The 67,016-nt window shown below is 35.1% G+C and overlaps 1 protein-coding gene and 1 pseudogene across 1 annotated transcript; one reads left to right on the top strand and one right to left on the bottom strand.

The window, feature by feature from the left end:
- Positions 1 to 6,712: 6,712 nt before the first annotated feature.
- On the bottom strand, positions 6,713 to 19,571 carry LOC125829377 (uncharacterized; annotated as a pseudogene).
- A 20,175-nt stretch (positions 19,572 to 39,746) lies between these two features.
- On the top strand, positions 39,747 to 45,226 carry LOC125829380 (amino acid transporter AVT1I-like). Its single transcript, XM_049508607.1, has 3 exons — positions 39,747 to 39,797; positions 44,023 to 44,630; positions 44,708 to 45,226. The coding sequence occupies exons 2-3, from the start codon at positions 44,076 to 44,078 to the stop codon at positions 45,224 to 45,226; spliced, it is 1,074 nt and encodes a 357-aa protein (XP_049364564.1). The 5' UTR covers positions 39,747 to 39,797; positions 44,023 to 44,075.
- Positions 45,227 to 67,016: the final 21,790 nt, after the last annotated feature.

Raw genomic sequence — 67,016 nt, 5'->3', positions numbered from 1 at the left:
AAAGGTTGAAATTCAACATGGATAGAATTCATACTAACAATGTCTGTGTGCGTGCATTTGATGGCGCAAAATGGGTCACTCTTGGTGAAATATACTTAACTGTTACAATTGGACCAGTAGAGTTCAGAATCACTTTCCAAGTAATAGACATGGATACTTCTTACAATCTACTTTTGGGTAGTCCATGGATCCACCTGGCTAGAGCTGTGCCGTCTACTCTGCACCAAGTGGTCAAGTTTGAGCATGATAAACTGGAAATCATCGTCCATGGTGAAGATGATCTCCCAATTACCCAAGATCCTTCAATACCATGAATTGAGGCCAAAAGTGGTTGTGAATCCCTCGACTATCAAGCTTTTGAGATTATAACAGTCAATCAGTTTTCGGTAGTGTCACGACCCAAGCCTAGGGCCTAGACGTGACCGGCGAATGGGGAACCCGAAGGAACCCCAAACAAGCCTCATAGCGTATCATTACACATCCTTGGTCGCGGAAGCAATTAAAATGACCATAAGCGATAAGCATAATCAAGGGGAAATCGGGACTAAGGGAGCAAGAAAAAAAAAGGAATGATACATAAATACCATAGATGAGTCAAGCTCAAGCATAATACACAACTTGTCCAACACCACCTCTAAACATGAGTACTTAGCGGGGGCCAAGACAAACTACCGGGCTCACCCTCATAGTCAAAACATAACTAAAAAGAAAAGTCTTATACATAGCAAAAGATCATGAGCAACGTCCCCGGAATGGAGGACTCACCAATAACCTTGATAGGAAATCGTATTAGCCACGCGGAGGAGGATGGTCAAGCGGTGCTCCGGTCCCTACATGGTGACATCATGTAGGCATAGAGTATGCATTAGTACGTTTGAATGTACTAAGTATATGGGATGCAATGCAATGCTACAATAGATGGACATCATAGGAAAAATGCATAATCATACCCGATAGATAGCATATTAATGAAATGATATGTATAATGATGCTTACATAAAAATCATATTTAGTGGGACGTAGTACATGTGTGGTGAGTGACCATCAATATAGTATTTTCCAAGGCCTACCACCCCCTTGGAGAGGCGAAAGAGGTACAAACCCCTCAATGTGGTTACCCGGGCCTACCACCCCCCGAGCTAGGGACCAAGGTACAAACCCCTCGATATGGTTATACGGGCCTACTACCCCCCGTACTAGGCAACCAAGGTACCAACCCCTCGATACGGTTATACGGGCCTACTACCCCCCGTACTAGGCTTGGTCGACTCACAACACTATATAGAGAAAATCATATACATGTATCCTTTCATCATCATTTCAATAATTATATAATCATCCGACTCATAGGATGTACATTGGACCTTCCATTTCCTAGAATTCTATAAATGGCATTTTATCAAACACATGGGGGATATTGTTCAAGAGTACTAAGTCCAACCAATTCCGAAATACATATAAATCAGCCCACCAACAACATACATATATATATCAACCTTCATAATTTGATCATGGAAGCATGAAAACCATAAACATCACATAATAATTCCATTTCATGATAATATGCAAAAATAGACCATAATAGAATGTGTAGTAGTAATTCCATAATTCAAGAGTTCATAAATGATCATAAGGACCCATAAACTTGAAGTAAAATAGAGGATAAATGGTTGGACTTGTGGAAAGGAAGGTTTCCACAATCAACCCACATACCTCAACTTTGGAGAATCCTTGATGAAGATTGGAATGGAGAATTGAAGCTTGAGATTGAGTCTTGAATCCGGAATTAGAACTTGAGATGTTTGAATTTGGTTGAAGATCTTGGTGGAATTTTGGAGAGGGTTAGAGAGTGTTTTTGAGTGTTTTGAAGCTAGAAAGAAATATAACTAAGTATGGGACAATCCTTTTTTTATAAAAGAAAAACGTCCCAGCCGCTACAGTAACGTAGCTACTGGAAATTGCAATTCTGCCCGGACAGGTTTTACGAAAATGATCATAACTCCTTCATCCTAACTCGGAATGAGGTGAAACCAATTGCATTGGAAAGCTAACTCGAAGGGCTTTAATTTAATAGGTAGTGCCCTTCCAGTTCCTTGTGTGCTAAGAGATATGCCCCTTTAAAGTTGACCCTGAAAATCGCATTTTTTGCGATTTTCGAATTTTGATACGGTTGCTCTAAAATTCGGGTTAGACCCATTTCCCACTCAATTTACCCCCTGAATAAGAATATGAAGTCGAATTTCCGAAATCATGCACGGATTTTGAGATATATGGAAATTACAATTATAGGTGTTTCCGAAGCACATTTTCGGGCATTTTGGGGTCGTTTCAGGTAGGGAAGCCTATACCACAACCTCATCTATCGTATGCTTTAGTCATGGTGGTGTCATAGATGGTACAAAATGACTATGAACCTGGAAAGGGACTGTGGTTGTCTTTGCAAGAAAATGTAGATCCCATCAATCCGATGGGTAATCAAGAGACATTCGGTTTAGGTTTCAATCCAACTAGATTTGATAGAAAATGAGCAAAATATCGTAAAAGAAATGTTTGGAATTTGTTGAAGCCAATCCCTCATATTGCTCAATCTTTCGTTAAATCTCGAGGTGAACCAAGTCCAGACTTCTCTATCCAGAATGATGTGGATGAAATATGTCAAGGTATCAAGGAAATATTTTATGACGTAAACATGACTCAGATGGGTGAAGGCACTAGTCATATGGAGGTGCAATTCGTCGGCCCGAATGTCCAACTCAACAACTGGGAAGCCACTCCTCTCCCTACAAAGAGGGAGTCTTGGTAATTTATTTTGCTGCTTTTAATTTATCTATTTGGATTATTCTCAAGGTTGTAAGTCAAACCTTCTAGTTGTCTCACTTTGGTGTTAACCCTTCTATCATTTCCCATTTAACGCAATGAAGTTCTAGTTTCACAATCATATTCAATCATCTTCTCTGTTACGTTAAAGTCGACTTTAATAATATGACATGCATGCAGAGTTTACAGGTAGATCCTAAAAAGTTATCTGATCTCGAAACAATGAATCCAAAGTTTGACGAATATGATGAAGATGAATCATACGAAGAAATAAAAAAAAGATTGGATCAATTTGAAAATAAGCCTAAACCTAATTTAAGTGAAACTTAGACGGTTAATTTAGGAACTCCTGAAGAAGTGACAAAAATAAAGATAAGTATTCATGTTGATCAGAACATTCGAGACGACATAATTCAAGTTTTATTTGAATACAAAGATGTCTTCGCTTGGTCCTACGTTGACATGCTGGGTTTAAGTGCTGATTTAGTAGTTCACAAACTTCCAATACATCTTGATTTTCCACCTATCCAGTAAGAGCAGAGAAAGTTTAAGACAGACATGAGCGATAAAATTAAGGAGGAAATCATGAAGCAACTAAGTGCAAATGTGATCAGAGTTGTCCAATACACTACATGGTTGGCTAATGTTGTGCCAGTGCTAAAGAAAGATGGGAAGATCAGAGTTTGTGTTGATTACAGAGATTTAAACAAAGCAAGTCCAAAGGACAATTTTCCATTACCCAACATTCACATCCTGGTTGATAATTGTGCCAAACACGAGATTCAATCTTTTTGGACTGTTACGCCGGATATCACCAAATTCTCATGGATGAAAAAGATGCAGAAAAAACTGCTTTCACCACTCCATTGGGTACATATTGTTATAGAGTCATGCCATTCGGTCTAAAGAATGTGAGAGCAATCTACATGAAAGCTATGACTATCATATTCCATGACATGATGCATAAAGAAGTTGAGGTATATGTCGATGATGTCATCATTAAATCTAAAACGCAAGCGGACCATGTGCGTGATCTAAGGAAATTCTTCGAAAGATTGAGAAAGTACAACCTCAAGCTTAATCCAGCTAAATGTGCATTTGAAGTGCCATCTGGCAAACTTTTGGGTTTTATAGTTAGTCGAAGAGGCATTGAATTGGATCCCTCTAAGATAAAGTTCATTTGAGAATTGCCACCTCAAAAAACTAAAACTAAAGTCATGAGTTTTCTGGGAAGGTTAAACTATATCAGCAGGTTCGTTGCTCAATTCACCGCCACATGTGAGCCGATATTCAAGTTGTTGAAAAAGGACGATGTTATCAAATGGACAAGTGAGTGTCAGGAGGCTTTTGACAATATTAAGGAATATTTAGCAAACCCTCTGGTATTGATCCCACCAGAACCTGGTAGGCCATTATTCTTATATCTTTCAGTAATGGATAATTCATTTGGTTGCGTTTTAGGACAACATGACATTACGGGAAAAAAGGAACAAGCCATTTATTATTTGAGCAAAAAGTTCACAAGCTATGAGGCAAAGTACACTCTGTTAGAAAAGACTTGTTGCGCTTTGACTTGGGTTGCCCAAAAATTGAAACACTATCTTTTGTCCTACACGACCTATCTTATATCTCGAATGGATCCTTTGAAATATATTTTTCAAAAATCCATGCCAAAAGGTAGGTTGGCAAAATGGCAGATTTTGCTTACGGAATTTGATATTATTTATGTCACTCGCACCGCCATGAAAGCACAAGCGTTGGCTGATCATTTAGCAAGAGAATCCGGTTGATGACGAATACGAGCCCCTAAGGACATACTTCCCTGATGAAGAAATCAACTCTATTGAGGAAGAAATTCCTAATGATGGTCACGTGTGGAAATTATATTTTGATGGGGCTGTCAACAAAATGGAGTAGGAATTGGGGCAGTTCTTATCTCACCAAACAAATGTCCTTATCCTGCCACCAGCACGACTTCGATTCTTTTTCTACCAACAACACAACAGAATACGAAGCTTGCATCATGGGTTTGAATATGGCAATAAATCTGGATGTGCAGGAGTTGGTGGTTTTAGGGGATTCTGATTTGCTCATTCGACAAGCACGAGGCGAATGGGAGACTCGAGACATTAAACTCATGCCGTACAAACAATGTTTAGAAAACCTCATCAAAAGATTCAAGTCCATTGAATTCAGGTACATTCCCAGGTTTCACAATGAGTTAGCTGATACTTTGGCCACCCTAGCCTCGATGCTTCCATACCCGGGTAATACCTATATTGACCCGTTGGAAATCCAAGTTAAGGATCAACATGGTTATTGCAATATAATTGAAGTAGAGCCAGACGGTGAACCCTGGTATCACGACATTAAATGGTTTTTTAAAAAGCTAAAGAATATCCAATACATGCTGATAGAGATAAAAAAAGAACTATCAGGCGACTCGCCAATGGGTTCTTCTTGAGTGGCGATATCTTATATAAAAGGACTCCAGATTTGAATCTATTGCGATGTGTGAATATTCAAGAAGCAGAAACAATTATGAATGAGGTGCATTCAGGGGTTTGTGGCCCTCACATGAACGGTTATGTTCTAGCAAAAAAGATTATCCGGGCAGGGTACTATTGGTTGACCATGGAGCGAGATTGCTTTCGATTTGTACCAGGTGCCATCAGTGCCAAATTCATAGCGACTCAATTCACTCACCCCCTTTTAGAGTTGCACCCTATGTCTGTTCCGTGGCCTTTTGTGGCTTGGGGAATGGACGTTATTGGGCCGATTGAGCCGAAAGCATCTAATGGGCATCGGTTTATTTTAGTTGCCATCGACTACTTTACCAAATGGGTGGAAGCTGTCACATTCAAATCAGTCACCAAGAAAGCAGTGGTGGACTTTGTTCATTCAAACATCATATGTCGTTTCGACATACCAAAAATCATTATTACAGACAATGCAGCGAATCTCAACAGTCACATGATGAAGGAAGTTTGTGAGCAATTTAAAATTGTTCATCGTCATTCAACCCCTTATCGACCCAAAGCAAATGGGGCTGTTGAAGCGGCAAATAAAAACATCAAGAAGATTCTTAGGAAAATGGTGCAAGGATCTAGACAGTGGCATGAAAAACTACCATTCGCTCTCTTGGGATACCGCACGACTATTCGTACGTCAATTGGTGCAACTCCTTACTTATTAGTTTACGGTACTGAGGCTGTCATACCCGCAGAAGTTGAAATCCCTTCACTTCGAATCATTGTCGAAGCAGAAATTGAGGACACGGAATGGGTTAAATCAAGGTTAGAACAATTAGCACTGATAGACGAAAAACAGTTGACATCAATTTGCTTTGGTCAATTATATCAGCAGAGGATGGCTCGAGCTTATAACAAGAAGGTACGCCCAAGAAATTTTGAAGTCGATCAACTTGTTGTGAAACGCATCCTTCCCCATCAAGACGAGGCCAAAGGAAAGTTTGCCCCAAATTGGCAAGGCCCTTATGTTATTAAACAAGTGCTATCAAAAGGAGCATTGCAACTAGCAGATATGGAGGAAAAGGCAATCGACACAATTGTTAACGCAGATTCGATCAAAAGATACTACGTTTAACACTTTTTGTTATGACACCATCCTGATTGACCGTCTCAAGATAAGAGGATAAAAATGTATCCTCCTTTATTTCAAACACCACTTGTTTGGTGCAAAAAAAAAAAAAGTTTCATTGAACTACGTTCGACCTGATTCCTAAGAGGATACGTAGGCAACCCTTCATTGGGGTTCGGTCTAATCACTAAATAAAACAATAATCATGTTCTTCAATTCTCCAAGGGCTGAGACATGACATTGTGACCTACGGTGTTTTACAAATAAAAATAAAAAAATAAAAAATGAGAGAGTCTTATGAGTGAAAACCTTCACGGGCACCATAAGACGATAGTAAGTTGAGAGAAGGAGATAAGAATGTCTTATTGGTGGAAAACCATGAAGGGCACCATTGATCAAATGATGACATTCCGTCTTGGCATGAGCACACAATCAAGATAGAAGTCAGGCTATAGACTTAAAGGTACAACATTGTTTCATGAGATTCAGACAACTTAGAAGGATCAAACGTTCAGTCCAAATGCATGTCATGATTCATTAAGGTGGTCACGTACTTTCAGATAAGATTCTTTTCATTCCTTTTAAACATTTACTTATTTCCTTCTTCTAAAGACATAACTTTTCTTTCATAACCCTTTCATTTGTGTCATTTGTACTTGTGTTCGGTATTCTTTGAGTCTCATTCAGCATAAACTCGCGTCAAGTGAGAAAATCAAATTAAAGTAGCGAAATTGACTACGGTATTTCCAGTTGAATGTTGGGGGCATGCACAACATTGATTAGGGCTGTGACCCAATCGAAAAAAAAAATATCAAAAAAATCGATACCGTGTGAAAATCGGTAAAGCAAGAAAGTTGTTTTGGAGAGGATGAACCCCACAACGTGCACAAGAAAGAAATGGGTCAAAATGTTCATAAGAAGTGTTTCAAGGGAAGATAAGGACCGTCTATAAAGCATCTTCAAGCTATTCGCGCGATCGTCAATATGATGATTCTTTCAACCAACACAGATTCAAAGTCAAACTCCACAAGATATTCGAAGTCACAAACCAACCACCGTTTAGAAAAAACTAACAAAATATTCTTTGTTTTAAAAATAGGTACAAAGAAAAATCATGCAAGTAATTCGCGAGAGTCAAACGCCACCAGGTAAGTTCTCGAATCCCTGTCTCTCCTACAATATGCAACACAATAATAATGATAATAATATTTAAAAAAAAAGATTATTTTTCTTAATAAAATCTGGGGCATTTTATTTTATTTTTATTTTTGTTTATTTTTTTTTATGTTTGGAAAATGTACAAAAATAAAAATAAAATAAAATAAATGATCAAGTAAAAAAAAAAAAACATATATATAACCCCTATTTTTATTTTTTCATGTCTTTACAGGGCTCAATAATCCCTGGTTGCATATAGAGCACAATAACCCCTATTTTATTTTTCATGTCTTCACAGAGCACAATAATCCCTGGTTGCATATAGGGCACAATAACCCCTATTTTATTTTTCATGTCTTCACAGGGGACAATAATCCCTGGTTGCATATAGGGAACAATAACCCCTATTTTTATTTTTCATGTCTTCACAGGGCACAATAATCCCTGATTGCATATAGGGCACAATAATCCCTATTTTATTTTTCATGTCTTCACAGGGCACAATAATCCCTGATTGCATATAGGGCACAATAATCCCTATTTTATTTTTTATGTCTTCACAGGGTACAATAATCCATGGTTGCATATAGGGTACAATAACCCCTATTTTTATTTTTCATGTCTTCACAGGGCACAATAACCTCTGGTTGCATATAGGGCACAATAATCCCTATTTTATTTTTTATGTCTTCATAGGGTACAATAATCCCTGGTTGCATATATGACACAATAACCCCTATTTTATTTTTTTTCATGTCTTCACAGGGCACCAATAACCCCTGGTTTCATATAGGGAACAATAACCCCTATTTTATTTTTCATGTCTTCACAGGGCACAATAACCCCTGGTTGCATATAGGGTACAATAACCCCTATTTTTATTTTTCATGTCTTCACAGGGCACAATAACCCCTGGTTTCATATAGGGAACAATAACCCCTATTTTATTTTTCATGTCTTCACAGGGCACAATAACCCCTGGTTGCATATAGGGCACAATAGTCCCTATTTTATTTTTCATGTCTTCACAGGGCACAATAACCCCTGGTTGCATATAGGGCACAATAGTCCCTATTTTATTTTTCATGTCTTCACAGGGCACAATAACCCCTGGTTGCATATAGGGCACAATAATCCCTATTTTATTTTTCATGTCTTCACAGGGCACAATAACCCCTGGTTGCATATAGGGCACAATAACCCCTATTTTATTTTATTTTTTTTTATTTTTTTTCATGTCTTCACATGACACAATAACCCCTGGTTGTATATAGGGCACAATAACTCCTATTTTTATTTTTTTTCATGTCTTCACAGGGCACAATAATCCCTGGTTGCGTGTAGGGCACAATAACTCCTATCTTATTTTTATGACTTCACAGGGCGTAATAACCTCTGGTTATATTGGGCACAAATCTCCCTTTATTTTTAAAAAGTATATTATTATTATGCCTAGTATAAACTTTTATAGCTTTCACCAATAACTCACAAAATTTTCCTAGTGCATACTGGGGCAAAAAATTTGTTTCGTTTGTTTTGTTTTATGGCGTGCAGGTTTCTACCTAATATTCCAATTTGAAGTTCAAGAATAAAATCCTCGTTTTGATTAGAGAAACGAAGAATGTCAGATGTCAATGACATTTAGAGTCGCTTTCAACCCATGTAACGGCTCAACATATCATGAATCATCTTCTCGAGAAAACAAGCATTCAAGAATATCATGCGGTAGAGCGTCAATGACTTAAGTCAAATCATAAGTTTCAGATCATAAATTCAAATATCAAGATGAAAGTTCGGAATCGATGTACCTACCCAAAGAGGATGAAGCGATAACCAAAGATTCAAAATGAAGACTCAGTACTAATGGAGTAGATAAGATCTTGTATCTTTCCCTTCTCTCCTATTGTATTTTTCCTTTTAATGTAACAGCTGGAGCTACGAACCGGAACCTCGACAAAACCTCACTCGACTATCAAAAATTATTCTCCTGTCCCTTCCTATATATGAACTACACCTGATTATTAACTCAGGGTGGATAGTTTGTCCAAAGGTAGGGCGCAGTCAAACCTCTCCTCTTTTACCTATTTTCACATTTTTGGATAAATGTCTCGGTCAAAAAATTAGTCATAGTGTTCACGTCTTTGCATGAAAACTCTTCATGTTTTCAAGCAAAGAGGGGCATACTGTGAACACCTAATTTTTGACCAAAACATAAAAATTTTACACCCAATTTTAATACTTAAATATTATTTTTCAGTAGAGTTATATTTAAAATAAACTAAAAATTACAACAAATTATAAGCTCACTTTATGTTTAAAGTTTAATAAAGAAAGCTTTTGAATTTAACGTATTTTGTTTTAATCTTTCAAATTTTATCTAGTCTAAAAAATAATAATAGTCGTATATATCATGGAAAAGTAGAAAAAAATAAAATAATAAAAGATAAAAAGAAGAGTCCTAAAAATTTCAAATTACCTTACCTTTATCCTAATTACCCCCAACTTCCTTAACTTATTTACTAAAAATCCTCCTCCCATTTAGTTTTTTTTATTTTTTTATTTTTTTTTCTCCTATTTTTTTTCTTTTCTCCTCTTGCACGATCTTTTCTTCTTTTTATTTTTTTTACACATTTCTTTCTTTTTTCTTTTCTTTCTTTTCTGTTCGTTCTTTCTTTATTTTTTTTTATTTTTTTTTATTATTTGTTTGTTAATATTATATTACTATTTTTCTTCCTTTATCTCAATCCTTAAATTCTCAACTAAATTATAAATTAAATCCTATTCCTACTCCATCACGTTCCTTTTAATTAGCACCAGACTCACACCCCAAACTATTATAAAAACATACGCTCAGTAAAGAAAAAGAGATACACATACACAGAGAAAAAAAAATCACAGAGAGAAAAAGATAACAAAAAGTGAGTTTTATTTTTAAAATTAAGTCAGCGTTCAAGGTTTCACTCAAGGTTTCGGATTCGTGGCTCTTTAAAGTTAATATTAGCTATTAACTTTGGAAATCAGTAGATAGTAGCAGTTGTTTTTGTGGTATCGATTTTCGCAGCGAGGTAACTCTAAATTCTCGCATAATGTAGTTGGAATGCTCGTACGAAATTTGATTCCAATAATATGAAGTTTTCTGAGTCGCATGTTATTATTATCTACCATTGTTTGTGATGAATTTATGAATGCTTAGAAAAACGTAACCGTTTAAGTTTCTTGCTTTAGAATAATATAAAAATAAAAATAAAAGATGTATCATACATTTTTTTTTAATTATTGTTTTATGCTCTTTAGATGTAATTAATATTGAAATTGGTTTCGTGATATTTAATTTTGAATAGCTAATGTTCTTAGACCTTAGTTTTCACTTAAGAATTTTTTTTTGTTGAAATTATTTGTAGACTTGTTAGATTAGGATATAAATTAGTGCTCTAGAAAACCTATGAGGAATGTGTTTTAGTCTTTTTTTTTTTTTTAATATATTATTTTTGATAAAAAAATAGTTTGACTTTAGAATAAGTGTTAAGATGATTATCGCTTTAATTCGAATTATTAAGATATATAATTAAGAGGATATATGAATATTTGTTTAGAGATTTATGGTTAAAAAAAATAAATAATGAATAATTAAGAAAACTAATTTTTTTAAAAATGAGAAAGCATAAGAAAAAAATAAAAATATAAACAGAACATACGTAAACTAAAAAGAATAATAATAAAAAATAGAGCGTAACAGAAACAAAAAAAAAAAAAAAGTTAAACCAAAAAGTAAGAAGAACAAAAAGAATAATAATAAAGAAAAATGAAACAGAAAACGTAAGATGATTAAAACAATAAAATAAAATAAACAACAAAAAAAGAAGAAGAAGAAGACGAGAAACAGAGTGTCCAAAAAGAATAAAAAAATATTTAAAAAATAAATAAAGGATAAAGTACAAAAAAAAAAACGTAAAAAAAAATATAATACAAAGAGACAAAACAAAAAATAAAAAAATAAAAAAATAAAAATTAATAAAACCAAAACGTAAAAGAAAAAAAAGTAAGGAAAAAAAATTAAAAATCAAGAAGGAAAAATCTTTCTAAAACATAGTCCTAATCTATTTAGAATTTCTTGCTAAAACTAATTCCAGATCACATAAAATTTTATTTCTACTTTTAAATCTAACTAAAAAAAAAATACAATCCTAAAATACTCAAACTCAAAAAATCTCAATCCTACACAAATTCTAATTCCTAGCAATTAGATACCTATATGTTTTCTATCCACAATAAAAAAAAAAAATAAATACAAATACATGAAAAAGAAAAGGAGAAGAAAAGAAATTACAAGACAAATCAAGATTTGTAAATATCCATCTATTAACTTTACTTTATTATGTTTGAATAAATTTATGTGATATACATTCTTTTTAATTAACGAAAATATATTAATATAATATAAATAGGTTTAAAATAAACCAAATAATGAGGTAAATAACTTTTATTATTAAGTTAATAATACAATATCCGAAAATTAATTTAAGTCATATATAGTCAATGAAGCGACCGTGCTAGAACCACGGGACTCGAGGGGTGCCTAATACCTTCCCCTTGGTCAACAGAATTCCTTACCCGATCTTTGTTCTCGCAGACCAATAAAAATAAAGAGTCAAATTTCCTTTTGATTAGGGGTTTAAATAATAAGGTGACTTGGAACACCAAAACTCAATTCCAAGTGGCGACTCTGAATAATAAAATAATCTCTTTTCAAAAATGTCACTTTAATTGGAGAAACTCTTTTTCTTTCAAAACATACTTAAATTAAATATTGAGGAAAAAAAAGGGGTGTGACAATTGGTAACAATTACCTTTGGAATACCGAATCGATAGATGATATTGAAATGAATGAAATCCACCATGACCTTCTTGCTCACTGACTTGAAAGTTACTACTTCCACCCACTATGTAAAATAATCAATGGCCACCAGGATGAACCTATGACCATTCGATGCTTTTGGTTCTATTGGTCCAATCACATCCATTCCCCATGCCACGAAAGGCCATGAAGCAGACATCACATGCAACTCGGAGGGAGGAGAATGTATCACATCACCGTGTATTTGACATTCATTACATTTACGAAAAAATCGTATGGAATCCTGTTCCATGGTGAGCCAATAATAACCTGCTCGAAGTATCTTATTTGCCAGAACATATCCATTCATGTGAGGTCCACAAACTCCTGAGTGTACTTCAATCATGATTGTTGAAGCCTCTTTAGCATTTACACATCTTAGAAGACCCAAATAAGGTGTTTTCTTGTACAATATGCCTCCGCTTAAGAAAAAAACCGCTAGCTAGTCGCTGAATAGTCCTTTTTTGATTACTAGTGGCATTAGTAGGACATTCTCCGGACTGAAGATATGTTTTAATATCATGGAACCAAGGTTTACCGTCAAATTCTTCCTCCACCATGTTGCAATAAGCATGTTGATCACGAATCTGTATGTACAAAGGGTCGATATGAGCTTCGTCAGGATGTTGGAGCATCGAAGATAAAGTTGTCAATGCATCAGCAATCTCATTATGAACTCTAGGAATGTGTCTAAACTTTATTGACACAAACTGTCGACAAAGATCTTGTAAATAATGTTGATATGGTGTGAGCTTTGGGTCACGAGTCTCTCATTCTCCTTGAATTTGATGGACTAGTAAGTCTGAGTCTCCTAGCACTAGCAACTCTTGGATGCCCATGTCAGCAGCTAACCTCAAACCCAAGATGCAAGCTTCATACTCTGACATATTCTTGGTACAATAGAATCTAACCTCAAGCTTCATATAGATTATGTCAAACTCTGTGAGTAATATTTGCCATTTCGCAAGCCTGCTCGTAGGCATGGGCTTTTGAAAAATGTATTTTAACGAATCCATACGAGAAATGAGATAAGTAGTATAAGATAAAATATAATGCTTCAACTTATGTGCTACCCAAGTTAGGGCACAACACGTTCTTTCAAGAAGGGTGTACTTCGATTAATAAACGGTAAATTTCTTGCTGAGGTAATAAATGGCCTGCTCTTTCTTCCCAGTGCCATCATGCTGACCCAATACACAGCCAAATTAATTATCTACTTACATATATAATATCAATGGTCTGCCTGGTTCGGGAGGAACCAACACAGGGGGATTCGATAAGTAATTCTTAATTCTTTCAAACGCCTCTTGACATTCTTCGGTCAATTCGATTGTGACATTCTTTTTTAACAACTTAAAAATGGGCTCGCAAGTTGTTGTGAGTTGAGCAATGAATCTACTGATGTAGTTTAACCTTCCTAGAAGGCTCACAACCTCAGTTTTGTTCTTTGGAGGTGGCAATTCTTGAATGACTTTTATTTTTGAAGGATCTGACTCGATACCTCGTCGACTGACTATAAACCCCAAAAGTTTTCTTGACGGTACTCCAAATACACATTTTGCAGGATTAAGCTTGAGATTATACCTGTGAAGCCTTTCAAAGAATCTTCTTAAGTCTTGCACATGATTCGACTGCTTTTTTGATTTAATGATCACATCATCCACATAAACTTCGATTTCTTTATGCATCACATCATAAACATGGTTGTCATTGCCCTCATATATGTTGCCCCCGCATTTTTTAACCCAAAAGGCATAACCTGATAACAATATATACCCTATGGAGTGATAAAAGACGTTTTTTCTGCATCTTCATCATCCATAATAATCTGATGGTAACCCGCATAGCAATCCACAAAAGATGCAATCTCATGTTTAGCACAATTATCTAACAAAATATGAATGTTGGGTAAAGAAAAGTCATTTTTTGGATTTGCTTTGTTCAAATCATGATAATCAACACACATTCGATCTTTGCCATCTTTCTTAGGGACAGGTACGATGTTGGCTAACCAAGCAGGATATTGAGCGACTCGAATGACTTTGGCCTCAAGTTGTTTTGTGATTTCCACTTTAATTATTGCACTCATGTCAGTTCTAAGCTTTCTCAACTTTTGCTTTATTGGAGGGAACCTAGGATTCAGCTCGAATTCTAGATTCGAGCTGAATATTAAGGAGACTAAGATAAGCGTACATGCTCGACATGTCAGTTTAGAGATGTAATCCTCACATCTCTAAAGCAAAACTAAATGGTCTAAGTCTCATAGCTATATCAGCATGTACCTAATTTAGGATCCAAGCAATTACCTCTGCATTATTCAATTTCCAGGTACATATCCAACTCTTTTGAAGTTGTTGGTGGATAAGCAGTGTAGACACGTAATTTTTGACCGAACATAAGACTTTACACTTGTTTTTATTCCTTAAATATTTGTTTTAGGTTAAGTTAGATATTTTGATTTTTGTCTTATTTTAGTAAGTTTATTTTAAAAGATTTGAAAATAATAAAAAGAAAAGATATTTTCAATATATTAAACTTGTTGGACATTTAAAAAAAAATATTTTTTCTTTGATAATAATCTTTTAAAAGTATTTTTACATTATTAATAATTGTGATTAAAACAAAGTAGTATGTGATTTTCCTTTGCTTTAATATCATAAGACATGCAAGAATGAGTCAAAGATTGTTAGAAAAATAAATAATTATATAAAAATCAGTTTCTATTTTTGTGCCTAAGAATTATATGAAGGGATAGAGTTTTAAATTTCAGTTATAATTTTTAATATTGTTTTAATTAGTTGATATTTTATTATAATTTATTAATTGTATGTATAGTTAATAAAACTAAAACTAACATAAAAATAAAAACCTAAATAATCTAACAAAACCCACCTCACACTCCCATTCCCTCACATTTTCCTCCACAGTCCACACCCCACACGATTCAACCCCCCCCCCCCCCCCACTCCTATTTACATGCACACTACAACAACAAAATAGGACCCACCTAGGAAAATATATCCTATATATAAAACACATAGGCAAAAAAGGAAAAACACACACACAGAGATATATGCACTAATCTCGGCAAATAATATATACATCGTACTTTTGCACCTTGTGATTCAAGATCTCGAAGTCTATTTTCGCGGTTTCAAGTTTGTAGTTCCTGATTGTTGGTCCTTTCTTTTCGTGACCTAATTTTTACAAGAGGTAACATTTATTTATATTCTATTTTTGTATAATTTTATGTCATGATTGTGCAAGAATTGAATCCCATATATGGAAGTTGTTCAGATTTCATATGTGTTTAACCCATTAATATTATTAATGCTATAATATTGAATATTGTTAAATTTAGATCGAGTAAAACGTAGTATAACATATAGTTGCTTTTGCTTGGCTAGGTTCCAATATTTTTCTTTATTCGTTCTAGCTTATTAAGCCAAGACATGACTCAGGAATTCTTATGAATTTAATTGCTTAATTAATATATACTTGTATTATTCGTATGAGCATAACTCAAAATTGATTAAGTAAATCATCCTTCATTATCAAATATGAATTTATTGATAGCATTTATTTTTGCCATCCAAAAATAAAAGGTTCCTGTTATTTTATATGACATGGACATAATGCTAGTTTAAATTTAGTATAAATACTGAAGATAATCTTGTTTTTTGTTTTTGCTTTTATTTATTTATTTTCTCTAAAAAGGGGCCTTTATGAGTTCATTAATTATAATATTACAAAGAAAAGGAAAAAAAGGAAACCAATACATACACAGACACTACTCCTAGGCACGACACACACGCACACCAACAGTAAAAGAAAGAAGAAGAAAATCAGCAAATAAAAAAATGCACAACAGACACACGCACAAGCTAAAAAAAATAAATTCACAACATACCCACCCAACACCAAATACCATTAAACTCCAATTTCCACATATTTATACACCCCTTCATCTGGGCATCAAACAAATTCAAGAAGAAAAAGAAAAATTACCCTTGCATTATTTTTTTTCCTCCACTCACAAACAAATGTTGAATTCGAGGTTTGCTTTCTTGATTTTGAGTTCATGATTCCTTATTAGGATTATTTTCTTTTCGTGAATAATTTTCACAAGAGGTAGCACTCAATTTAATTTAATTTTGTATAGCTTTATTTCAGGATTATATAAAACTTGACTTCAATGTTATGAAATTGCTCGAACTTTATGTGTGTTTAATTTTGATATTGTAATGTTGAAATAGAACTATTTGAATCTTACATATCGTTAAACAATGAAGATCTTTAGAATGTTCAAACTATTTATTTTAATATTTAAGAAAATATTTTTAATGTAGTATATTGACAACCATTATAAGAATAACTCATTATGTATTAATTTTTTTTATCTCGTTAGTTCATGTAACAATAGTAATTAAATTTCATCTCAATTAAGAATGTGGCTCCACTTCTTTTTGAGATAGTTAAAAACTCAAGGATGCGGTTACGCACCTTGGCCAAATTATTTTAATAATTAATTTGTCTCAAGGATGCAATTACGCACCTTAGCCAAATTGTTTTAATAATTAATTTTTATTAATTCAAACCAACAGGTGCAAACTGAGATTATTAGATGTGAGGTACTCAAGAGAAAAAGATAGTTATGCCTCTAAATGTCAAAACCAAGAATGCGGTTATGCATCTAGGTTTAAACTAATAAAATTCAACAAATAAAAAATAAGCAAACCATGGCCTATAATAATGTATCCAAAATAATAATAATAATAATAATTTAGCATAAGTATAAGTCAATAAAAGCGACCGTGCTAGAAGCATGAGACTCGAGGGATGCCTAATACCTTACTCTCGGTCAACATAATTTTTTACCTGAATTTCTGGTTCGTAGACCAAAATATAGAGTCATTTCCTTTTGGTTAGGGATTAAAAAGAAAACGTGACTTGGAACACCATAATTTAATTACAAGTGGCGACTTTGAAAATTAAAAATAATCCCTAGTCAATATCGTCACTTAAAGTGGAAATACCCTTCCGTGTGCAAAATGGGGTGTGACATCTCTGGTGACTGTGCTGGGGATATAAACAGAGCTTGAATTATATCCTTCTTTTGATGTCGAGCATGTACGCTTATCTTAGTCTCCTTAATATTTTCATGATCCCTCAAATTTATCGTCTCAATTTCACTCATGTTTGGGTTTGATTTATTCTCAAAATGTTTGAAATCCCTGCTTACTTCTTCAAATACTTCGTCTTCATCATATTCGATTTCTTGACTTATTATTTCAGGATTAGGTCGAAGATTAGATTAGATTTTAAGATCTGGCGAAAAATTATGCATGCATGTCATATCACTAGAATCGGCATAGAAAGAACAAGACTCATTCTTAACGGGTAGAGGAGTGGCCTCCCAATTATTCACCTGGACATCAGGACCAAAGAATTGCACATCTCTGTCACTGGTGCCTTCTCCAAGTTCAACCATATCAGCCTTGACAAATAAATCTTGAAAATAGTTGATCAGTTCTTCGTTAACCTCTAGAACTGGCTCTGGGAGTGGTGACTCAGAAGATTCTATTGTGTGGGCTTTGATGAAAGATTTGTATATAAGTGGTATATGATTGGTAAGTTACCATACATCTCTCTTCTGCTTCTTGGCCTTCATTTTGTCCTCGATTTTAGGCTCGTATCCTAAGCCAAAAGTACCAAGGCTCTTTCGTGGACTCACCGAATAAGCTCTCCCTTGCAAGAAGATCCCCAAGCCTTTACCCGGTTCAAACCCATGCTTCAACATCTCATTTACCATCATCATGGATGCCATAGGCAATTGTGGTTTTGAAATGAGATTCCTCTCGAGGATATGCTCAACAACCACCACCTCAAAAGTTTGATAAACCAATGCCTCATTCTCATTATTTGCCTTGACAAAAGGGAGGGAAGAGTCTTTGTAGACTGACAGATCTCCCTCACCATGAACAATCACTTTATGCCGGTCGTATTCATACTTAATCATTTGATGCAACGTAGAGGGGACTGCCTCAGCCCTTTGCACCCATGGTCTCCCCAACAATAGATTGTAGGATGCATTGATATTCAACAATTGAAAATTCATAGTGAAATCGACAGGCCCTATTGTTAGTATGATCTCTATCTCACTAATGACATCTGTTTTTGACCCATCAAAAGTTCTAACACATAAGTTGTTGGGTCGTACCCTTTCAGCACTAACATTCAATTTTTGTAGAGTTGACAAAGGACAAATATTTGCCCCAGATCCTCCATCAATTAGGACTCGAGTGACATATGAAAGCTCACACTTTACAGTGATATGGAGGCCTTGGTTATGTCCCGTGCCTTCCATCGATAGTTCATCATCTAAAAAGGTAATTCGGTTTACCTCAAAAATTCTCCCAGCAATCTTCTCTAACTGACGTACTGTAACTTCATTAGGAACATGTGCTTCGTTCAAAATCTTCATTATAGCTTTATGATGTTCATCTGAATGTATCAACAAAGACAATAAAGAGATTTGGGCTGGAATATTCCTTAGTTGTTCCACGATGGAATAGTCTGACAATTTCATTTTTCTTAAGAACTCATCTGCTTCTTCTTCAGTGACTCCACTCCTAACTTGCATTTGGTCATTTTTAGTTTTCCTTAATTCAGCCGGGGCATAGCATCTTCCCAAACGGGTCATTCCGCCTACTTCATCTACTTCTTCATTGACTTATTTCCCCTTGCATGTCACGAAGGTGGGCTCATAATTCCAAGGTACAGCCTTGGGGTTAGTCATTTAAAGCTGGGACACTGGCCTAATGATCACAGGTGGAATATAGGCTCCTTGCACGATCAAGATAGGCTTGTTTGGCCCTCTTGGAATAACCAATCTTGCCTCTCTTTGACGTGCCCAAGCATCTTCAAGTGCTCCTTTCACAGTTAGGATGGGTGTGTTTGATGGGCTCAACTTTTCCGACGTCCTTTCCACCCTTAAAAGCACCATTTTTGTCAAGTCAATAACATTCGCCGAATTTTCCATATCAGTTCCAACCTTAAGGATCGGCTTGTATGAGACTGCAACTTCTTCGCAACTATTCATCATTTCTAATATGTTTGTTTCAGTATGCCTGGGCAGTGGATTTTGATTGATGTCTGGTCCAGTTGGGCTTTCAACTATAATTCGATGAGTATTGATCAAATCTTGAATTGCCCTTTTCAAGTACCAACACTTTTCTATGTTGTGCCCTGGGGCATCAGAACAATAGGTGCAGTGTTGAGAATAATCTAGATTTCTCGAGGGAGGATTCAACATCTTTCTTTCAATAGGAATCAAAACATTCAACGCCCTTAATTTTTGAAACAAGCTAGCATATGATTCTCCAATAGGGGTGAACTCATCCTTAGCTCCATTTCCCTTCTTGTATTGTGGTCTAGGACGTGAAGGAATTCTGGTGGTAATTTGGTGAATTTATAGGGGCGGTGGATGATTTTGAGGAATTGGTGCACACCATTGCGGATAAAAAGGAGGGACAATTGGTTGGGTGTTAAAAATGGGATATGGAGAGTATGGGACGGGATATTATGGAGTTTGGAAATGAAAATACTGTTGCGGGGGATTATCTTGGACATAGGTCCGCGACGCTGATACAATAATGGCTACATCCTCCCTTCTTTTCTTCTCTCCAATATTTCCAGAACCATTTTGAAGCACTTGTGTTGTGACCTTTAAGGCAGCTTGGGTTACAACATTTCCAGACTTTATATCATTTTTCCACCATTTCCCCAACCTTAATAACTTCAGCGAATGTCTTCCCGACGGCAGAAAGCAAATATTGAAAGTAATAAGGTTCTTGCGCTTGGATAAAAACGTCAATCATCTTCGACTCCTTCATTGGGTGTTTAACCCTAGCAGCTTGCTCCCTCCATCTGACAACATATTCACAAAAATTTTCTGTGGTCTTTTTCCTCGTGTTGGCTAATGAGGAGCGGTCTGGCACAATGTCAATATTATATTGGAATTGTTGCACAAAACATCGAGCTAAATCATCCCATGTATGCCAGTTGGCAATATCCTGATCTATGAACCATTCAGATGCAATTCCCACTAGGCTTTCCCCAAAATAGGCTATGAGCAACTCTTATTTGCCTTCTGCACCCCTCAATTGATTACAATATCTCTTCAAATGAGCCATGGAGTCTCCATGACCATCATATTTCTCAAACTTTGGGGTTTTAAAACCAGCAGGCAAATGGACGTGGGAAAACATGCACAAATCACTGAATAAGATACCTTTGTGGCCACCTAGTCCTTGCATATCTCTTATACTTTGTTCCAAACTCTTCATTTTCTTAGCCATTTCATCATGTTCTTCGTTCTTAATCGTCTTCTCAATTTTGAAAGGGGAAGTATATTGATGAGTCTGGGATAAAAGTTTGGAATTTTAAGGGCCTCTTCAGGGGTGTAGACATGGTCGTGAAGAACTTGGGATGGAGGATCATTGTTGGATTTGGACCCCATTATTAGTTGTGGAATGCTATTAGTTGGTGTAGTTGGCATGAAGAGTGGATTAATCATCATAGGTGTACTCAAAGGGCGCACCGTAGACGTTCCAACGACGTTGAATGTGTTAGCATAGGGGCCGAACCCAGGTGGATAGATTGGACTTGTATTTAGATAGTAACATATTGAAGATGGTGGAGCTTGTCCACTCACCCAAGCATCGCACATCTCTGCCATTTGTTGCCTTAATACCCTTACCTCTTCTGTTGACACTGTTTCTTGAGAAGTCATTTGGTTTCGGACCTCATCATTGTCCGACTTGTTTCTGTCTTTGTGGGTCATTTTCTTTTTCCCTTTTGACCTTGTATTGTAGGGGTGGGATGCCAGCTTAGCCACAAACCAACCACATTTAAGCTAATATGTTTCTCTTTCTTTCTCTCTCTCTCTGAATGAAGTAGCAAACAGATTAGTGTTAAGGAATCGTGCATATTGCATCCACATATATACTTCTAATATGGAAGACCTTATGTTTCATCCTGGCTTATCTAGGCATTTTCTCCTCTTTAGTTATTCTTGTTAAAAAGGTTTGATCGAACCCATTGGGTTGCCTACATATCATGTTGATCAGATCTTTGCGTAGTTCGAGAATATACATTAATTTTTTATTTAAAAAAAAAAGATATATACATATAGATATATATTTATCATTCAGACTAATGGGAAAATTGAAACCAAACATAAGCATAACTTAACTAATCATTTCAATGTTTGGAACATAAGTAGGAAGACGATGAGAAAATCATCAAACAAAAGTCAATAACTTAAATAGACACGACGTAGACAATGTGTAGAAATGTAGAATGAAATAAATGAGGACTTAAACTAAAGAAAACGACACTAATGAAACAAATGCTTGTATCAACCCTCATATCCCAAAAACATAAATGTCATGGTTGCATCCCTATTTGCTCGCTCATGGAGATGTTGGTGTTAAACGATCTCCTACACTTTGATATATATCTTGCACCGACGTCAAAAGGTACTCATCAAATTTCGATACTTCAGCCAGAAATTGTTCATGGTTCATCTCTTGATAATGTAAACCCATTTGGGCAGTGCGATCAGCTAAACAACGGACTTTTGATCGAAGTGAATTGCAAATCTAATTCCATCCTCGTATTTGTTGATCATGGGAGGCCACCATTTCTCTAGCACGTCTTTCTTGAGTCGAGACTGACTCTATTTCCTCTCGAAGTCTTCCCCTTTCACGGATCCACTGAGGTCTCTCTTGATCAAAATCTATCTGACTTTTCTGATCACATGTCCTCAATTGTTGTTGTTGAGATACCGAAAGTTCCGCAAATTGTACTCCCCTAATGGTTGCCAGATTAACTTGTCCTCGGAGCAAGGTTTCTCTCTAAGTTTCCTTGGCCCTCTCCTCTTCGAACTCTGCTTGTTGTTGGGTTAGAGCGGCTCTAGCAAGCTCTAATTTTACTCTTAACTCCTGATTTTCAGCAAGGTAATCAATCATAGCCAACTCATTTTTTATCTTCATCTCAGCCTCATGGTCTATTGGTTCTTTTACAGATCTTTGTGGCCTAACTTGTAGCAGAGGTTGTTGCTCAAGCCAATTGGAGTATTCTAGGTGAGTTTCTCATGTGTGTCGTTCTTTTACCATCGTTCCAATTCCCATGACTAAACAACCATCCCAAATTTTTTGGGCCAATCCTTCAGGAAGGGGGACCTCTGGTCCAACTTCGAACACAAAATCTTTCATATCCTCTGTGATAGGTAGAACTTGACGCCTGCCTAACTGATGTAAAACCCATAACGGTACGTATGGTTACACATCCCTAATACCCATCAACAATAAAAAAGGGCGAACAGATGACATGTGTATGACTTCTACCCAAGGTAACCAAGGATAAATCCAAGTGATCTTATATTCCGTTAGCGAGAGAGAATGTTCAACCCAAACATTGACCCCTTCCGGACACCTGTATTTCTCTACCCTTTTGGCATGACTTGTAATGTAATTGCTTCGATTTTGAATATACCTTGCTATCGTAGGAGGTTGGTAAAGATGTTCTACTATCCATAGTTGAAGCAATATGTTGCATCCCTCGAAGAAACGTTTCCCTTTCTGGCAGACAGTCAGAGCACGGTAGATATCAGCCAAAATCATGGGGACGATGGTATAATTATTTTTCTTAATTAATACATTCACTACCCCGGTGAAAAGGATGTTAATCTTTCCTCATCTCCTTGGAAAAAACATTGTTCCCAAAAAAGCTACCATAAAAGCAAAACGTCTATGCTCTTTTCATGTTTCAAAACTTCCCTTATTGTTCAGTTTCCTTCCAAATTTCTTGAATCCGTTTTCTTTTTCATACCTATCATACAAAAATTGTAATGAGATCCAACCTTCGTCTAATGATTCTTCCTTCGCTTTGCAAATGTTCAAGTGTTGAAAAATTTATTGATGGATATGCCCCTTGGGGCTATAAGCCTTTGGTGGTGTAACCTCACTTCGAACCCGGTAAAGCCAGCTATTTCCTCCAAGGTTGGGGGCATTTCGAAATTTGAGAAACGGAAAACGTTATTGGTAGGATCCCAAAAGGACAACAGTGCTTCGATCATATCTCTCTTAGGTTCCACTTGTATGATTCTAGTCAAGAAACCCAAATATTTGAATATTATGCCTTGTTCTATCAATCCCATGTCATTCCACCATGCCCACAACTGCAAGGGAGTACAATCTACAACCTGAAGTGGTACGTTCGAGTCTCTTTTCCTTTTCTGACACTTTCCACGATCGAGATGAACCATGTTGTGCCTATGGAAAAAGATGCAGGGTCAAGAAACGCTCATATTTATGATGCTTAATTTATGGACCTCTTATATTTGGGAAAAGGGGAAAAAATGTGTTAAACTTATATAAAATGACGCAAAGTATTTTTCCAAATAAAGACTTTAAGAAAAGGGAAAATAAGCACTTGTATTTATAAAGTGAATACATTTTGAATGTTTGTCACTTGAAAAATCAGACTTAGAGCACATGTGGCCAATAAATATTTAATTTATTTGAAAATTTCTTTTGATAAAGAACTTATATTTCCTTAAGCAAGTGTTTATTCTATGACTCTATTTGCAAAACATTTTCTAGTAAATGCACCTTTAAAATCAAGGTTTAAATAATAATTTCATCTGAATCTATTATTATGAGTGACTATCATGAATTTTAATTACAATTACTTGTAAATAGATCAATGAAACGTTGAAGAGGACATACTCTTAACAAAACTCCAAGGATATATATGGCTTATCAAAGAATTTTTGTGTAAAATAAGAAAAAATAATTTTTTTGAAATTGACTTTGTCAAAAACTATTGGACACTCTAACCCTTATTAGGGATATATTGGTAGGCACTCCTACATATTATAGGGTACTTTTATTTTGAGAAATAAATAGCTATATATATATATGGATATTAAAGAATTTATTTTAGAGGGAACCTAAAGGCGGTCAACAATCGAGGTCTTCCACGTAATTTCTTTTTTTTTTTTTTACAAATAGCACATAAAATGCACATGTTGGTCAAGAAGAGGGTCTCCTGTCCTAGACGGACCCAACCCCTGTGTCGAGTCTCACTAAGTCAAATGAAAATTATACAAATAAGCGGAGCCTACTAGGGATACGCAAGTTTATGTTTCAGTTTTACTAGGTTCGACCCTGAAGGAGATAGGTATCTAGACTGGCTTACCCGAGTGGACAACTCGAGCCAGGGAGGGGTAACTTATCGGTAGCAACGCTATTCTGACTTCATTGCTGGTCCAACCCTGCCTAACACGTGTGACTAAAATCCTTCATTGGGTGCCTAGACACTCCAACTTTATCTCAAAAGAAGGTGGCATTCATAACTGCATTCCTTACTACCATATTTTTAAAGACTCAGATGGTGCGTGAGAAGACAATAATTTACAATTCAACAATATCAAAGTGATAAATGAGCATAAAGTAGCACCTTAGGTCATCAAAACAATATATCCAATGAAATAATATAATAAAATCAAGTAAAATCAATATAATAAAGATCGAATTCTGGTTATATCCCCAACGTAGTTGCCAGAGATGTCACACCCCTTTTTGCGCACGGAAGGGTATTTCCACTTTAAGTGACGGTATTGACTAGGGATTATTTTTTATTTTCAGAGTCACCACTTGTAATTGAGTTATGGTGTTCCAAGTCACCTTTTCTTTTTAATCCCTAACCAAAAGAAAATGACTCTATATTTTGGTCTACAAACCAGAAATTCAGGTAAAGAATTCTATTGACCGAGGGTAAGTAATTAGGCATCCCTCGAGTCCCTTGCTTCTAGCACAGTCGCTTTTATTGACTTATACTTATGCTAAATTATTATTATTATTATTATTTTGGATACATTATTATAGGCCATGGTTTGCTTAATTTTTATTTGTTGAATTTTATTAGTCTGAACCTAGATGTGTAACCGCATTCTTGGTTTTGACATTTAGAAGCATAACTGTCTTTTTCTCTTGAGTACCTCACACCTAATAATCTCAGTTTGCACCTATTGGTTTGAATTAATAAAAAATAATTATTAAAACAAATTGGCCAAGGTGCGTAACTGCATCCTTGAGACAAATTAATTATTAAAATAATTTGGCCAAGGTGTGTAACCGAATCCTTGAGTTTTTAACTATCTCAAAAAGATGTGGAACCACATTTTTAATTGAGATGAAATTTAATTACTATTGTTACATGAACTCACAAAGATAAAAAAAAAATATTTTTTAATACATAATGAGTTATTCTTATAATGGTTGTCAATATACTACCTTAAAAATATTTTCTTAATTATTAGAATAAATAGTTTGAACATTCTAACTATCTTCATTGTTTAGCTATATGTAAGATTCAAATAATTCTATTTCAACATTACAATATCAAAATTTAACACACATAAAGTTTGAGCAATTTCATAACATTGAAGTCAAGTCTTATATAATCATGAAATAAAACTATACAAAATTAAATTAAATTGAGTGTTACCTCTTATGAAAATTATTCACGAAAAGAAAATAATCCTAATAAGGAACCACGAACTCAAAATCAAGAAAGCAAACCTCGAATTCAACATTTGTTTGTGAGTGGAGGAAAAAAAATAATGCAAGGGTAATTTTTCTTTTTCTTCTTGAATTTGTTTGCTGCCCAGATGAAGGGGTGTATAAATATGTGGAAATTGTAGTTTAATGGTATTTGGTGTTGGGTGGGTATGTTGTGAATTTTTTTTTTTTAGCTTGTGCGTGTGTCTGTTGTGCATTTTTTTATTTGCTGATTTTCTTCTTCTTTCTTTTACTGTTGGTGTGGGTGTGTGTCGTGCCTAGGAGTAGTGTCCGTGTATGTATCGGTTTCCTTTTTTCCTTTTCTTTGTAATATTATAATTAATGAACTCATAAAGGCTCCTTTTTAGAGAAAATAAATAAATAAATAAATAAAAGTAAAAACAAAATACAAGATCATCTTCAGTATTTATACTAAATTTAAACTAGTGTTATGTCTATGTCATATAAAATAACTGGAACCTTTTGTTTTTGGATGACAAAAATAAATGTTATCAATAAATGCATTTTTGCTAATGAAGGATGGTTTACTTAATCAATTTTGAGTTATGCTCATACGAATAATACAAGTATATATTAATGAAGCAATTAAATTCATTAGAATTCCTGAGTCATGTCTTGGCTTAATAAGGTAGAACGAATAAAGAAAAATATTGGATCCTAGCCAAGCAAAAGCAACTATATGTTATACTCGATCTATATTTAACAATATAAGCATTCAAATATATTTCAATATTATAGCATTAATAATATTAACATGTTAAACACATGAAATCTGAACAACTTCCATATATGGGATTCAATTCTTGCGCAATCATGACATAAAATTATACAAAAATAGAATATAAATAAATGTTACCTCTTGTAAAAATTAGGTCACGAAAAGAAAGGACCAACAATCAGGAGCCACGAACTTGAAACTGCGAAAATAGACTTCGAGATCTTCAATCATAAGGTGCAAAAGTACGATGTATATATTGTTTGTCGAGATTAGTGCATATATCTTTGTGTGTGTTTTTTTTCCTTTTTTGCCTATGTGTTCTATATATAGGATATATTTTCCTAGGTGGGTCCTATTTTGTTGTTGTAGTGTGCATGTAAATAGGAGTGGGGGGGGGGGGGGGTTGTATCGTGTGGGGTGTCGACTGTGGAGGAAAATGTGAAGGAGTGGGAGTGTGGGGTGGGTTTTGTTAGATTATTTAGGTTATTTTTTATGTTAGTTTTAGTTTTACTAACTATACATATAAACAATAAATTATAATAAAATATCAACTAATTAAAACAATATTAAAAATTATAACTGAAATTTAAAACTATATCCCTTCATATAATTCTTAGGCACAAAAATAGAAACTGATTTTTATATATTTATTTATTTTTCTAACAATCTTTGACTCATTCCTGCATGTTTTATGATATTAAAGCAAAGGAAAATCACATACTACTTTGTTTTAATCATAATTATTAATAATGTAAAAATACTTTTAAAAGATTATTATCAAAGAAATTTTTTTTAAAAAAAATGTCCAACAAGTTTAATATATTGAAAATATCTTTTCTTTTTGTTATTTTCAAATCTTTTAAAATAAACTTACTAAAATAAGACAAAAATCAAAATATCTAACTTAACCTAAAATAAATATTTAAGGAATAAAAAAAGTGTAAAGCCTTATGTTCGATCAGTAATTACGTGTCTACACTGCTTATCCACCAACAACTTCAAAAGAGTTGGATATGTACCTAGAAATTGAACAATGCAGAGGTAATTGCTTGGATCCTAAATTAGGTACATGTTGATATAGCTATGAGACTTAGACCATTTAGTTTTGCTTTAGAGACGTGAGGATTAAAAATCGATGTTACAAAGGGGTAATTGTGTTGTTCAATAGTGCTAAACATTCATGGGTAGGCTAGGTCATCTTCAATGACACTAATCTTCTTTCAATCTAATAACATCGGTTCATAGAATCTCATTTCAGTCTCATATATGTGCATAACTAAACAATCCAATACCTTATACTATTCTCTCTTTTGAGCAGAATTAGGGCAAATAGATCCGACCCATAATCTTTTTTTTAAGCAAATCACACACATCAAATCTAAATTGCAAGTATCAATCTAATTACCCATTCCAATCAATCTCTTTCGAGCATCAATCGGAGACCGAAAATAGGATTCAGTTTGCAGCCTTAACCCATAAGTTAACCCCATGCTAATTAGCCCAAAACTTTGGGGTTTTAGCAACCCATCACAATAAAACACAATATCCACTACATTACATCAACACTCAACCCCATATTGCACCCCTACACTTTAGGGTTTTAGCCACCCATCACAAAATGTAAAAAAAAAATATACCTTTCATGAAAGTAGCCGCCATGGGTGATATGAAATTAAGTAATTATAAGCAACACTCACTTTTATTTCAACTTCAAATTGTAACTTTCAAGAGTAAAGTTGAAAACCCCAAAACTAAAGATGTTCTTCATAAGGTAAAATATATCTCTCTCTTGAAAGGATAACTCTCAGCTAAAGACTAACTGAAAATTTCCTTCCAGAAACTCTTCTTTGAGAAACTCCCCTTTTCTCTCTCCTTTGGGCTATTTATAGTTTTTAAAAATTTGTCCCAAAATTCACTATGTGACCAGTTCAGCGACGTTAGTCAGACTCGCTAACCTAATTTGGTGGATCATCGTTTGCTTCTTAGCTCGCATTTCTCTTGCTTTAGGCTCCATGTGTTTGAACCTCATTTGGCGAGCTCATTTGAATTTGTCTTTCACATTCAGCAAATCACCGAGTACCACTTTTATTTACCCTTTAAGCCTTCACTTTTCCTCCAAGTCCTACCGCCTTTGGTGATGGTCATCATGTTTGCCCTTTGAGTTCGGCGAGTTGTCTTTCCTCTTTAAGTTTGCTGATCTGCCTCAATTAATTCAAGTGTTCAGCACTGTAACTTTGGGTGAGGTCGTGCAAATTGGTGATGAGTAGTAGATTTGCACTCGTTTAAGGTCCATTTAGCTCAATAATTAGTATGCTCAATGCCTAAATTTGTCCTATTCTGATAGAATGTTGATGATTTGCAGCTATGAAGGAAAATGGACAAGCCAAGGACTGATGTTTGAAAGAATGGCTAAAAATACAAAAAGAAGTGCAAAGTAAACATTGTTGATCGCCTAACACGAAGGGCGGATCGCCAACTGAGCAAGACCTCACCCTAATTAATAGTGCATAACACTTGTGTCTATCAAAGAAGGTTGATGGAATGCAGTAGAGACGGCGATGCGCTGAATGTGAACAACGATCTTGATGTATATCGCCCAAAGTGACAGTGTGCAAAGCAAAAATTTAATGCTTGAAAGGTGAACCCAGGTGGTACTCGGCGATTCGCCAAACGTGATAGGTTGACTCAATTGAGTTCGCCAACTGAGGTTCAAATACCTCAAGCCTAGAGCATGATAAGGCGAGCTGAGGAGAGAAGGGTGATTCACCGAGCAAGTTTGGCGAGCCTGACTAATGTCATCGAGTCAGTCGTAAAGTAGATTTTAAGCCAAATTTGTTAAAGTATAAATAGCCCAAAAGATACAATATTTAGAGAGATCAAAATATAGCTTAGAAGTTCTCTTTAGAGAGTTGATGAGAGTCTAAGAACACTTTACCTTTGAAGAACAATTTTCTAGCTTTTAGGGTTTTACAATTTGGAGTTTGAATTTGATAAATTGAAGTTGAATCTAAAGTGGGTTTGTTCTTAATTGCTTGATTTCATTTTACCCGTGATTACTTTCATGAAAGGTATAATTTCTTTACTTTTTGTGATGGATGGCTAAAACCCCATGATCTAGGGGTACTCAAATGGTGGGTTGAGTGTTGATTTAATGTAGTGAGTATTGTGTTATGCTCTATTTTGTTGCTATTCATACATGAATTTGGTCTAATTACCATGGGGTTAACTCAAGGGTTAAAGTTGCAAACTTAAATCCTACTTTCGATTTTTGCATGGTTGATGCTCGAAAGAGTTTGATTGGAATGGGTAATTAGTTCAATACTAACAATTTTAGTTTGATGCATGTAACTTGCTTGAAAGAGAGGTTATGGGTCGAATCTATTTGCCTTTTTCTTGAAAGAGAGAATAGAATAAGGTATTGAGTTGTTTAAGATTGAGATATATATGAGACCGAAAAGAGATTCTATGCATAGATTCTTTGAGATCGAAAGATGATTAGAGTCAATGAAGATGACTTAAACTATTCATGAATGTTCATCACTATAGAGAAACACAATTACCCTTATGTGATATCGATTTCCAATCTCTGCACCCCTAGATTGTTTGTTCACTCTAGATTTCATCTATTTTTTTAGTTTAATTACGGTAATTGCTAACCAAAACTTTATATTAAGTTGAGGTATCATCCACCCAATTGTTCTTACTATTACAAATGAGCTAAATTAAAATCCAAATTTCTTGATAAGGAATTCTCTATGATATACCATTCCCTATGGGATTCAACCCTGACTTTTCGTTGGTTATCTTACTGACTACGATTGCTCACTCTTTTAGCTGGTTTTGGAGGGTGATTTGAGTTTTTTCAATAATGGTTCTACTGCCGAGGAGTGGTGGTTGACAATTCTAATTAAGAAATAAGATTTTAACCTTGTTTATTTGTAGTCTATTTGTTGTTTGGCGATATTATTGGCTAATTTGCAGGTTGACAAAATGAGTGACCAGAGAAGTGACAATAATAGTCTCTATGGTTAAAACGACAACATGGGTGATTTAAATGACATGCCCATTAATGTCATTAAAACTACGGGAACAATTCGGATACCTCTTAAAATCGGTAAGAGTGTGTTTCAAATCACCAGAACTATGATACAATTGCTCCAGATAAAAGGAATTTTTGGGGGTCTACCTCATGAGGATCCCCATGAACACCTTCGGAATTTCAAGGAGGTATGTGAACCATTTGTGTTCAAGAATATCTCTCAAGAATCCATAAGGTTAAGGTTATTCTCGTTCTCCTTAAGGGGAAAGGCTACAAGATGGATGACAGAGTTGCCAAATGATTCCATCATTTCGTGGGAAGAGCTAAATGATGCCTTCTTGGGGAGATTCTTTCCACCCTCGAAGATAGTTAAACTTCATTTCCAAATCCAAAATTTCAAGCGGATTGGAGGTGACCCTTTGTATGATACATGGTTGAGGTTCAAGAAGTTGCTCTTTCAATATCCAACGCATGGCGTTACAGACAATTTGTTGTTGTAGTACTTCTATTGCAGCCTTGATTTAGTCAATAAAGGTGCGGCTAATCAATTAGTTCATCGTGGATTAAGCAAACAACCGCATGATGTAGATGCTTTGTTGCTTGATTATATGACTAAGGTTAACCGAGCATGACATATAAGAGAGGACCAAGTGCTTACTATAAAAGTGGGTTTAACCAAAGAACAAGTGGATAAGGACCATGAAAGAGATGGAAACATGGACAAAATGATAACCTAAATCTATTTATATTCTTAACATGTCATGGGAAGTGAAATTAAGTCGGTAAATGCGGTTGGAACCAATAGTGGACAGTGATCGATTGATGCCAATTTTGAGGCATTATACAATAAGGAAGTTCAATACTTAGGAAATCAAGTGGGGGGTTCTCAAACCAATTATCAACGACAAGGTAGGAACCAAGGTTGGAACAAAGATAGAGTTGGTGGTTGGAAAATCTGGCGGGGTGGAAATTAGAGAGATAGGGAGATGGAAAAATATAGGTATGTGCCTCCCCATGATCGTCTACTCCCAAAGGAACCTACTGGGCCAGAAGGGAGCAAGAATGAAGACATGCTTGGAAAGATCTACAACAAAGTTGAAGGGTATGATAAGGTATTGAAGGAATTGAGAAATGACTTCTCCACTCTATCGCAGACATTGACTTCTCACTCAGTTTCCATTAAGCAGTTGAAGACCCAACTGGGTCAAATTGTCACTCATCTCAATCCAAGGCAAAAGGGAACATTGCCTAGTGACACCATCCCGAACCCTAAAAATGATTGTTAAGTTTGAGCAATATGTCGTGCCACGATATTAAATAAGCTGCTTCTTGGGAGGAAACCAAGTCTTTACTTTTGTTTTTATTTCTTTCAAATAATGTGTGTTATGAGTGTAGGTTGAGAAGAGGTTGAAAGATTGACAAAGAAAGAATAAGCGATGCCAAGACCTAAATGGTGATGCACCAAAGGCAGTGTGCAGACTCATTCTTGTCCGCCTTTTGAGCTTGAACAGATGAAAAATTGTACTGTCAAAATCGGCAATCAGAACACCAAAAGGAGATTCGCCAAAGTTCGCTACGCGGACTTTATTAGTAAGTCTGCCGAATCAACCTTCAGGTTTGGTGTTTCTTCAGGCATGTTCTGCGAGCTTAAACTCCAATTAGCGATTCACCGAACATGTTTGCGACATTAGTCGAGATCGCCGAACGAGCCGGATATAAAAAGGCCAAGGGTCTTCTCAAAATTCAAAAATCAAAACCTTTGAGATTTGAGAGCCTTTCGATTTCTTTATCTTGCTTTGTATATTTTGAGTGTTTTATGAGTATTTACAAAGTTTGAGGTGTGTATTTGCTTGGAGTTTGTGTCAACCCAATCCTGATTCCTCATTTTTCTCAATTATTTTCAACATTTAGGTTGGTTTTAGTGGATTGTCCGTTACCCTATATACTAACAGACATACACGTGTCATAATCTTATCCACCGATCCGACATTAATTAAATATCAGATCGACGAATAAGATTGCACTATGTGTCCCTATTTAGTCTTTTGTTAGAGTAAAGGGCATATATGCTCTAGTTTTTTTACGGCAGGGGCACCAATGTCTCAAAAGTATGACAGAGGATATTTGCATACCATTTATGATAGTTCGGGGGTATATTTTTCCTTTTTCCCTTAATTAATTAATAAATTATAACTTTTAGTTTAAAGCAATGGATGACATCACTACCGATAATAAATGATTAAATATTAATTATGTATATATTTGACGTAAAAATGCACCAGAAAATGACGAACAGAGAGTCATTGTCCGTCATTTCTTCTAAAACAAATTAAAAAATTAAAATAACAGGTGACGTTGTCCATCTTTTTTGACTTTGTAGTTTTTAAGCTCTTTTTAGTAGTGGTACCTTCTTGTTGGGTGATTGTGTATTTTCAGGTTGTTTGATAAGTGAGGAAGACTGTCACGATTTGAGTATAAACCCTGGACGTGGACGGCACTCGAAGACCATTGCTGGTCCCCGAGCGAACCCTCATCCTGGCTAGCTACAAGCGGAAGAGGGTTCCAAGACCTTTCATTTGATATCTTATAGGTTTCCTAACTCATCTTGTGCTAAAAGTTATGGTCGTTTCAAGTTGACCCAAAACTTTAAAAGAACTTAGAAATGACTTGAATGAACTCTCTTCTAAAACCCTAAGCGTATTTGGATTTATGAAAACTGACTGAAATCAGATTTGTCCCCAAAATATTACTAAAATTCGTTTTAAGTTGATTAGGTAAGGAAAAGACCAAAATACCCCTCATATTTTTGGGTAACTTTCCTTAATTGAACAACCCAAATTCAAATAGGCATATCTCCCTCATACGAGCTCGAAAATTAGCAAGCTTAACGGAGTTGGAAAGAGGATTACAAGACCTTTCATTCGATATCTTATGGGTCTCCTAACTCATGTTGTACTGAAAGTTATGATCGTTTGAAGTTGACCCAAAACTTAAAAGAACCTAGGAGTGACTTGAAGGAATTCTCTTTAGTTCTTTTTGGAACTCAAGGTGCTACATCTAGCGACCCTGAAACTTAAGAAAAAATTAAATTCCTCGGTAAAATCTTACTCACAACAAAGAATGATTTGAGTCTTAGTTTAAAAAAATTTTGAGGTGTTACATTATCTCCCCCTTGGGATCATTCATCCTCAAATGACGGTTGGACTGGTTATGGAACATAGTTACTCTCACTATCTCTTCTGACTCATGAACTTTCCTACTAACACAGGCTGGATTGATTCGTACCAAGAGTTGGGACCTTTCTATAGCACCTAAATCAAGAACGATGCTATTGTGAATATAGTCACACTCTCTCTGAAGTTACCTTATCTGAAACAAAGGAAATCTGGGCATGAAGTAAGAATAGGAATACCATGCCTGGGGTAATATGACTACTAAATATTAAGTTTAGCAACACTCCTCAACTACACTCTTCTTTCCTTATACCATACCTCATTAGTCGCAACTCATAGTTCCCTCAAGGGTACATGACTTCTTTTACCAAAGCCGGAGTCTAAGGACACACTCTTACTATATTCAAGCTTAACCCAAATCCTAAGGTTCGGGTTCTATACCTCTCTATAGGGAGTCTCATCCCAATAACATTACTCTTTACCAGCTTATTTAATTAACATTGGGATCATATCAAGAACTACCTCATGTTTAACAACACCACATTCAAACTTAGTATTCTAACAACTCCATGGACTCTTACTAACCAACTCCCTAAGAAGTTCTCATTCTGTCATCATCCCGCACATACCAACTAGAATTTCCCGCATTACTACTCGAAACAAACTAAGGGCTCTCATTTAACTATTTCTCATAGTAAAACCTCATCCTCCTCTTCCTCCTTATTTATAACCTTGGATGAAATTATCACACCATCATTATCACGATAAGAACATTAACCTTTTTCTTCTAACATCACTCTACTACTAAAAGATCTCTGAATATCTCTCATACTCTTTTGAGCTCATTACTATCTTATTCTTAACACTTGACTTGATTTCTCATCTTATCATCTTCCCCTTAGGTCTAAAGCTGACACTTGGAAGCTATGGACCTATTTCATCATCTTTAAACTGGTCTACATCCCCTTTTTACAACTTAAGTACTATTTTCTCATTTATTATACCTCATTACTTAATCGGTTCTATAACCTTTGGAACATCATGATCTGCTTCTATTCAACACATATATTTAGCCTCCTCTAACACGATGGAACATCGACATCAACTCTATTATGGTTAAAATATACTCTATCTCATCATGATTAGTAACTGTTCCTCTTCCCTCTATCAAGAAATCTCTACAACATTATTATTCCTTATTTCACTCATAAAGGAACTCATCACTTATAACTAAGTGGGTGCATGATTGCAATAACATAATCTTCCCCATCATTATCTCTCTTTCATAGATTACTGAACCTCTACATACTTTCCTCTAACTCTGGGCACATTCACTATTACTGCTCATAATTTCGTAACTCATGCTACCTTTTTGGATGAGAATACTACCCAATATCTAAACATACTTGCTCATGAGGATCTTAGCTGAAACAAGGCTTAGAGAAGAGAGTACAACTCCCTTTTAGCTTGAACGCACGATTCATATGAACATGAGCGTATTTCTTTGAAACTCAACACTTAACTCACTCTAGGGATTCTCTCAAGCCCCTCTGGAGTCTCATGACTTCCTCAAGATTTTTTGCTAAAAGTAACTCATTGATAAAAAAACTGGCTTTGCTTTTCAACCACCGCTAGTATGAGGGGTAGTCGAATGGATATGAGAACGCACAATTTAGAATAAGTCTCTATGACATAGCTCTATTACACGTTAAGAGTATGAAGAAAGGAAAACTTTTCTTAAATGTCTGTAGTCCCTTATTTATAGAAGTGGGGCCCTCACAACCATAAATAAGACCTTACTGACACAACTTCATAGACACCCTAGGACACTTGAATTCAAATCTCTGATACCAAGTTTCTCACAACCCGAGCCTACACCTTGCACGTGGCCGGCACTCGAGAACCATTGTTGGTTCCCGAGCGAACCCTCATCCTGGTTGGCTACAAGCAAAAGATTAACTCAAGCATACATAAGCTTAAAAACTGAATTTTGATCAATAACTCAAATACTCAATCTTTAAAAAGATATGAAAACTACTCAATAGATAAACTTAGAGTTTGTAAAAATAACCTAAAGAAGATACATACCGAAAACTACTCGACTTTGTCTATCTATGAAACCCCTACTATTACAAAAGGATATCGAGACAAGACCCACAAAATCTCAAAACTACTAACTGTAAGATAAAGGTGAAGTCCTCTAGAATATAAAAAGGCTCACCAAAGCTGACTGGAATATAACATGACCTCAACGAAGCACCTATTGATGATCCTGAATACCTGTATATGCATCATGAAATGATGCAGGCCAAATGGGTCAGCACATGGAATGTACGAGCATGCAAATGGAATTCTAAAGCATAAACATAAGCTTGAACTTGATAAAAAGGAAACATACTTACCTCTTATCAACTCACCCAACTAAACTCAACTCAAGAATAAGATACTCAACTCAATGATTAGATACTCAAATCAAAGATATGATACTCAACTCAAGATACTCAACTCTAGATACTCAAATCAAGATAAAGCAATAATAAACGATGCAATGTATGGAAAGCTTTTAAAACAGTAGATAGCAACTCAATGTATTGAAGAATACAATAACAACTAAATTTGTATATAAAAATACAATATAACTCTGTGGGAGATTCTCTAACCGACAACCATCACTATGAGCTATGTGATGATACAACGTCTCGCCCACCTTGCAGAACTATTTTATACCTTGTCGGGGTATAGAACTCCTCAACTAAGTGGATCCACTAGTCTATGCTAAAAAACATTAATGAATCATCTAAAAAGTATGACCATTTCTACCCATGTTGGCTACATGGTTTATGGAGACTTTGAGTTATTTGAACTCGTCCCCATATCGGTGCTCAATACTACTCCCAAAATGTAACTAGATTATATGTTTAAAAACATAACTCTTTCTGTGGTTTGAGATTATTACTCAAAATCTTTCTCTTAAAAGAGATGGTACTAAAACTGCTCATGAAAACTCTTTTGGAAATCAGTGTTTCCTTTCATCTTAAATGTGAAAACATTTACTCTTGGGAATACTTAGTTCCCATATATCATTTTAAAGAAAATGAACTCAGCTCTACTCTTCCTCAAACTCATATGATCAAGTCTTAAACACAAGTTTTAAAACAATTTGTAAAAAGACTTCTTAAAATAGGGTTCATGCTGAATTATGGACGTGAACGACTCAATTCAAAGTTTTCAATAACCATGCATAAAACTCAATACTTGGAACTCAACAACTTCAGAACTCAAGGAGTCAATGATACTACTCATCTCAAGAATGCTCGACTCGGAGGGTTCATGCGAAATTATGGGCATGGACTACTCAACTCAAGGGCTCAATGATACTTCTCATCTCAAGATTGCTCGACTCATAGGGTTCATTCGGAATTATAGGCATGAACTACTCAACTTAAGGACCTTCATGGTAACATGTAGTAGTCCCAATGATTAGGAATATAATCCCAAAATGATTAGGAACTCAACACTCAAGACATAAAACTTGAAGATACTACTCCTCTCAAAGATACTCAACTGATGGAGTTGACCGACTCGACTTAAGGGTCTAAATAACATTATGGAACTCAGGTATACGACTCTTCTCATTCTTAAACTTACTTCCTCAAACCTTAGCTCAAATCGACAGTTGATCTCAAAGGATTCACAATTGAACTCAAAGACTTTCTTGAACTTTACTCTTAACTCTTTCTTGAATTTGAATTATGAATTCAAGAGTTATGATTTATGATATGAAGGATCTCAATAACAATATAGCAATTAGATAATTAGGAATAGAACTTTTAAAATGAACATAAACTCAAGAACTCAAAATCAACTTATCTCAAGAATACTCAAATCTAAGGAAAGTGTCCTAAATTACTCTTTTACTGATCTCAAAGTAGATGTAAGGCGTGAGGACAGACCAGTCCAACACTATGATAGCCTTACATACCTGGAACTGGAAGAACAAGGTTCTTGAAGAATATTGAAAAATCGTGAGGAAAACTTGATTAGAAGCCTTGAAACCCTAGCTTGAAGGTAAACGATCAAGAAAACCTTTCTTGAGATTCTTGAATTAGTTTCTTGAAATCTCTATGACCAAGAATTATGATTTTTCATTAGTGATTCATAATTGTATGGAGGAATTTGAGTTGAAAAGAATGGAATTCTTGGAGAAAGACTTACCTTGAAGAAGAATCTTGAAAAAGATTGAAAGAATCTTGAATGGAGTCTTCTACTTTGATTTTTCCTTAGGGTTTTGCCCTAGGATTTGAGAGAGAAGAGAATGATGGATTAAAAGATAAAAATCTGATTGTTTTGAGCCTTTTATTAGTCAAGAAATTTGTTTAGGGTTCTTGGAGGTTAAATGTCAAAAAGGACCCTTTTTTAATGTTTTCCCGTTGACTAATTCGTAACAACACTGTATCAGGTTACTAAAGTGGTCATAACTTTTTAATAAGAAATTGGATTGATGCGAAATTTGTGGCGTTGGAAAGTAGATTCAAATACCTTTAATTTGATAGGTTATGGGCCACGTAACTCTTTATATTCTAAGATATATGATCGTTTGAAGGTGACCCAAGTAGAATTTTACATCAAAACTTAATCGATAAGGAAACTTCAAGAACACTTCTCAAGAAATCATCAAGAAATTAAATTGCTCAATATTTATGGATAGATTCGCAAAAGAAACTCATGAGTGGCATGTGGATGAACAAACCCAACACTATGGAATTTGATAATAATTAATAAGGGTAAAAATGGAAAGTTATGTCTAATTTATGTCTTAATCTTTTTTTTTTCTTTTTTCTTAAAGAGTGTGAAACACCTCAACAATTCAATTAATTTGAAAGAGAGCGAGTAATTTTTTTTAGCTAGTAGGGTCCATAGAAAAATTTCATACATTTTATTGAAATAAATACGTTCGGTTAGGCTAAAAGATCAAAATGAACACATATTGTCATATATATTAACAATCATTTTAATGAAGTGAAATATATTAAGGACCAAAATAAAGAATTACCCATGACCATTTTGGTTATTTTCTCAAAGACATTTACCCTATTTTTTGTCAAAAGAAATCCCCAAGAATTAAAGCAAGGATATTAGTCTTTTGAGCTTCTTTCGTTTGGCATTTTGATGGAAGAATACTTCCAGGCCACCCTTCTCCTCACTTTCTTTTTTCTTTTTCTTTTATTACTCTAGATTATATTTCTCTATTATCCCATTATTTTGATATTTTAGTCTAAAAAAAATGAATTTGATATATCTTAATCTACTAACCTTTAATCCCATTGTCGTTAGAAAATATTTTTTTTCCGATTAAAAAAAATAAAAAAAATAACTTAACCACTAGCTACCATCAGATTTAAATAAATGTATAAGAAACGTGTATAATAGTATTTATTAATTAAGTAGTGAACCTCCAACCTCATTATCTCCTCACTTTTTGTCAAATCTGAGAACGTGTCATTTGCTAAAGTCGTTGGTGTCATTTGCTACTCCATTATTATTATAAATAAATAGAGTGACATATAATTAATTGTATTGGTGTTGTTTGTATAGTGTGTAGTGAAAAAAGATCGAATGGAGAGAAAATACGAGAGTGAGAACTTTGTTTCTTTGCCCCTCCTGTTGGGTGGATCTGATGAAACTGATCAGACTGGAAAAACCTCTTTTATCAAAACCACTTTTCACGGACTCAATGCTCTATCAGGTTCTTTTCTTCTCACTTTCCAATTATGCATCTTCCCCAATTAATGTTTTTCTTCATCCAAACTCCTCCCCCATTTCCTTCTAAATTTACTCTATTCTTCGCCAAAAAAACCCCTCTCTCCACACCCAATTTCATAGATAATGCAAGATTTGTAGTATTTAAAGCAAATCATAAATATTTGTGTTATTAAAAATTATTGTTACTAAATATATCAGTTTCTTCCTGTCTAAGTAAACTGGAAATTGTTTCACGTAAATGGGGAAGCAATGTTTCAAATTGAATAGCTCTCTTGGAAAATAAAACGGAAAAAGTTCAAATATAGCATCTAGCTTTCAGTTTTGAGAAAAGATTTATTTATGTCCCTCTTTAGAAATTTGGGTTATCGATGTTATTTTCGTTTGAAATAAAATTCATTCATTTACATCATTATTCAAAGTTCGATTAAGTTTTTTTCCCTTTATTCAATATTTTGAAAAATCTACAGTTGTCTTCTTATAAAAAATCAAATTATTCTTTTTTTTAAAATCTTTTTAAGATTTCGTCATTATATTGAAGAACAGTAACACTAATTTAAAATTATTATATAAAGTTATTAAAATTTTGAACAAAATTTTATTATTATAATTTGATATTATATTTTTCGTTAAAAATTTACATTATTGATATTCTTACTTCATAACCTTAACCTATAAATATGACAATCTTTCTTTGAAATTATATATAACAAATCATTAAAAAAAGTTAGTGATTCCTATTTAAAAAACTAAACTTGAAAGAAAAATATATATAATGATAAGTTTCTTAAAATTTGGCTTTACACTCTCAATCGATCTTATTGAGTATATATCCTGCTTGGACAACTCATTGGACATTCTTTGGCAAAATACCATCATTCCAACTGGATCACTCATAGTCTGTCCCCTCCAGTGATAAGTGGTCCAGTATTATCTTGTAAGATGATTAATGTTGTGTGGCTGTCTCCATTTATGTAACGATGTTTGATTGAATATGATGTTTATAAATTCTGTTAGTAAATCACCTTGCAGACCAACTTAATTGATTGTTTTAGATTCAATTAATTATAAATAAAAGGAAAAAAGTTTAAGTATGCAATCAAATTTTGAGAAAAAAAAGTTCATTTATGTCGTTTATTAAACGTTTGGCTTATTTATTTTATTTTCGTTTAAGAAAAGAAAAAGTTCATTCAAACTGAGTGGTAAAAAAGGGATGATGCTAAATGGCCAGAAAATTTGGCCAGAAATTTAAAAAGTCTATAATATCTTTTTTAATTTAAAATAAACTGGTCTTTTGTCATTTTTTAATTAAAAAATATTAAAGTTAAAAGGATAAAAATATTTTAAAAAATAAAATAACAGATAAAATATCATTCTGGCCAAAAAATTTCCGTAAAAAAGTATGCCGACTTTATCTCATTAATGTCTTTTTACTGTTTAGATCTTCCATCTTTTCTTTTTGTAGAAGAGGTCATCATCTGTCTTTATGGTTATATAACTAGAGCTGTCATAAGACATACAAAAATTGATAAATCGAATGAATCTTTCTTTAGTGGTTTATTAGTTTGAATTATTGATTTAACGATTTTTAAACAATTATCCAACAAAAACATTTAACTATCGATTTAATTTTCTATTTTTAAATTTTAGTTAATGTTCAAAACGATAATTCAATAAGATAATATTGAAAAAAGAATTATTTATTCCAAATTATATTATAATGGTTTGACAAAAGAGGTTGCCTAAATGGTAATCAGTCTCCACCCGCTATTCTATGGTTGAAGAGCAAAAAGGTGGGAGTTCTTCGAATGATTGAAAATAATATTTTCTTTGTTTCAATTTATATAGCATAAATTAAATTTCGAGAGCAAAATAACTTAAGTTTAATTGTGATTTTGAGCATTAAATCTTTAAATTTTTTGAAATAAAATTTATTTATTTGATTTAAAATTACGTAAAATAGTACTATATATCATAATAAATGATAATTCAAAATATTTTAAAGATGAATGAAAAAATTGTGATCAATGAAGACTGTTTGAATTTTAATATCCTAAAGGTACTATATAAATTGAGACTTAAAAAGTAATAATAACAATATTGGGTTCAGTACTCCACAGTTTTCCACCATTGAAAACATATTGTAAAATGTAAATCCTATAAAGCACCACCATCTTGGTTTGGGGTTCTTTATTCAGTCAAATTTTAGAGTCAATTTGGCTTCAATGATTTCTATTTTTATTCTCCTCTTCATCATCAATTAATACAATTTCTTAGATATTTTATTTAATATAAGAGAAAATAGTTAAATGTAAGTGTATTTTACTCTTTTTTGAGAGAGCAAAATCAATAACAAACATTAAAATTTTATTCAATCAATTTAAAATCTAAGATCCAAGACAAACATAGACACATTTCCTCATCAATAACCATCTTCAAATTTACCATGTCAATCGATACACCAAAATTTTAGAGAGCAATTCTACAATCAAGAACACTATGAATCCAAAATCTTTCAAATCAATGCAAATTTAAGCTTCAATAATCTTAATATAGTTACACTCAATTGATTTTCTTCAATAACCCGCAAAATTATTTGTAATTGCTTGCAAAATTTGTTAACTAATTTATCTCAGGTTTGAAGCTCAAGGTCCATCAAACAAGTTTTACAAATCTTATTTCAAGTTTCAGACAACCAATTTAGTAGATAAATTTAATTTCAGCTCCAAATAATATTCCTCAACTTATATATAGTGGATCAAACTATTTTTCACTTCAAAATAGATTTGAATCAATTGAAACATATGAAAATATTGGTTTCTTATTTAGTGGTAAATTGAGATCATTACATGATGAGAATTTTAAAAAAACATTGTCTTAACTTTGAACTTTCTTAACACATAATAGTTATTCTGATATTAATGATTTAGATTTATATTTTAAAAGTTTTAAGAGAAATAATACAAATAGAAGATAATGATCTAATGAAAATACTCAATCAAATAAAAAAAATTGATTCTTTTCCAAATGCACATATTACTTATAGGATAATGTTAACAGTTACTGTAATCGTTGCCTCAGCTGAAAGAAGTTTTTCAAAATTAAAATTGATTAAATCTTATTTAAGATCAACAATATCTCAAGAGATATTGAATGGATTAACTATATTATCAATTGAAAAGGAATTATTAAAACAAATCGAATATACAACAACAAGTAATGGCTTCACATCTAAAAAATAGAAAAGTAGATTTTAAATAAAAGTATATATGATGAAAAAAACAAAATATTAGGGTCCCTCTCTTAAGTTTTGCTTTAGACCCCCAATCTTGTTGAGTCGACCCTATTGCTCTCAATTAAAAATTTAGATCCAAAAGGTTTATATGAAAGTTTGTCGATTTTTATGGAGTTCCAACGTTCTTCATATCCAAAGTTTTATGAACTTAGTCAAGCCAGTGTTTTTGCTTAACCAACATTATTCAATCAATTTAAAATCCAAGATCCAAGACAAACATAGAAAAATTTCAATGTTTTGATCCCTTCAATGGAGTTTTAAATTAGTAAGCTAATAAAAACGTTTTTAATAAAATATTCACATGCCAAATGCATGAGCTTCATTAGTGAACATAGATGTAGTTGTTGCTTTGTAAAGATGTATAATAATTATAATTTTAAATAATTTAGAAGGGGGATAGGAGCCGTGAAATTAAAGTGTATAGTGACAAATTTATATATAAATAGGGAAACATTTGACTATTTTCTCTTTTATCTAACTTCATAAAATAAAGTATGTTTTTGTTTTAGATGGCTGGACATGTGGTTCATTTCCTTGTTTAAATTATCATTGTTCATATTGCTTGTAGTTTATATTTTGATGCATGATTTTCTTTTATGACATCATGCTGCCTATTTTTATTTTTTTGTGAGCAATAAATACCCTCTGAAGACCGTGTATATATGAATAAATAAAAATATGAGAAAAACGATCAAAGTAGATTTTTTTAATCGGTTAACTTAAAACCAAATCGTTAATTATTGCTAATTGATTAACCAAAAATCGATAACAATTATTTTATTGGGGTTGTTATTAGATCGATAAGCAATAAGCATGTTTAAAAATCATTAATGGATAAACCAAACGAACCAACCAATAAGCATGATGAATATATATATATTTATGTAAATATAACGTATATGTTTCTTGTTTTCAGGGGTAGGAATTTTGTCAACTCCATATGCTCTATCTTCAGGAGGGTGGTTAAGCATGATTCTTCTTCTTCTTATTGCATGTGCAACCTTTTACACATCAATATTAATAAAGAGATGTATGGATTTTGATCCAACTATAACAAGTTATCCTGACATTGGAGATCGTGCATTCGGAACATCAGGAAGAATATTAGTGTCGATATTTATGACTCTAGAGCTTTACTTGGTAGCAACCGGTTTTCTAATTCTTGCAGGGGACAACTTGCACAATTTGTTGCCAGATGTGAACTTTGAATTTTGGGGACTCGGAATTGGTGGGAAACAAAGCTTTGTCTTGATTGTTGCTCTCCTCATATTGCCAACCGTATTGTTAAAGAACATGAGTATCCTTGCATATGTATCAGCCTCTGCAGTTTTAGCGTCTCTCGTGATTATTGGTTCAATTTTCTGGGCAGCAACATATGATGGTATTGGCTTTCATAAAAGTGGAGTAGTTGTGAATTGGGGAGGAATCCCTACATCTTTCAGCTTATATGCCTTCTGTTACTGTGCCCATCCTGTTTTCCCAACTTTGTACACTTCAATGAATAAGCAGAAGCAATTCTCCAAGGTAACGAATTATTTTGACCAACTCGTCCATTCGACACATCAAAATTACTGACCTCTACATATATGCATCAATTGCAGGTAATGCTCCTATGCTTTTTGTTCGCTACCATAACGTATGCATCAATTGCAGCAATGGGGTACTCCATGTTTGGCTCAGAGGTTGAATCACAAATTACGTTGAATCTTCCAACTGGTAATTTTGGCTCAAAATTGGCTATATACACTACCTTGATCAATCCAATAGCCAAGTATTCATTAATGATGACACCAGTGATCAACAGACTCGAGGAACGTTTTCAATCTAACAGTAATAAGGAATCATCATTTATCCCCGCCATCAGGATCACCCTGGTAATAAGCAGTGTGATTGTTGCCTTGACTATACCCTTCTTTGGTTATCTCATGTCACTAGTTGGAGCATTTCTTAGTGTCACAGCTTCAGTTTTGCTACCATGTTTGTGCTACTTGAAGATTTCAGGCACTTACAGGAAGCTGGGATTTGAGTTGGTCATAATAGGGTTGATAGTACTAATGGGAATACTAATCCTAGTTACTGGTACATACACATCTTTGATAGAGATAATACGACATCTTTAAAACGTTGTATTTTATCATTTTAATACTCACTTGTATAGGTTTTGATTGCTTTACTAATGAAAAGTACATCACATGTTACAGATAATAATTTAACTTAGCAAATTCTTGATCATACACTAAAAAATAGGAACTAACCAGTAGTGGTTAAACATGGGTAAAACACTGAAAACATATCCTACTAATATAACTAAAACAGTAAGAAGAAAATAAAAAAAATTGACCAAGTAAAACTTAATTTCACTAATACTAAAAAACAGGACCATAATAAGATTCTGTACTTGGTTGATTCTTGAAGAATTAGTCAACACTTCCCCTTTCTTCAAAATCACATACTCCCATTTGTAGCCTAAAGAAGTCATGCTTGTTGCACGGAAGCAGTTTCGTAAGAACATCAGCAACCTGGTCATTTGTGCCACAAAATTTCAATGAGATTATTCCAGCAGTAACAAGATTGCGGATGAAGTGATAACTAATGTCGATGTGTTTGGTTCTACGGTGAAAAGCAGGTTTCTTTGTCATAGCAATCGATGCCTTGTTGTCACACCAAATTTCAGTTGGACCAACCTGCTCTTGTTGAAAATCCACTAACAATTTCCTTAAACAGACAACTTGACAACCTGCTGAAGTTGCAGCCATGTATTCTGGCTCCGAAGATGAAGAAACTACTGTATCTTGTTTCTTTGAGCTCCAGGAGATTGCTCCAGAACCAAGACTAAAAGCATTCCCAGATGTGCTCCTTCGACTCTCCAAGCTACCTGCCCAATCACTATCAGTGAAACCAATGCATCTGAAATCTGATACTTTTGAGTACCAAATTCCGTAGCTTGTTGTGCCATTAGCATATCGCAGGATCCTTTTGGATGCACCCAGGTGTTGCTTTGAAGGACTATGCACGAATCTTGAGATTAAACTGGCGGAGAATGCTATATCGGGCCTTGTGTGTGATAAGTAGTTTAGACCACCAACTAGGCTCCTAAAATAAGAAACATTTGTTGCACCTGTACCATCATCCAGTACCAACTTCTCATTCATATTCATGGGTGTGTGAGATGGATTACAGTTCAGCATGTTGAACCTCTGTAAAAGTTCAGTAGCATATTTTCTTTGCGAAATGAAAATTCCATCCAAACGTTGTCTCACCTCAAGCCCAAGAAAATAATGCAGTATACCCAAGTCGGACATCTCAAATTTGCTCATCATGCAACTCTTAAATTAAGAAACAATAGATTCACAAGAGCCCATTTATATAATATCATTGAAATAGAGACAGACAACCAAAAAATCACCATTACCTCATTTCTTCACAGAAAGTGTAGGTTCATTATAACTTCTTTTGTACTGTAGCTCTTGAAAAAGGGAATCAATTTTGCTATACCATGCTTGTGGAACTTGCTTTAGACCATACAATGCCTTCTTCAATCAGTATACCTTGCTCTTTCCTTTAGTAGAGATGAAGCCTTCAGGTTGGGAGACATATACTTCTTCATGTAACTTGCCATTTAGAAAGACAGACTTAACATCAAATTGGTGCACCCGCCAACCAAGTTGAGCAGCCAAGGCTAGAGTAGTTCTAACCGTTTCAAAGCGAGCAACTGGTGAGAATGTTTCTTCAAAGTTGATGCCTTGTTGCTGGGAATATCCTTTTGCAACAAGTCGAGCTTTATGCCTTTTGACACTTCCATCAACATTGTACTTCATTTTGAAAATCCAGTTTAGCCCGATAACATTCTTCCCTTTAGGAAAATCAACCAATTCCCAGGTTTGGTTTTTCTGAATGCCCTGAATCTCTTCAATCATTGCATTCAGCCATTCAGGTTGCTTTGCAGCTTCTTCGTAACATGTTGGTTCAGCAACTAATAAGGAAATACTGCAAGATGCATAAGCATCTTTCAACGACTAAAACTTTATTGGTGGCGTTTCGCTGGATGAAGCTGAAGATGTAGAATGGGATCTTGTTGGATTAGAATCATTGCTACTGCAGCCATGAGAAGAAAGATTAGTATCGCTGCTGGAAGGAGAGGAAGAGTCAGAACCTGTTGATTCAAGAATCGTACTATGCTCTCCTTCTGATTGAGCCGGAATATGGACTACTGAATCTTCTTTCTCGCCATTCCACTCCTAGGCTGCTTCTTCGTTAAATGTAACATTCCTGCTGATAATCACTTTGCGACTAGTAGGACTATATAGTCTATATGCTTTGGAATGAGGACTATAACCAATGAAAATGCATATCTCAAAATTTTCATCTAGTTTATAACGTATATTAACCAAAGAATAGGCTATACAATCAAAGACTTTCAAGTGGCTTACTCGTGGTTTATGTCCCGTCCATGTTTCATATGGAGTTCGACCCAAAATAGATTTTGTTGGATAAATATTCAATAGGTAGACAGTTGAAACCACTGCTTCTCCCAAAAAATCAATAGGAAGTCCCCTTTCATTAAGTAGGCTTCTGGCCATTTCAACCACAGTGCGATTTTTCAGCTCGGCGACTCCATTTTGATGTGGCGAGTACGGTGTTGTAAGGTCCTTGTGAATTCCATTCTCATCACAAAATAGATTACAATCATTAGATAAAAATTCACCACCACGATCTGTGCGAAGAGCTTTTATTTTGCAGCCTGTTTGCTTCTCTACGAGAGCCTTGAATTTCCTGAAATTCTCAAAAGCTTCAAATTTGAATTTTAGAAAGTAAGCCCAGCTCATACGGCTATAATCATCAGTAAATAGAAGAAAATAGCGACTCCCACCAAGTGACTAAGTCTTCATCGGTCCACACAAGTCATCATGTACAAGCTCAAGACAACTGCTAGCCCTCCAAGACATTCCTATAGGGAAAGATCTACTTTGTTTTCTGAATATGCACCCTTCACATAACACAATCTCACCCACTTTTAGTAAACCAACCACCATTTTCTTTCTAGTAAACAGTTTCAGCCCATTAATATTCAAATGACCATATTGAAGATGCCAAAGTTGAGCTTCATGAACACCTTTAGCAACTAACACATTCTTAACAATATCTGAAACATTAAGGGGAAACATATTGTTCTGAGTCATAGGCACAATTGCAACAGCTTGACCACATTTCTTGTCACTAACAATACACGAGTCATTATCAAACAAAACAGAACAACTATTCACCATCAATTGTCCAACGCTAAGCAAATTGTAAGCCAAATTAGGAACGAATTGCACATCACAGATAAGTTTAGAATTACCTTGCGTTGTTTTGATGGCTATGGTACCTCTGCCTTCAACTCATACTTGCTTGTCATCACCGAGTCAAACTTCACCTTTTTTCGACTCATCAAGATCTGTAAATAGAGACTTTGTACCAGACATATGATTCGAGCATCCACTATTAATAATCCAAACACCATTAGCATTGTCTGTAATTGAAGAATGAGCCATGAACAACTTACTTTCATCCTCAACTTTCTCAGAGAAATTGGCATGCTTCTGCTCATCTCTTTGCTTGGTCCAACAATATGCTTCAGTGTGGCCGGACTTCTTGAAATACCAACATTGCAAGCTACTCTTAGGCTGACATGACTCACTAAATTGTCCTCTGCCTCTGCTACTGCCTCGAGCTCTCCCAGGACATCCACCTCTACCTCTACAAGAGAAATTTGAGGATTTTTCTTTGGAGAAAGATGGCTCCTCTTTCACCTGGGAAGTCTTTTCTTCAACCTTCTCATGTGACCTGTTTATCCTATCTTCATGAGCTAACAAAGAACCCATTAATTCATCAAATGTATAATTAGATAAATCCTTGGATTCTTCGATAGCAGCAACCACATGCTCAAACTTATTGGTTGCTACAACAATTTAATCGTTAATTTACTCTCCATAAGACTTCATGAGATTAACAATTATAGAGACTCTAGACATATAGTCTTGCACAGATTCACCACTTTTCATACTCAAAGTTTCGAAATCACAACCCAAAGTTTACAATTTAACAGGAATTACCTTTTTATCTCACATATACTCCAGTTGCAAAATTTCCCAAGTTTCATTGGACGTCTCCGCTGGTGAAATTCTGGGGAAGATATCATCATGAAGGGCTTGTTGAAATAGGAACAACGCCTTCGAATCTTTCCTGCAATTTTCCTGGAGTTGTTGTGAGTGGCCTTCATCCAGGAATGGAAATCCATTCTCCACCAAGTTCCATTGCTCTTGAGACTTAAAAAGAATCTTCATCTTAAGACTCCAAAAATGATAATTCACCCCTTTAAAAATTGGAAGAGGCTGAGAGTTTGAATTGGTGTTCACTACCAATTTTATGGATTTCTCTCGTGTTTTTTATAATCTCTCTTTCTCACTTTCTCTTTGACTCCCAGATTAACAAACCAGGCTTCTCGGATACCAAATTGTTAGAAAAAAGAAGAGTAAAAGAAGTAAGCAGACTATGAGAAAGAAATAATTTTTTCACTACTTGATTCCACGCTTCTTAAAACAGCCAGATATAGTTCCATTTATAGGCTTACAAATTACTCGCTCCGTCCCATTTTATATGTCACTTTTTTTACTTTGCACTTGCATTAAAAAATAATGTAACTTTAACGTTCTACCCTTATTTAATGTTTTCTTAAGTCAACTTTATAATAAATGATGCTTACATTATCAAGATTAAGTAACTACTCTATCAAGGGTATAATAGGCAAAATATGGTAATTTATGCATAAATTTTATAAAATGACAAGTATTGTGGTCCAACTATTTATAGAAAGGGATGATATATAAAATGGGACGGAGGTAGTAATAAATAAAGCTAAAAATAGAACTAACAAGTAATGGTTAAACATGGGTAAAACACTGAAAACGTGTCCTACTAATATAACTAAAACAATAAGTACGCAATAAAGAAACTGACCAAGTTAAATTTAATTCCACTAATACTAAAAAACAGGACGATAATAAGATGGACAAACTACCTAACCACACATATACTATATTTACCTCTAGTTTAAAATATTACACATATTACCTGTCACGATCCAGGGTACCCCCTAGATGTAACACGGTGTACTCGACACCGAATGGGTCTTATACAAGCCCTTACCATATCATAAACATAAGTAATAGAAATGATGCGGAATTAAAACTTTTTACAATCAAAGTCTTTCCTAAAATCAAAAATGAAAGTCTAGACATTGCTCATTAACCATCTAATACAATCGAGAATCAATAAGGGTCACAACCCTTTACAACATAGTCTCAAACGAAAATGTAAAAAGAAACTAGAAATGAACAACTCTTGTCCTTGAACCATGAGGACTCACCGAAAGCGTGGAGAATAGTCAATCCAAACTTTTGATCAAGAAGGAAGCACACCTCAACAACCGGGCCCTACACTTACAGAAAAATGTAGAAAATATGGGCTAGCACAAAATTGCACTAAGTATGGAAGCCATGCATAAAAATCCTTAAAACATGCTAAAAGGGACAATTTAGTTTAAACCATGCTCTTTGTCAACTTTAAGAATCATTATGCACAATAGTGTAAATACATAAGTCAATCATTTCATAAGCAACCCTAAGCCATACTTGTGCAATACATAGACAAGATCCCATAATCCTATCTAATACTAAGTACAACTTTTAGGCTACCATAATCATGCATATCATACCTTGACCTCATCCATAGCCAATGCTCATAGACAAGGAAACGTTCATGTTCATAGCTTGTAGCAAGTAAAGTCATTCTTAGCAACAATCCGTATCATACATGCATAATTCATATATCTACATAGCATAAATAAACCACACCATAATCCCTTTCAAAGCCTACTTGTGCAATGTATAAGTGAAGTCCCATACCCCCACTCACACTAAGTAGGGCTCCTTGAGAAGTCATAAGTATAGTTCATGTTCATGTCATAGTTCATATTCTTGTCATGTAGGGAAATAACCTTAACCGACATAGACCATGTGAGCTACATGGAATTCGGTGTCATGTCCCACACCAAAAGAGATGTCCTACTTGCCTAATGTAGAACTAAATGTATTAGCTTTTAGGTGGATCCACTAGCTAAAGACCTATGTGGGCACATAGTTATGGGATAGGGAAATTGCTTCTAGAAACCCCAAACCTATTGTATTGACGAAGGAGCTTCCATCTCATGAGATTACTTTAGATGACCCAGCCTTTTGAATTGACGGGAGGGCCTCTATCTCATATTCCATATCCACTCGGTGCTAAGCATTATTTCCCAAAATTATATGTTTAGTCTTGAATTGAAATTACATGCATGAAGGAGTATCTTATCCTTCATCCAACACAACTCATAAAGTAGCTCATAGATTCACTGGGTGAGAATGAACTTTCAACCTTAGAATCATCATTAACATGTGAGTAAACTTTTCACATCATGTTCATAGTGTGTTCATGAGAATAACCTTTCAATCAACACAACAACATTATCATAGTCATAGACATTTCATGCATAGTCACGTGTAAGGGTATGGGGATAATGATCTTTCAACAATACCACAATTACACCATAGTAATAGAATCTTCACTCTCTAAGTGAATCATAAGCTCATACACAATTCTCATAAACATGTACAAACCCTCATAATTTTCCCTTCAAGGACCATGAATCACATTCAATCCAAACATATAGAATTACTACATTAGATATGGAGAATATCATGATTCAATAAACTCAATCAATATAGACATAATCAATTGACATGCTTCTATAATCAATCAACCCACATCATGAAATCACAATTTGGTAATATGGGGGATTCATGGGTTCTTGAGGGGATTTCATCATAAATCAATAATAAATCACCAATTCAATCATAATCCATCATAAATCAACCATTGAATTTTTTTTTAAAGAGAACCCATGACTTAGAGTGAAACCCTAGTTTTTGTAGAAATTGGAAGCTTTGAAATCCAGTTTTGAAGGGACTCTATGGGTGAAGGCTACCCATAGATGAAGAACCACCATACCTTATGACGATTACTCATGAAATTGAGTGGAAATATCAGTCCTTGAACCCTAGACCTTGACTTCTTCTTCTTCTTCAATAGAGGTTCTAGTGAGAGAAATATTGGAGAGGTTTTGATTTGGGAACTTTGGTAGTTATGATTTTTGAAGACTAAGTTTTAGGGGCTTTAAACACTTATATACTAAGTCTAAAATAATACAAAATGACGCCACTTAATGGTTAATTAAATTGGAAAACCCTAAGCTACCCCTCAACTAACTCCCTAAAACCACCTTCCAGGTGTGACCCACGACCCCCTCACACCTATAGACTGTCGATGGACCCACGGCCTGTGCTGGTGAAGCATGGGTCGTGGTATGGGGCAGGTTCTGGGAGTTGTTATCGGCAGGCCTCACCCATGATTCCCCTCTACGGGGCGTGGGCTGACCCACGAGGCGTGGGTGCCCTCCGGGGGTCACTGCCAGTCAGCCTCTTTGAGGCTTTTCCTCAAGGACCCATGGTTGGTCCTTGGGGTTTAGGACTTGACATCCTAACACCAAACCATGAAATTTAAGGCACGAGGAGGTATTTTTAAGGCTCTAATTCTAACGTCAAGCTTTGACTTAGCCTACTAGTTTTAGGTTAGACACTAGTTTAGTTTACAAGTTTCCAGAATGTTACGTTACCACTTTTTAATATTTATACCATATATTTTAAAAGATTTAATCAGATACACATATCCCTTAAATATGGTATTGGATAATTATCTTAAATTTAAACTCCTTAATTAATGGTCCAATAACAAATCAATTTTTTTTCCTATTCTCATCTGCCGCCGTTCCCCACCCCAATGTCCAGCAACCCACTTTCTTCCTCTTTTATTCCTTCAATTTTCTCAATACATGTTTGTATGTTCAAATCAGTATTTTACATATAGGTTTATTTCTATTGTTTTATTATTCTCATGTATCTTGATTTTGTATCTGAGTTAAAATTCATAATGTTCTTTAGTTCAATTTTAAAAGTTTTACAAATTAGGTTTTATATTTTTTGATTTCTTTGTTTCTCAAACACTTTAATGGTTGACCATTCTCAATATCAGATGATTCTAACTGTTAAAGGTACTACACATTATCAATATTATACTAAATTAAACAACTTTTATTTGTTTATTTTTACTCATGAATTTCTCATTGTAGGGAGTGACTCTTCATCCATCAACATTCAAGACGAGAATAGATCTAACTATAGGAACAACCCAATCAAGATGGAAGAATTAAATCAAGTTTTAATTAACATAACAAATACACCATTAGATATGCAACAATGTTGGATATGCATCAGGTGTACATGTATCTAATTAAGAGTTCATATATCTGACTTAAAATTATATGTATCTATGAGAAAAAAATTTTAGATGCTAAAAAAAGAAGAATTTTGAAATTTTTTACTTTTTTTTTGGATTAATGATAAGACATATACTCTACCATTGTGATTTGTTCCTAAATTCATGTCTTTTAGTTACATTTCATATTAGATACACATAATTATATGTATATGCTTATTATGTATCCAAGATACATGCTTTTGAATATAATGTATGACATTGATACTTGATACATCAAATTAATAATGGATACATATAAAAGATACATGAAATTAAAATTAGATTATATAAATAGATACATGAAATTAATAACAAATACACGAAATAAATCTAGATACTTCTATGATACATATGGATGTACATGTATCTAAGTGTTTAGTTTGTTAGATACATCAAATTAATTTGATTTATTTATCAAATTACATGACTAAGATATACATGTTTTTTTTCTTTTATTAAAAATATTAATGAATTTATTATTTCAAAGATTAATAAACTGAAATTAATTAAACATAGATATACTCCTTGATTTCCGCCTTATATTAAGGGATTTGATTAATTTAAATTTTCAAAATTAATTGTCCAATTATTATGAAAATTCTCAATTACTCCTCTAATTAAGAAAATAAGTTACAACCAATTAATTTAAACAAATAAAATACGTATCTCAGTTTTAAAATTTGGCAGATACATGTATCTCACAAATTTCAACTCGTGTATCCTAAGCATGGAATATGGTAGAACAAGTAATATTTGAAACTATTGGGAATCTTAGTAATTAGGACCTAAACTAGTGGGATTTATGTAGTTTGTTCTGCACTTGGTTGATTCTTGAAGAATTAGTCAACATCAAGTGCGGAACTTGGTGGTTCCGCCACTTGCAGCTCATGTAACAACCTAGTAACAGTGAAAAAACTTTTATTCTCTTTTTCTCATTGAAGATAAAAACCAACACTTATACAAGAGGCTCCTGAGGATCCAAGTCTCCTAACATTTCTAGAATACACAAAGAGAAAGGATACATAGATATATAAAACTTCTAGTTATCTATCCTTGTTAGAGTCAAAGTACATTTATCCTTTACATGCCTCCTCAAGTTGAGCAGGATGCGGGAACACTGTCAGCTTTTTTCTCAGCATCTGATAGTGTGCTTTGGGAAGAGCTTTAGTAAGGACATCAACTATCTGATCATGAGAGGTGATATACTTATGTATAAAAGCCTTGTCTCGGACTTTCTCATGGACAAAATGAAAATCTATTTCCATGTGCTTTCTGCATGAGTGGAAGATTGGATTTGCAGTCAAATAGGTGGCACTTAGGTTGTCACACCAAAGAATAGGTGCGGGCGAAGCAAGCTGGCAGCCAATTTGTTTAAGGACCATTTCCAGCCACGTGAGTTTAGAGGTAGCACACACAAGTGCTCTATACTCCGATTCAGTACTCGAGTGGGACACAACATTTTGCTTTCTAGATGCCCAAGAAATCAAATAAGAACCAAGATAAATGGAAAAAAACCATTAGTGGATTTGCAATTATCAAGGGAACCACCCTAATCAACATCACTATAGCCATGTAAAACCAGTGAGGATTGCCGTGTAAAGAAAAAACCATGTGAGGGAGTGACTTTGGTACATCGAAGTATTCATTTCACTTCCATCAAGTGAAAATCCAATGGTAAACATATGAACTGTGATACTTTGTCAACTGAGTAGGCGATGTTAGGCCTTGTAAATGCTAAATAGTGCAAAGCACCGACAATACTTCGAAACAATGTCTGATCATGAAAGGGTTGATCATCCAAGGAGGATAATTTGGTTGAAGATGAAGCTGGAGTAGCCACTGAGCTGCAGAACTCCATTTGAGCACGTTTAAGTAAGTTAGACAAGTACTTCTGCTGGCACAAATGCAAGCCGGGGGGGGGGGGGGGTGTGTCCAGGTCGCTTCAATGCCCAAAAATATGAAAATTTTCCCAGATCTTTAACTGCAAATTGTGATTGCAACTTAGCTATCAAAGAGCTAATACAACGAAACCTATTTCCCATCACCAAGTTAGCATCAATATAAATCAAGCAAAATATTTTGACACCACCAGAATGCAAAATAAAACAATGAACTATCTACCTTCGAGCACTTGAAACCAAAGGAGACTAGTGCATCAATGAGGCATTTATTCCACATGCGAGGGGTGTGTTTAAGGCCATAAAGTGATCATTTGAGTAAGCACACATAATCTTGTCGTGAATGATCAACGAATCCCAGAGGTTGGGACATATAGCGACTTCATCTAGATGTTCATGAAGAAAGGCATTGGAATTGTCCAACTGAGTAATATGCCAATGGTAAGAAATGACCAGCGATAAAAGCAGTCGAATAGTGGAAGATTTAACTACCAAGCTGAATGTATCATATGATAACCCTTGACTGGAAGTGTTGCCTTATACTGTTCTACTGATCCATCTGGCTTCATCTTAGTTTTGTAGACCCAGTTGCATCCAATCACATTATGGGACAGAGAATGTGTAATTAGCTGCCAAGTTCCATTTTGTATGAGGGCATTGTATTCATCATGCATAGCTTGGTGCCTATTCTTGTCTTTTTCAGCTTGCGAATAGCAAGTTGGGTCTGGTGAAATCGATGTCACAGCTAAAAGTCATATGGGCTGTTTTGATTTTAAAGAGCCCTTTTGAGCAGAAGTCACCATTTTGTGGGACTTCAGAAGTGTGGGATGCAGGGAAGAGTTGGATAGTGGGTGATTAGGCATGGGTTCACAACATGTGAGATCATTAGACAAAGAAATGCCATCTGTAGTAAGCTGAACACCTGAGGAAGAGACGCTAGCATAGAGCTAGTTGGGTCCATTGTACCAGATGCATAGGCTGAAGCTAGTTGGTTAGAGGACGAGGGAAGTTATTGCACAGGAGCATCTTGACACCTATTTGTGGGTATATTCGAATTAGGAGAGGCTGCAACAATATTTGGAACTAGCAACTGAATGGTAACATGTGTGGTATCAGAATCGTCCAAAGTAGTAGGCACCACATCATCCTGAACAACGAAAGGAAAAGTACTTTTATAAAAAACAACATAAAGAGAGACATAAAATTAAGACGTTAGATGATCAAAACACTAATAACCCTTATGAATCTTGTTGTAACCAAGAAAAACACAATCTTTAGAGTGAGGAAATAACATATCTTTTGTGTAAGGACGAAGCCATGGAAAGCAAAGGCAACCAAAAATTCGCAAACGGGAATAATTTGGATATGTTTTGAATAAAATACTAAAAGGAGATGAATTATTCAATTGTGCAGTGGCAATCCGTTGATTGTAAAAACAATAGTGTCAAAAGTAGTGGTCCAAAATTTTTGAGGAACATTAGCATAATTCAACAAAGCACGAGCGGTTTCAACTCTATGTCTATGTTTCCTCTCAGCACAAGCGTTTTATTCTGGAGTATAAGGGCACGATGAACGTTGAAAAATGCCATTTTCTCTCAAGTAACTAGTTAACGCCTGAAATTCACCCCCAGTCTGCTTGAAAGCATTTTATTCGGTGACTAAAGAGTTTTTCCACAATTGTACGAAATTGAATAAAAATGGATAGAACATCAGATTTATACTGACGAGAGTAGATCCAAGTATATTTGCTAAAGTGATCAAAGAAGATAACATAATAACGATAGCCATCATTATAAACAACTAGGGCAGAACCCCAAATGTCTGAACAAATTAAATCTAGAGGCCATATGGCCTTAAAAACTAGACTCACTAAAGGGGACTTTGTGACTCTTGCTAACAACACATGTAGAGAACAATTTAGGAGATAAATGATTAATAGCGTTTCAAAGACACTTCATTCAATTCTAAGAGTCAACAATTGTTAATCAGTATATACCCCAACTAAATGAGTTGGGGTCGAATTACACAGGGAGCGGTACGTGTTTAAGATTCAATAGGAAAGAGTGAACATGGTCAAATCAGTCATAGGAATAGACATTATCGAATAAAAACATAATTCAAATCAGGGGTTGACACAAATGTCAAATAGGGGGTTTTTGTTTGAAATTATCAACTAAAAGAACAACAAATAGTACGAAATAACAATAATGAGACGAGTTCTTGGGATGTGATTCGATTATAGGCTAATGTAGACAAATGGGTAATTGCAACTATTAGAAAATATCTAGATATTAGTGAGTAAGCTAGACTATAGAAGAGGTAAACTTTCTCTTGAATAACTTACCCCGAATCAAGTCGATTTCTCTCGAACATCGACAAGCATGCAAAATAAGAACAACCCACACCTTAGTCCATTCACTCTCTCGAGCTGAATGTGTAGAAAAGGGTTTAGGATTCACTCTCTCGAGATGAATCCATGACAAGCCAATACCCACTGACCATCAATCAATAATCTTAGTTTTAAAACCTCTCTCTCGAGCAAGCCAAAAACACAAGGGTAGAACTGCATTTGCAGCTATAATTCTTAAATTAAACCACAATTAATGATTGAACTCACTTCTAAACAACATTTAAAGTAACAATTAGCAATACCCATAAACTAAATCAGCCCATTATCACATAATCACACCCTAAGAATTGGGGTTTTGTTTAAACATTATAAAAAGATAAAAATCGTTACCAAATTGAGTTTCCATCAACTGGGTAAGATTAATTTCGTCTTTACAATGTTCCAAGTTGAAGAATCTCAAAGACCCACTTCTAGTTTCTAGGAAGTGAAAAACTTCAATTCTTCAAAGCTAAGGAAAACTCTCAAAATATGAACACAGATACAAAATGAATAATGATTAAATGATACTAAACTATATGTTTAAAAATATATTTATAGTCGCCAATAATATGTTGCGAAGAGTCACTCGGCGAAGTAAGTCGGGCTCACCGATTTACTCGGTGATCCGCCCTTTGGTCAATTCTATCACCCTTTTGCCTTGGCCTTCAGTATCCTCAAGGTCTGTAACTTTGGGCGATCCAACACTACATCGTGAAACCACTCGGTGATCCTCCGACTGCTCCTTTCTCTCGCTGACTTGGTTCTCTCCTTCAGGGCTTGGCACACTGGAACTTTAGGCAGTCAAATGACCATTGAGCGACTCACCAAGTGAACTTGGCGATCACCAGACTTGCATTTCTTCATTCTTTCAACTTGCTTTGTTTCTTTTTGGAAATTAGCGTCCTTGCTTTGTTCCTCAATACAAATACCTGGAAATCAAGGGTTTTACATCAGTTATTAGCACAAAATAAGCATTTGAGGACACTAAATCATTATAAATAAAGCCCTAAATGAGTCCAAATCTTGGACTCATCAATAAACTCGGAGATGAGACGAAGACACTTGACATCAAAGCTTTACGAACGGTAGGATAGGATGCATGAGCTAGTCGCGCATGCCAAACACCAAGGGATGCAACATATGAAGCAGAAGAAGATGGTGATTTCAACACTGGAAGGGAGTATAAATAATCAATTTTCGGCCCTATATGAAGAATTTCCCTCGTTGCGAAATCTTTTACCAAAAAATAGGTAGGAAAAAATTCAACCAAAACTGGATTAGATGCATTAAAAGAACTAATTGAGTGGTAGTAGGAACAAGTAGAATATTATCTAGAGTAAATATTTTATTAGAAGTAGAAAGTGAGCCTGGACCTATGTGAGAGATAGGCAGCTTGGAACCAGTACCTAAGGTTACTTTTTCAGGACCTTGGTATGCCAAATGGATGGCGAGATTGTCAAGATTAGCTGTAAGATGATGTGTGGTGTAGCTATCCATTAACCAGTTCTACGTAGGCTGAGTCGAGGTGCTAGCTAAATTTGATGAGGGTCAGATAAAGACCCTATTACCACTATTGATTTTGGGTGAAGAGAAAGCACGTGAAATATGACCCTTTCCTTCACAATTATGACAAACAATCCCAAATATAACAAACTATGAAGATTGGACTCCAGATTGAGTTAACAGAGTATAACTCTGAAAGTTGTGGTGTTGAGAAGATTGTGTGAATCCTTGATTAGAAGAATGACCATGACCTTGACCGCCTCTACCTCTACATCTACCACTACCACGACAATATGTGGTGGTAACAAAACTTGGAGTTTATTGAACTGAAGGAGAAATCACATCAAGGGACTCATCCCTTTTTAGTTGTTTTTATTCATACAATAACATGACATATAAGTTGGTCTAGATTCATGATTATTTGGTATAATCTTATCAGGAACTAGTTCACTACCATCAATATGGTGATTAATACCACACCCATAAATCGTTGAAAAAAATGTGTCTCCCATAGCAAGAAGTGTGACGATGTGAGCTTCAAGGTCAATTGATGAGAAATGTTAGGTGTTGGGGAATAAGTTTCCAGTGGGGTGATTGAAGCAACAAATGGAGTGCTTGATGTTCTTGGGGGAATAGAGTCTCCCATTGAGGTTCAAGTGCTCATTTTTTTTTTGCTTTAGAGATGAAGAACAAAAAAAGAAAAAACAATCCTAGTTGGAAGGTTTCTCAAACCACTAGGGCTCCGATTCCATGAAAGAAACTTTTATTTTTCTCATTGAAGATAAAAACAAATACTTATACAAGAGGGTCCTGAGGATCCAAAGTCTCCTAACATTACTATAATACATAAAGAGAAATGATACATAAATATATAATACTTTTAGTTATCTATCCTAGTTAGAGTCAAAGTACATTTATCCTTTACAAACATGACTCTTTTCCTTAAAATGAAAGAGACATAAACAACTGAATGTGGTCTCCATCAAGAGAATAAAATACGCATTGTATTTTTTTCGTTGGATATTCCTGACAAGATTTTAATGAAGTGGCTTAAACTGTGTATTACTACATACATGTATGCTTTTACTTTCAGAAGATTTTTTTCGACTAAATTTTTCCTAATAAGATTTTAACAAGGCATATTATGTATTAATGAACAACCCAGAAAAAGGATTATCAAATCACCTAATTTGGTGGATTTTCAAATTATTTATCCCTAATGGTTTTCTTATTTTTATTAGTGAAACCAATCTCCTAATGATTTCCCTATTTTTGATTAGTGATACCAAATGCAATATTTAGTTGTTTTTCTATAAATTGAACTCTCTTGTCCTATACATATCACATCAAAACTATTTAGAAAACAGGTATAGCATCTGATTTTCATTTATGCTCCTCTATCATTTTATTTCATTATATACTTTTATTCTACAAAAAAGAGTAAAAAATCCTTATATACTATGTGTAAGATTAGATATCATATTAATCTAAATCTAATCAGATAACCTATGTAACCCATAAGAAAAAAACATACTTTTTCTTCATATAGCGGAAGTGGAAGAGTAGGATGAACCACTATTGAAATTTACTGGTCGATGATGACTGCCATAATATGTTGGAGCAACCTTCTATAACATTGTATGATTTCTAAATTCTCTATATTATAATTGCAATGCGTGTTTAAATAAAAAAATATTAAGAGTGACTTATTACCCTAATCATCCTTAAATCACCTCTTATAGGTGGACTCAAATTCCTACATCTTTCACTCACACATAATGGGAGTGCTTTTCTAACTTGAGAAACAAATTCTCTCCTCATCGCCGCAATTATTCATATAGGTAAGTAGACCCATGTGACCAACATACTATGAGAGGTAAGCACCATAAATCTTTTAGGAGTATATAACCTCCTATCGAGTGCAAGTATGCCAATAGATCATAAAGTATGCAGTTCCATGATGAGTGGTAGATTTGCACTTATTTAGGGTCCATTAAGCTCAATAATTAATGTTCTCAATGCCTAACTTTATCCGTTTCTAATCAAATACTGATGATTTGCATCTATGAAGGCAATTGGATAAGGCATGGATTGAAGCTTAAAAGAATGGCCGAAAATGCAAAAAGAAATGCGCAATGAACATTGTTGATCACCTCGTATAAAGGGCGGATCACTGACTGAGCATGACCTTTTCGAAACTGACAGTGCATAATACTTTTGTCTACCAAAGAGAGTCGGCAAACTCTAATAGAAAAGGCGATACGCCGAATGAGAAAGGCGGACTTGATGCACATCGCCCAAAGTGACAGTGTGCAAGGCAGAGACTTAATGCTCGAACGGCGAATTAGGGTGGTATTCAGCGATTTGCTGAATGAGAAAGGCTGACTCAATCGAGTTTGCCAATTGATTTTCAAATACCTAAAACCTAGAGCATAACAAGGCGAGCTGAGGAGTAAAAGGTGATTCGCCGAACGAGTTTGGCGACACCGGCTAATGTCACCGAGTTGATTGCAAAGTGGATTTTGGGAAAATATATATAACCCAAAGGATAGAGTTTTGAGAGAGTTCGATTAGAGAGTTGAACTACTGAGTTTAGGATAAAGTTTTGAGTGAGAACACTTTACTTTTAGAATAGTTTTTCTTGTCTTCTGAGGATTTTACAATTTAAAGCTTGAATTCGATAATATGAAGTTAAATCCAAAGTTGATTTACTCTTAAATTCTTGATTACTAGTTACCCATGGCTGCTTTCATGGAAGGTATACCTTCTTTACTTTTTGTGATAGGTGCCTAAAATCCCAAGATCTAGGGGGTTCTCTAATAGGGTTGGGTGTTAATTTAATGTTGTGGGTATTGTGTTATGCTCTATTTTGTTGTTGTTCATGCATGAATTTGGTCTAATTATCATCAGTTTAACTTAAGGGTTAAGGTTTCAAACTTAATTCCTACTTCTGAGCTCCGATTGATGCTCGAAAGAGATTAATTGGAGTGGGTAATTAATTCAATACTTGAAATTTAGGTTTGATATCTATGAATTTCTTGAAAGAAGGGTTATAGATTGGCTCTATTTGCCCTATTCTTGAAAGAGAGAATAGAGTAAGGTAATGGGCTATTTAGAAATGGCATTAGATGAGACCGAAATGAGATTCTAGGCATAGATGCTTTGAGATCGAAAGATGATTAGCATAATTGAAGATAACTTAGATTATTCATGTATGTACATCACTATAGAGCAACATAATCACTCCTATGTGACATTGATATCGAATCCCCACCCCTTAGATTGCTTGTTAACTCTTGATTTTGTTCAGATTTTAGTTTGATTGCAATTATTGTTAATAAAGATTTATATTAAGTTGGTATTACCATCCACATAATTGTTCTTACTATTCCAAATGAGCTAATTTAAAGTCCAAATCTCTTGATAAAGAATTCTCCATGATATTCCATTCCCTGTGGGATTTGACCCCGACTCATCGTTGGGTTTTTTACGTACTACGATTGCTCACTCTTTTAATTGGTTTTAGAGGGTGGTTTGAGTGTTATATTATATGGCGCCACTGTCGGGGAATGGTGGTTGAGAATTCTAATTGGGAAATTAGATTTTTAATTTGTTTTATTTGTAGTAGAGTTATTTTTTTGTGTTGTTGTTGGCATATTTGCAGGTTGACAAAATGAGTGACTATGTGATTGACAATGATAGTCACTATGGTCAAAATGAAAATATGAGTGACTTAAATGACATGCCCATTAATGTAATTCAAACTACAAGAGCAGTTTGGATACCTCCTACAACCGGGAGGACGGTGTTTTGCATCACTGGAACTATGATCCAATTTCTCCAGATGAAAGGAATTTTTGGGGGTCTAGTTTATGAGGATCCCCATGAGCACCTTAGGAATTTTTATTCAAGGAGGTGTGTGAACTCTTTGTGTTCAAGAATATCTCCCAAGAGTCTATAAGTTTGAGAATATTCCCGTTCTCTATAATGGGAGATGCTACGAGATGGTTGGCACTAACCAAGGGGTTCTTGTAATGATTCTTTACACTCTCGAAGATGGTTAAACTTCGTCTCGAAATCCAAAATTTCAAAAGTTTTGGAGGTGAACCCCTGTATGAACATGGCTGAGGTTCAGAAGTAACTCTTGCAATGTCCAACGCATGTCATTCTAGACAATTTGTTGTTGAAATACTTTTATTGGAGACTTAATTCAGTCAATAAAAGTGTGGTTGATCAATTAGTCCATGGTGGATTGATGAGACAACCGTATGATGTAGCTGCATTGTTGTTAGATGATATGACTAAGGTCAACCGAGTATGGCACACTAGGGAGGACCAAACACCTCTTCTACAAGTGGGCTTGAGCAAAGAACAAGTTGAGAGGGACCATGAAAAAGATGAAATGATGGCTAAAAATGATTACCCAAATTGATTCGTTGTCCAAGAATGTCGTGGGAAGTGGAACTAAGTTAGTGAATGTGGTTGGAACCAACCGTGGGCAGTGCCCGGATGATGCCAAATTTGAGGCATTATACAATGAAGATGTTCAATACTTGGGAAATCAAGTGGGGGGGGGGGAGTGGGTTCTCACAACCATTATCAATGTAAAGGTCGGAACCAAGGTTGGAACAAGGATAGAGATAATTGTTGGAAAGATTGGCGGGGTTGAAATTGGAGAGATAGGGAGATGGACAAAGATAGATACGTGCCTCCCCATGATTGTCCACGCCCAAAAGATCCAGCTGGTCTAGAAGGAAGACAGACAAAAGACATGTTTGTAAGGATACAACAAGGTTGAAGGGTCCGATAAGTTGTTGAAGGATTTGAAAAAAAAATGACTTCTCCACTTTAACCCAATCAGTGACTTCACATTCAGTTTAGATCAAGCAGCTGGAGACCCAACTAGGTCAAATTGCCACTTATCTAAATCCAAGGAAAAAGAAAACTTTGCCTAGTGACACCATCCAGATCCCCAAAAATGATTTTTGAGTTTGAGCAATATATCATGCCATGACTTTAAATAAGGCGCTTCTTGGGAGACAACCCAAGTCTTTATTTCTTTCAAATAACGTGCATTGTGAGTGAAGGTTGAAAAGAGGTTGGAAGATTTCAAAGGGAAGCATAAGTGATGCAAGAACACAAATGACGATTAACCGAAGGCATTACACGGACTAAATTTTGTTCTCCCTTTGAGCGTGAAAAGATGGAAAAGTGCACTGTCAAGATCAGCAATCAGAACTCCAAAAAATGATTCACCAAAGTGGATTATGCAGACTCCATCGGATCCGCCAAATTGGCATTCAAGTTTGGTGTTTCTTTAGGCATGTTCGGCGAGCTTAATCTCCAATTGGAGATTCACCGAAAACATTTGGCGCGTTAGTCCTGATCACCAGACGGTCCTAATATAAAAAGGCCAATGGTCTTTTCAAATTTAAAAATCAATATCTTTCAACTCTGAGAGATTTTTTGATTCCTTCTTCTTGCTTCTTGCTTTGTGCATTTTGAGAGGTTGTGAGCCTAGTCTTGAAGTTTCTAAGAGTTCATTTGATTGAATTTTGAGTCAACACAACCTCGACCCCTCAATTTTTGGTTTTATTTTAGCTTCAAGGTTGGTGTTTCGGTTTTTCGTTGTTATTTTTGAAGTTATAATGCATATAGGTTGTGGGTCTAAGCCTCTTAACTATGATTGATTGTTTAATTTCATTTGGTTGCATCATATTGTTGGGTTTGAACTATGCCAACATATTCTTGACCATGAACGCCTGTGGAATTGTTGAATCATGCTTGTGTTGGTTTAGTTGTTGAATTGAAGTGATTATCTTACTGGGTCTATGATTAATTTAGTGTGAGTGAAGTCTGAGTAGCTCAGTGTTGACCCAATTGCTCGATTTTGCCCAATGATAGACAGGGTGACTACTTTCTTAAGGGCAAATTGTCAATTAGTGCAATGCTTTATGATAAAATGGGAGAAATCTAAGTACCCATATGTAGAAAATCATATAGAGGAATTGTAATGTTGGGGGAGAACTAGTATTTGCTGTGTGTGTTGATTTTTCTATAAAATTTGGCACTAGGCTAAAACTTCCTATTCGTCGAGCTTGTCTTAGCTCACAAGGAAGTTAGGTGAATCACAGAGTAAGACCCAACTCACCTTCTTGAGAATACGCATGGCCTTGGGTGTTGTCCCATTCGACAGGTTTGTCTTAGTCTGCCATACCCATTTGGTGAATTGCCGATTGAGACAGGATGTCTCCCTTTATGCTTGTATCTTTTCATTTTGCATAGTAAGTTTCAGTGGACTAGTTTTAGCCGGCTTAAACCAACTTGGTGAATCACCAAGTTGGCATTAACTTCACCCTTTATGCTTAATCCCTGAGTAATGTGACACTATCAATTTCAGGAAACTCACCAGAGTTCGCCGAACCTGTTTGGTGATCCTCCTTGCCGATTAGGCAGCCTCTGAAGTGTTTTTAAAATATGTTTCGGTCACACCCCAAACTTGAGGGGCGTAACTGGCTCCTAATGCCAAAACTCAGGCCCGAGCCGACCCTGCTGAACCATTTGCTACTAGCGCATGGCAGCCACACACAATCAAGAAAACAAACAAGTATATCTCGGCTTAAAACTAAGCCCTCGGCCAGCAATGCCCCTGTCAACTGATCTATTAAAAGAAACAGCTACTCCCAGGAGATCATATAAATAAATAGCCAACTAGCATAGAAGTACTGATTGGGCTGTCAAGTCAACCATAATATCTATACCAAAACTAAAAGAAGGTGTATATCAATACAATACATCAAACAACTCACAAGCTTCAACAAATCATCAACATAGGCCAGTATGGCCATAACATAGCTATACACCCCACACACTAGTCTGCAAGCCTCTAAGAGTAGTAAAGATTAGCGGGATAGGCCCCAGCCTACCCATAAAGATATATACAACAAAAGGTAACAAACCTCCCAGCTCTGGTAGCTCCGGAGGAAAGGGGCTAGCCAACCAGATAAAAGTCAATCCTGCTGCGAGGAGGTCTACTCGGTCGTCTGTCAGGACCTGCATGCATGAATGCAGCGCTCCCAAGGCAATGGGGCGTCAGTACAAAATAATGTACAGAGTACGAAATGCAATAGACTATGAGGAGGTATCCTGATATACTAGAATAATCTTATAAATAAATCAAAGATAAGATAAGTGTACTGACCTGCTTCTAAATCTAAACTTATCAAAAATAATAAAACAACAACCTAACCATGCCCCCATAAGCTCGGCAGGTACAAACAACACACAAGACCACCTACTCAGGCCCCCATAAGCCCGGAAGGTGCCAATCAGCCTATATATCCCCATCGGTAGCCCCCTAGCCCCGTAGGCAGTCACATAGCCCTCTTAGGCATTAATATAGCCCCGTAGGAAGAACATAGCTCTCTTAGGCATCAACATAGCTTATAGACAACTCATAGCCCTCTTAGACAACAACATGGCCCTATAGGAAGCACATATCCTTCTTAGGCGTCAATATGACCCTGTAGGCAACTCATAGCCCTTCTAGGCAGCAATATAGCCCCGTAGGCAACTCATAGGCCTTTTAGGCATCCATATAGCCCTGTAGGCAGAACATAGCCCTTCTAGGCATAAATCACATTTCTGCAGCTAACCACAATAGCC

Source organism: Solanum verrucosum, unplaced genomic scaffold, assembly GCF_900185275.1.
Source record: "Solanum verrucosum unplaced genomic scaffold, falcon-dt-bn FXZP01000005.1, whole genome shotgun sequence".
Lineage (NCBI taxonomy): Eukaryota > Viridiplantae > Streptophyta > Magnoliopsida > Solanales > Solanaceae > Solanum > Solanum verrucosum.
Note: the sequence above shows the minus strand (reverse complement) of the source record. Positions and strands in the feature narration are given on the sequence as shown.

What these genes read in the sequence shown, in the direction of transcription:
- LOC125829380 (XM_049508607.1), top strand. Translation starts at nt 44,076, where the DNA reads ATGATTCTTCTTCTTCTTATTGCATGTGCAACCTTTTACACATCAATA. An exon ending in AGCAGAAGCAATTCTCCAAG is followed by an intron (nt 44,631 to 44,707) that starts GTAACGAATTAT and finishes CATCAATTGCAG; the next exon opens with GTAATGCTCCTATGCTTTTT.